A 72089-nucleotide genomic window follows, 5' to 3' on the forward strand; every position below is an offset into this window, starting at 1 on the left:
AGGTATGGTGTTTTAGTGGCTGTTCTGTTCTGTAACCCAAATCACTCATGCTCAGTGCCACTGCCCATTCGTACTTCCAAGTAGCTTAAATCATGTCCTTGATCTTGTTCCTAATAGCTGCTTATTTTGAGAGAATTAGAGTAGGGAGAAAAGGGAGAGACTTAAGTGGCTCCTCAGTGCTTCACCATTCCCTTCTCTTACCCCTGACCCTAAGTCTGTACTTCACCCCATTCTCTGATCTCCCCTTCTCCCAGCCCCAAAACACACACACACACACACACACACACACACACACACACACACACACACACACGGAGGGAGCAGCAATGAGAAACTATACTGATAGGAGGAAGATACCTGCTTTGTTGGGGCTCTATTGCGACTTTGGCCTCTGTCCTGCTGAGGATCACGGTCAGCTCCAAACTTAGCACCTGCTGGGCCATCCTTGGTCCTTGCCTTTGGCAGTGTGATGCAGGAGAGCTGCTGGCCTACAGGCCTACAGTCCTGAGCACACATCTCCCTCACTGCCTTGAGGAAACAGAACCCTGCAGCTAGGGCCTGGGAAAGCATGGAGCATTAGAAATCAGGCTGGGCAAAAAAAAAAAAAAAAAGCAGGTCTAGTTTTCATTTTATATATAAAAGCTTTTAAAAAAATCTTTAAATTTGTTCTTCAAGAAGAAATAAACCTTTATTAGACCCTATGTATTGCTGTAAATTTGATTGACCAGATGTTTGTCAAATTTAATACACACTATTTAAAAAGTTGCTTTCTACATCTTGACTGGGGCCCTTTCTGGTGAGAAAGGAGTCAGTTTATAGGAAACAATGAAATCATTTTTTTACACCTTACAGATGCTCTAATCCCATTACAGACTGAGGTGTTTAAAATTCTTGGTGTTTTCTTGCTCTGTTTTTTATGGTGTGAGTGACTCTGAAGGAGAAAGCCAAGGCAGGAAAATATTTAAATGAGTCATCCCCAAAGGGCTAATGTGGGACCAAGGTGGGGGGAGAGAAAAGGAACAGTTGAGGGTTGTTTCTTTGCATTTGGCGTGCTTTCCAGCCCTGGCTACTGGCTACAGCTGAAAGGCCACTGCAAGAACTTTGATCATTGATGCCAGGCTCTTGGACCAAAATCCAAGAGTTGTTGTGCAGAGGAATTAGGGCTGGTTTCTCAACAATCCTACTAAACAGAACATGGCCTCTATAATCCCCTAAAGTTCTCTCCTGAAAATAGGCCATTAGTGTGTTTCCTAAAAGGGTGGGAGACTCAGATGTCTACACGGACCAGGCAGATAGTGAAAGTGTCCACTGTGGCAAACTGGAAGACCCCAGGCTCCATCTAAGGAGGAGTGGGTCCTCAGCTACAGCACCTTGTTACCCCATGGGGCTGTGAGTCCAGTAAAAGGATATTCATGAGAAATGTTCCAATGGTTCATAAACAGAATTCATCTGGGGGTATATTCTGCTGGAGGACCACAGACTTACAAAATCTGTTCTAGCAAAATGTGTGCAAATAGAAATGTACCATGGAGAGATAAGTAGTTCCCAAATTTGAATTACCAGGACTAGTAAAAATGGTTTTAAGATTTGGAAGTTAACACAGAAGTTGTCAGCCTTTTCCCCCCTGATATGTAAAGGTATTAAACAGACACTGCTATCACCAACATGTTTTATTTAAAAAAAAAGGGATATTTAAATAATCCCACTCCTATTCCCCCTCCTCACACTCCCCAGAAAAGAGTAAGAAGGATAGCATCTCAGACTGAAAGGTAGTTTTTAATATGAATACTTTTGTGTTTATGGGAAAATCTTCAAATTATCCTTTTGTTTCTAATTGTCTGGTGGACACTTCATCACAGACCAATGGTGATATATCGACCGTTGCCAAAACTATCCTCCTATGGATACTAGCATACATTGTTTTCTTCAACTGCTTATGCCATTAGGTGTTCTTGGATTTTGTCATTTTCCTCACCCTTCTTGCTCTCTATAGCTTCTTTCCCTTAGAAGGAGCATAGCATAATTTTCTATGATTCTCAGAACTAAAGATGCTTATAAACACTTAGCGTGTTTTCTAGCATATTATAGACATTCAGTAAGTAGCAACATCCACAAGCTATATGTTATGGACTGAAACCCTACCCCTCAGATGTGATGGTATTAGGAGGTGGGACCTTTGGGGGGTGATGAGGATTAGAAGACATCCTGAGGGTAGAGCCTTTATGACGGGGATTGGTGTACTTATGAGTCATGGGAGAGCGTGCTCCCCTCTCTGCTCTCTGCCATGTAAGGAGAAGTAGGCGGTCTGCAAACAGGAAGAGAATCCTCATCAGGAACCCACCGCACTGCCATCCATATCTTGGATGTTCAGTCTCCAGAACTGTGAGAAATAAATTTATTTGTAAGTTACCTAGCCTGTGGTACTTTGTTATAGCAGCCCAGACTGACTAAGACACCGTGTTTACCAAGCTACTTATAAAGCACAAGAGAGCAAGGCCCCAATTTCAAAGAAGCCACATAAAGAGTACGTATAGGTAAGGGGTATAGTGTGCATGTGGATGCGTCAATTAGGAAGAGTGTGAATGGGAGCCTCACACCCAGTTAGGATTTCCGTTTTTCACAGATGGCAGACCTAGTTCACTAAAATAGATAAGTAAATTCAACAACTGGAGGATAGGGTATTTAACAGCCGAAACAGTACTATGTAATACAATATGGAGGAGTGAGGACTATGGCAAATTGCTAAAGATAGACTCTGCCCAGAAGTATTCAAATTTTGAAAATACCATGTTTTGCCAAACAAAATGTGTCTGTGAACTATATGTGGCTCTCACATTGTTATTAAAAAAAACAACAAAAAAAATGAGTCCAGTGTCCTATTTTCCTGATGAGAAAGTTAAAAAAACAGTTAAATTGTTCTTCTCTGAATAATCAGAATAAAAATGAACACTGTATCCCAGATTTCTTATATGTTTAGATATTTAAAATTATCAATGAATATAATGGCTCATTTTATTTATTTATTTTTTAAATATATCTTTATTGATTTCAGAGAGAGGAAGGGAGAAGGAGAGAGAGAGATAGAAACATCAATGATGAGAGAGTCATTGATTGGCTGCCTCCTGCATGCCCCCAACTGGGGATCAAGCCTGCAACCCGGGCATGTGCCCTGACTGGGAATCGAACCCTGATCGCCTGGATCCTAGGTCGATGCTCAACCGCCGAGCCACACCTGGCCGGGCATTGGCTCATTTTAGAAAATTTGGAAAAAATAGAGAAGTATTAGAGAAAACAAAATTACCCATAATAATGTCACATGGCGATAACTCCTCTTTATATCCTATGTGTAGTCTCACAGAATGACTTCCAGAGTTTTTTCCATGCAGATCTATAGTCATTGCAGAATTGTACAAGTTTGAGATCCCATCGTATAATTTGTTTCATTTAACTCAATATATATAACTCGTGTATTTTCCTGTGTCATTAAATGCTACTTTAAAAGCATGATTTTAAATGGCTACATGACATTTTATCATGAATGGGTAAAATTTTATGTCACCATTTAACAGTTAACCACTGAAATGGACATTTAGATTATATATTATTTTTCTCTCTTTTAAATGATACTGTGATAAAAAATCTTCACCTATAGCACTTACGTGTAATTCTCCCAAGTTTAGGATCAATTTCCAAACACTGAAATGTGTGGTGAAGCAGCATGAATACTTTTAAGAGTGTTAATAAATAAGGCCAGATTGTCGCCCAGAAGGGTCGTACCAGTTCATACCCTTGCATCCTATGTGTGCAACTCTTTCTACCCAAGAGGCTGTCATTGAAAAAACGAAACAAATGGAACTGCCAGTGTGTTAGATAGGAAATGTTCTATTTTGTTCTTATTTTCCATTTCATCGATTATTAGTGTTTCTTGGTGCTTTATATTTCTTCTTTGCGAATCTTATTGCCCTTTATTCTGTGTATTGTCCATTAGTTCCACACAAACTTATTCCACGGCTAGTATGTACCAGGTACTGTTCTAGGCATCGGTAAAACAGTGCAGGAAGCAGCAAGTATCTGCTGTAAGAATGAAATGAAATCACATCTCTAATACCCTTAACAGAGTAGTATCTGGCTCATTCAAGACAGCAGTGAGTTTTCATCCAGTCGCTCTTGGTGTACTTAAGAGTCTCTGTGCCAGGAGCATCAGTTACTATTTGAACAAGATGTTTCTGAAGTTTTTCCTATATTGAGTTGGCTGACAGTGACTTAGGTGTTTACGGACATGACTGTGAGCCTCACATACATGTATTTCTCTAAATTGCCGTCAGATTACCAAAACACTGGTGACCACTAAGGTGCCACCCGGCGTGAAAGGAAGTGAAGAAGAGTCGGCGTGCAAAGAGCTAGCAGCCTTCACTCATTGCCTAGTGTATCTTACTTTCGCTTATTTCACTAAAGCACATGACTGTTGTTCAGTGTGGTCTCTCCCAGGGCCTCACAGTTAATCTCCTCCTGGGTGGGATAGGTGTCTAGGGATTGAATAGCATCATTCAGATCCCACGTTCAGGTGGGATAATTGAAATACAGTTAAAAAGTGAAAGTTCGAAATGGCTAAGATTCTCGTTTCTCCTTTTTGCTATGCTTAATCTCGTGTGCACTGCAGTGTTGTTGAGCACGTGGCATCAAGGGTGACAAAGAACCAGGCAACCGCAATCAGGTTTTTATGGGACTAATCCTATTCCTTACCCTGATCTCAATGTGTTTTCCATATGGTCTGATACAGGAGGGCTGGTTTTGTTTTTAAACACAATTCAGTTCATGTCTAGCCACAGAAGGCCAGTGTCCAAGTGGATTCAGGATCTGCCTGTTTCGGTTTGACCTCAGTCCCTCTAACCGTGTCTGTTTGCAAATGTTCTTGCCAAATGGAAGCTGGGAGGGAGGGAGGGAGGGAGGGAGGGAGGGAGGGAGGGAGGGAGGGAGGGAGGGAGGGAGGGAGGGAGGGACTCGTGTGCTTTTAAGGGTTGGTTCTTGTCCTTGGAAGATGGAGAGGCTGGGGGCTGGGAAGAATGGAGAAAGGATAACATGTTAGGTGTCGAATTTGTATCAGAATAAGTGTGTCCTTTCAAGAAAACACCAGTGGGAACAAAATGTCACCAAATCCTCTCCTTTTACCAAGAGCAAACGGCCACTTTTCATTCTGCAGTTTGATGGCTGTTGAGCCGCCAGAGGCTGGCGGGCTGTATGCAAAGTGCTGTGTAATTGTGCAGCTTTCTGTGGTCCGCCTTTGGAACAATGTCTCATAAAAATCTTAAGCGGCTATCACTTTTCATGGCTAATGAACTGCAGAACTGGGAATGAGATCCAGAGCCAATTTCTTGGATTAAATCTTTGGAGCTGTGTGTAGGGATTGGGGGGAGGGAGGAGGCCTGGACCGTGGGATGAAGGGCGATAAACTCTGACCTTTCTCACTGAGCCTAGAGACCTGCTTGAAGAGCACACCAATGACCAATCAAGTCGGGACATGAATATCAAAAGGCTTGTTTGAGCTTCAGTGTGATTTTTTCCCCTCCACTGTTTGTCTTCCATGTGATTTCTAAGAGGCTCTTTTACATTTTAGGAAATATTTGAAGTAAAAAGCATTTATATTCACCTGCTGATCAGTAACCAAATGGTGATAGCCTCTGGGGTGTGTGTGCGTGTGTGTGTGTGTGTGTGTGTGTGTGTGTGTGTGTGAGATTGGGAGGGGGATCTGGAAACCTCTGGCACAAAGAAATGAAGTAGAATGGAAGGTGGTGGTCTCTGTTAAAAGTGGGTGGTCTATTGAGAGGCGATTCAAGGCAGATTCCATCCCTGATGCACTCATGTAGATAAAAAACACACCAACAAATAAATAGAGGTCCATTTCCCCTTTATTTCCCACGAAATACAATGTCTGCAGGTGACTTAGCTCCCTGAAGAGGGATGACAGTGAGCTGGAGCATAGGTATAACTGCATTAAAAATATTTCAAATAGATCCCAACTAGATTGCCTTGTCTTTCATCTGCTTTTCTCTCTGAGATACTGCAAATTTCCTTTCCCTTTAAAAATTTTTTTTCTCTGCCAGTCTGTGGTGCTTGCACTCATCTCCGACGAAGGACGTGAACATTCTTTCGTATGGCAAGGTGAAAATAATTTTATTTTCATCACTTCCCTCACCTCCCCCCACCCCAACCTTGTGATGGATTTACTTGAAAAAAAATAATGACGGGCTTCACAAACTGGCCTGACAGTTGTGATGCGGAGAGCCAGCCGGCCGAGTAGGGACGGTGAGGCATCTCTGTACCTATTATGGCAAAAATCGATAATGCTTTCTGTAAATTGCTCCTCCCAAGGGAGCCGAACAAATGCAGGAGACAGGGGAAGCCATCATTCTGCGTGAAGGCTCCACACACTTGGACCAGTGCAATTATGAGCAGGAGGGTGGTTTGTTTGGTCTGTGTGTGTGCGTGCGTGCGTGGGTGTTTGTGTGCTTCAGAGTAGGAATTCTGGGGGAGGAGGGAACTTACTCATCATAAAATTTTAACTGTCCACTTCTCTCAGGTGCATCCTTCCATCTGTCCTTTGAAGGTGGGAGAGACTGGAGTCCAGTTACCCCAGTGAACCCTTCGGAAGTTGCAATGGGTGGATTAAGGAGAATAGCCAGCCTATTTAATTGTTGATTTCCTGGCTGGGGACTTTATTGTTCTGGCTTTTTTCTGGAAATTCTCTTGCAAGGGCTTTGGGAATTCCATATTGGATCTAGGACTGTAAACAATCTTGTATGTGTGACTGTTGCAAAATTTTCTTTATGATCTAAATCTCTCATCTTAGTGATCTTTGAAAAGATAATATATCACAAATTCCTTTAGGGACTCTGTTCTGTAAGATTATGACTCCCCTTCACCCCACCCAACCCTACTCCTGAATTATAGAAGGGAATGGGAGTCATTTTCATGGTGCTGATTCTTCTGGGCTACTGCTAGATTTACCCTTTTTTTCTAGTAGGAGGAGCCTAAAAAGTAATTACTGCCATGAAATACAAGTTGATACCGATAATATCATTTTCAACCAATGGGTTGGAGATATAGAGTACCTGAAATGCAAAGGTTTTTATGCAGGCCGTTATTTAAATAACTAAGATGGAGAGGAAATATGCTCTGTTGGAAAGACCTCTGGATTTAGAGACCAGAAAACCTGCATGTAAAGATCAGGTATGCTGCTTACTAACATGGCTCATAGCACATTCCTATCCATAAAATGGGAACTGTGATACCACAGGTATGAGAAAGTTGTATGGAAATCCATTGCTAACATTAGGGTCATATAAATTATTAATAGCATTAAAGAAGATAAGGTCAGACCTCGGCATACTTGAATGGGAAGGCCAAGTGGGTCTGTCCACGGCCATACAATGCCAGCATGCCTGATAACATTTGGTCTTGGACACTAGTCATTACGATCAGTTTCCCATGAAACATGACAATAAGAAAACTAGGTTTTAGCCATGTTAGAATTGAGCATGTATGTGAGTGGGAAGTGAAACTGTGGATATTCAAGTAGTTGAAATTTCAGCTGAATACAACCATCTGACAAAACCACATTCCATGGCATCCAGCTTGAGTCAGGCAGGTAGGCTGGGGGTTGACATCGTATCCTCAGTTCAGAGGTAGTTGCAGTTTTGGGGGGTGGGCAGGCAGCAGAGAAACAGAAATCACCATTAGAAGGCAATGAAAGATTCTGAAAGAGAGAGAGAGGGTTGGATTTTATGTGAGAGATGATACCATCTGAGATTCCAACTGTTTTGTTAAGCTGTTTGTTTAAATTAATGGTAGGAGGACTAATGGATTAGGGAGTGAGAGGAGTCTGGATGAATCCTGAGGAAGAAAGTAAGAAACAGGAAAGGGCAGGTGGTGAGACAAGGGGTGAAAAGGAGACCACACAAAGACTATTGTTTTAGAAATAGGGGGAAGTGGACACATTGGAAAGAATAAAAAATAACCACGGTGATCATGACCCAAGGACATATTGGTTGAAAACTTGTTCCAGTTGATTGGGAAGTTGGGAATAGAAGGTGGCACACATGTTGAAATGAATTAGGCAGACCTCTCCATGCAATAGAGAATTTGCAGGAGCAGAAGGTGACTCAGGAAGTGGGCTGACTAAGAGGGCGCATGGATGGACACTTGGGGACATACTTGAGAAAGAATCATAGATACCCTAGGAAGGAGTAAGGTTAATGGAACCCTACCAGATTGCCAGAACTGTAGCCTGGATCTGTAGAAAATGAGTAGAGAAAGTGGAGGCAAACTGAGTCACCTAACCCATCAGTGAGGAAGCAAAGGCATATCCTCTCAAAAGGAAACGTCTGATGTCTGCCCCCTGCTGGAAGCAGCTGCCTGGATTCCTAAAGGTGGGGAAGAGGGAGCAACTGCAAGAGGAAAAAAAAATTGACCTATTAAAGTCAATAGTCCCAGGATCCTAATGGATCCAACTGCATCTGAATAGCATATTAAAATTACCAAAATTGTCTTTTAAAACCTACTGATGTGGGTCACCCAAGCAGCATGCTCCCAGTGGTTAATAATTAATACTGAGCATCCTGGGGAGAAATCACTGTGGATAATTGTAGCCAGTAAGTACAGCCCGGCCGCCCAGTGCGCTGCGGGTCGGAAAGGGCAGCAGGGAAGGAATCGTACATCAAGCCGGTGCCAGCTGCCGGGACCGGTGGTCTGCCTCCTTGGGCTGTGCTTACTCTTCTGGTGGGAAAGCCTTCTAAACAAGCCTGTGAATTGGTTTTCATGCTCGCATTGACAGATTGGGAAAGCAGTTTGTTCTACCAAATTTAACAATGATATATCATTATCACAACTTTGGGGGAAATCTATAAAATCAATAAGTTTGTAGCCTGAACAGGATTTGTATCGCTTGCTTGCTGTGCTGGTGTCAGAGCGTGAGCATATGGATTGAGTCACAGCCTGAGATCAATGGAATTTGTGGACAGTGAGCTCAATAACAAGCCCTTCTGAAAAGAAATAGATGTAAAAAGCAAATTTACTAGAGTATAAAAAAAAAAAAAAAAAGCTAATATCTTTTCCGCGCCCGGCTGTAAAGTGCTGTTTGGCTGCCTTTGGCTGCGGGTACTTTGAAAGCTGTCTAGGGTATGTGCTCGCAATGCTGAATGCTCCTGCGCCGGCTTCATGCATCGCATGTGCAGTTGGGTGCTTCTCTTTGCAGGGTTTGTACTAGGAAACTCGCCAAGAATAGGAGGGGAAAAATAGCCCTTTATATTGTAAACTGAATAAAGAATAAAAACAGTCAGTGTGTCTGCTGGGGAAAGACCACGGTGGCTTTATTTACTTTGTGCTGGTAGGACTTGCTAATGGAGAAAAATAAAAAGGCATAATTAAATAGTTTAATGAATTCGCAGCTCTTTTGTTTGAGTGGGACGGGAATGCATGTTCCGGAGAGGCCTCACAAAGAGCTTGGCTGGCAGTGAGTTAAAAGTAGGAAATCAGTTCTTTGAAGGCATTTTTATACTTCATTATCCCAGCATGTAAAATGACTTGTACTAAACGAGTGAGGATTTTATTTTTCACTCTCTCTCTTTCTCTCCTTTTTTCTAAACAATAGAGAGCCTGGGTTGGCTGGTGTCTAATTCCCCTTCGGGCCCTGGAGCTGGGAGATCAGCCAGGCTGATCACCAGGCTGGTGGCCAGTGCCTTTGTAGGTGCAAAGTCCAGGGCTCTGAACCACTGTGGAGCCCCCCAAACAGCCATCCAACCCCCCATCTCTGCCATGCACAAGCCCCAAGATCTGGCACCAGTGGCCCCTAATTGCTTCCTTGTGGAGGGAAGTTATTGCTTATTGCTGGGCTGCGAATTGGGGTGTCCTTTATTGTGTTTTTGAGCAGCCAAGATTATTTCTCCTCTCTTCAGGTGAGCAAATAAAGGGGGAAAAATGCCTGTGGGAGGTGAAGCCAAGTCGGAGGTGAACACCGACTCCGATTATCAGCCCTGACCTGGTTTCCTTCTGTTCCATGAGGAGAATGTGCTTGGGAGGGCCGGTCCTTCTGAGAGGCTAGTTGTCCACCAGCACCCAGCTGTGCCCCTCTGGCCAACTGCTGGAACTGGCCAGTTGGGCACTGAGAGGCTGGTGGGAGGTAAAGGTGTTCCCAATAGTGAGGAGTCACACAGGGCTTGTGCCACTTGCACAGATAGGTCGGTTGAGCCCACAAAAGATAATAACTTCAGATGGCAACCCGGGCAGGGAGATTTCAGTGAGCTGGGTTGGCATTGAGACTCTTCCTGATGACACACCAAGGAGAAGGCCAAAAGGAGGGGAACCTTTGACCCCAGAGGTAGTGAGGCAGCTTGGACTTCCTACCACAAGGCATGGTATGGTGGCTGAGGGGCAGCCATGGTTCCTCTGCACAAACACAGGCCTCTTGTTTTAAAACTGTGACTGGTTAGTTGAGCTCAAGCTCTACCTCACCAGCTTGGGGGTAACAAAGCTCATGTGATTTGAGGCCCTGGCTGAACAATGGGTCTTGTAGGACCAGTCCTGACCACTCTTCAACTTCCACAGGAGCCTTGTGTACAGAGGAGGAAGAATGATTGTTTTTTCAACTTGACTATTTTAAGTGCTTGGCAGGTTCCTGCCTTCTCTCCCTTCCCACACTGAGCACGTGGTTTCCCAGAGGGTGTGGCAACTGACAGGGCCACAGGGGATGTCCCTGGAACATGGCAGCTGCCAAAGAGCCTCTCTATAGATTTGTTATTTTTTCCTTCCAGCCAAAGTAGGGGCTCTCTCCTGAGCCTTCTGTGGCAGCACTTGGAAGGCAAAGAAAAAACACCCCAGCTGAGGTGGTTCTAAGTGACACACCTAATCCATCTTTGGAGGAGAAGGGCCCTCTTGGGTCTGAAAATAATGGTTTCTTTCCATTGTCCTCTCCCTCCCTCTCTCTCTCTCTCTTTTTCTTTCTCTCTCTCTGTCTCCTGTACGTACACTTTAGTCTTGCTTCCATATTGAGAGCCCAGTGTGTGGTTTCTGGGCTTAGTCTTTCTGCAGCTCAGTGGTGTGCTCCTAATACCCCTCAATATTGTATCTCTGCACCCTCACTTTGGAAGGCTGATTCCTGGTGGCCTTTTTGCTCTGTCACCTTCAACATGCCTGAGTCAGCTGCCAGCAGCAGGGAATTTCCATTTAGTTATTTGCCAGGTTCTGAGATTTGCATTTATAAAGCCTCTCTATGCCTTTAAACAGCTCACATTTGCTTATAAACAACACTCGCTGTTTGTTTCTTGTTAAATTTTGCCTCATAAACAAATATTACTATATGAGCCCCAGCCAATAATTGCTTAATCCTGATTTCTTTTTTTTTTATACCTATAATACATTGACTGTAAACCCCAAATTTAAACTTTATAGGATGGTCCTTCCCCCCCCCCCCCAAAGAGCTGATTGTGTGGTATTGGAAATAGTTGGACCCTTATCCATAAATATCAGATAGAGGGTGCGTCTTCAGGGGTGAGTACAGGCAAGCAGTTTAGTTAAACCAACAATTCCAAAGTGGACAAGCCCCACTTTCTCTCGCCTTCTTTGATTCAGGTACTGAAAAGCATGATGGAAATTATTTTCACAATTAGCCCTAACTTTTGAATTACAGCATTTCTTTGGGTGTAATGACCAGGCTCTGTGGTAATTTACAGCCAGTCCCCGGCCTTGCTGAGTAGCAGGGAAATGCTGTGAAAGTGACTGTTAATATTGATCAATGAGGGCTAGAGAGAGTTGCAGACCCTCAGCACTGCCACTTAAAGTGGGCAGGAAACCCAAATTGACCAGTAATAAAGTGTTTGAGGTTGTACGAGGCGGCTCCTGGGGAAACTGCCTGCTCCAAGAGGGGAGGCTGGAGGAGAGAAGCTGTCAATTACTCTTGTTTGATGCCCGGTTACTGAGCAGGACTGAGCGGGCTGGGGCCTGTGGCAGGCAGAGGACAGACTGGAGGCAGACCTGGCCTGGCTCTCCCTGGAAAGACAACCTTTGTCAGCATAGAAAGCCAGGCACAGGGGCTCTTTTCACATTTCTCATGGGTCCAGGGGCCCGGAACTCACTTGCTAGGGCTCAGTTTTCTTTGCAGCCTTCCCTCTGCTTCTGTGCTGGACGCTAGCTGATGATTGGACTTTGGTTTTGGCAATTATTGGAGTTATGAGGGTGAGAGACCAGAGATCTAAAAAGATACAAAAGTCAGCTGCTACTGTGGGCTTTGGGCATAAGTCTCATTTAAAGTGGGCACATTGTCATTACCATTTTAAGGATAGTTAATAACAGTATGAACTGTGGGCTCTGATTTCAGTGCTTAAAGTATTAACTCATTTAATCCTAAAAAGAACCCATAGGGGAAGATACTATTATTTTACTGAGGGAATAATATATTACTACTTAGGAGAGATGAATTAGAATATTCTTGGAATAAGACAATGTTCTAGATGAAGAGTTGGTGAGAAATCTTTTTTTTACCCCCACTAGTTGTTGCTGGTATAATATATTTCCTTTAATGATCTTGTGTTATGCCAGCATCATTTAGGATTTTTGTTGTTAACCTTCCAATTCATTGGAGGTTTTTTGTTGCTCTACATCAGCTACATATTTTTAACTAAGAGGTGAGAGATTCAGTTAAAACAAAAATTGAGTAATTGATCAAAAATAGATGATTGTAATCAATTTAGTTAGATTAAAAAATAAATAAGTATTGATAAAACTGAGACTTCAGCTACCTGTATAGTCACTCTACTTTTCATAAGTCTTTCCCTGTGCCATGCAAGAGTTCTTTGTTAAGCTACAAATCTCTGTAAAACCATTTGATAACTCTTCCAATCCAAGTAAATACATTTTTCAAATTATGAATTATTCCAACTGTACAGAAAAATGTACAGAGATTCACATCTGTTTCACCCACCCAGCTTTGTCAGGTCTGAACATTTGCCACATTTATTTTCAGGCTATGTTTTTCAACATATAAAATGTCCTGTGCTCATTTGAAGATTTCTGTGTGTGCCTCTCCCTAATCTCATTGCTCTTTCTTTCTCCCTTCCCTGCCCACAAGAATTAACCACTCTCCTGAATGTTTTTTATGCTCACGTGTGTGCTGCTGTAAGTGGCATATAGTTTTGATTTGCTTGCTTTTAAATTTTACATAAATGCTATCATACTGTATGCACCAATCTGTAACTTGCTTTTTTCACTCCTCCTTATATTTTTAAAATAGCTCCATGTTGATATGTTTAGGACTTTACTGTAAAGTATTCCAAAGGCTGTTGTCTAACTGAATTCACCATCATGCTCTGCAGAATGTGGGTTAGACACGTTTCGATTGGCTTCCAGCGAAGGGGTCATGCGGGTGGAATAAGGTTATAGCTTAAATCTTAAGGGAAAAGCAAATCCTGAGAAAACTGGGCTGAAAGGGTTTTGTTTTGTTTTAAAATCAGCTTGACAACTTCTAATAAGTTGAATTAAAAAATTTTAAATCTTTGATTAATTCAATACACATGAGATTTATTATAAGACATATTGGCTGCTGAATTAGATTTTTAACCCCCAGTCCAGTCTGACCAGACTTATTTGGATTGAAATGGACATGACATATTAATTCAACAAATATTAAACTCGTACTACATGTTATTAAACTCCTATACAGTGCTGGGTGCCCTAGGGGAGGAAGAAATTGTGATGTAAGAATAGCAGAAGACGAGTAACTAAAACACCAGTCAGAAGAAGCACCATAAAGGTTGGATGAGAGAGCATTCTGATCTTTAGAAAAAGGAAAGAGCCTAGGTTGGTGTTGGGGGAACAGGAGGTGGTGCATTGAAAATCTGGTATATGAGATAGTTTGTGAAGGAACGAGAACTATGTTGTTCATGAAGAAAACACCTTGCGCCAAGGAACAGAGGTGGAAAAACTCTAGGTATTATTACGAGGCTAGCAAGCAGTTTAGTTTGCCAGAGCTTCCAGGGTATGAAGAGGGATACGTGAATAGGGCTGTAGTGGGAGGTTGGCCTAAACCATACAGAGTCTTTAGTGCTTGTTTAAGGTCTCTCCTTGGCAGCCACTGTGATGCTCTTGAAGGTATGCAGGAAGGATTACACCATAAGTGACTTCTAGGTGGCTTAGAACCACAGGAGGCTGGAAGCAGTGGATAGACTTAGAACGCATTTGGCAGAGCCTCTGTGAGATACCCCCGGGCCTAGACCATTGTGCTGTCAAAGGAACTGTAGCAAGCATTTGAGAGAGACCTTCTTGGGGGCTGACTGAATAGGACAGCTGATTGGATGTGGGTTCAAGAGAAAGTGAAAAGTTGAGGGTCAGGGCAGGCTTACTAGGAGAAGAGCAGTTCCTTAACAAAACAGGATGGCAGGAGGAGGAGTCATTTGTGGGATGGACAGAGCAGAGTGGATGGATTTGTTTTGGACACACTCAGTTTTAAAGCAGAAAACAGAACAACTCAGTAAAGAATATGGGGTTAGAACACAGTAGTCATCGAGGTGGGGAGTGTTTGGCAAAGGCTCAGTTGCTCCAGGTGAAAAGAAGCACCACCACAGAAAGCCATAAAGAGAGATTTCAAGGCCTTATAGGAAATAGGCCAGTCTCTGAGTCAGTGGACTTGCAGACTGTTGGTGCCTGCTCATATCCTCTCACCTTTACTACTTCAGGCATGTGCCCTGACCAGGAATCGAACCACAATCTCCTGGATCCTGGGTCGATGCCCAACCACTGAGCCACACCCAGCCAGGCTCATTTTATGTTTTAATCTTACATCTCCTCTCTTCTGTGCTAGGGGGCACTCTGTAAGTGCAGTTTCTTGTTCATTCCTTGAAGAATAGTACGGTGAACCAATGATTGTTCCGTCTTCAGGAGCTATGAGTTCCAATCCCCTGACCTGTATTACTGTTGGGAGAAAATCACTTAATAACTAACTGCATGTGCCCCCCTCCCCCACTTAAATATTGGGATTAATGTTTTTGAAGTGACCAAAGAGCAAAGGGTTGTCACTTTTTCAGTCTGGAATTGTATAATCTGAAATTATATAATTTACATTTCTTTGTGACTGCTAGTAGGAGACATATTTGCACATGCTCAGCTCACATCTCACAGAGATTTACCACTTCGTAGGAAGATCTTAATTCCACTGTGTACTTTTAAATACAGGTGGGAGTGACGAGTGGTAGCCTGTGGAGACAGAGTCGGCGTGCTTGGTGTGGCCGCCGAATGCTCAGTTTATCTAGCTTCTTATTTCCTGCTTGTAGCTCACTCACTCCTCCTCGCTTCAGCTGGGGCCCCATTGGAAACTTACTGCAGCGAGGCAGAGCACTTTTAGTGCATCTTAAACCTGAAGATTGCCTGTCCGTGCTTTCCTGCCCATCCACTCGTGTGTCCACCTTAATGTACTTTTGTTTAGTTATTGGAATGTCCACTCCAACGTCTGCCCTGAACCTCTCGGGAGTCTTAAGTCTTTGTTATTAGTGACATGATTCAGGTAGGCACAGTCTACCAATCTCTGCACGCTTCTTTATCACTAGTTCGTTATGGGTACCATTTCATGGCTCTCTCTCCTACTGCTCTTGGAAATTACAGACCTCTCTCTGATAAACTTCCCCTTTTCTTCCCCATGCCCCCTTTTCTGCCTTCACTTACATTCTGGATTTCAATTTCTATTTGAACCCATGGAACCTATTTTTAATATTATTGGATAATTAATATATATCTTTTAAAAGAATGACTTTTTTTCTCCCTTAGGTGGGTTGTTATTTTTAATGATTGCTTTAATGGTAGCCAAGGATGTCCCTGCCTGGGGAGGCCCTTTCTTTCTGTCCATAATGAGGCATAACTCATTTGCACTGTCTTGAGATTTATGAAGGTACTGTGGGCGGTGGTGGGGGGAGTAGCTTTTCAATTTATTACATCTTAAATGAACTGCTCCCAAAGCAAAAACAAAACAAAACAAAAGGGCAGTAAAGCTGTGCCTACTGTTTAGTTTGATGTTTATTGAGCTGTATAGGGGTTTGCTGACTAGTCTAAGATTGGTAAGCAAGAGTTATCATTTCATTCAGATCACTGTTTTGTATTTGGTTTACCCTTAGCTCTTTCTCCTTTTGCATCATCACTATCTCCACCTCTCCCTCCCCTGAGCAGTCAAAATGGGCCTCCTATAATTATACCTATGGCTTTAGATAGTTATGATGGTTCATTTCATGGTATTTGAATTTGTTTTGGGGGGAGACACAAGGTGAAAGAGGGGCCTCTTGATTTTAGACTGTTAGGCTCAGTAGACTATAAGCTCTTAGATACTTGGTCTCAAGGACATTTGTAATTTAATCGAAACCCTTTATCATTCCCCCTTTTTGTGGAAAGGTAGTAGAGCACTGGATTCAGTTTTCCACTAAAGTGCCACTTAATTTCATCTGCGGGATTCACTCCTTGAATTCTGTGCTGCCCCATATCTTCAGGTCACATAATAACAGGACTTTCCCACCAACACATTGACTTTTCACTTGTGCCCCTGAAGCACACTGTGGGGGTGGGCTGGTACCTGCACAGGTGCGGCAGTCGTCATTTCTTGAGCACAACTGAGTGAGCTTTCTGCTCCAGCTATTGGGAGTTAAAGAGCAGGTCGATATTGAGGAGGGTTCAGCAAACCTACACCTGGTCTTTGCTGTTGGTTTATCTCTGTGTGAATTCTGGAAGGAGAGAGAAAACCCCACCCTTCAGCAGTTTTGAAATGTTTCTGGGAAAGCCAAGTTGTTTTTGGTGTATATCCCATTCAGGCTTTGGGGATGCTCCCAATAAAATGTCCCCAAGAAGCCCTTTCTGTGCTACATCCTAACATCGCACCTCAGGACTCTTATACCTGGTACTTTGGTTCATTCTCCTCCCTTGTTTTTGCAGCCCTTCCCCACCCAAATCCTATCGAAACCTTGAACAGAGGGTGTGGTTTTTTATTGCCCCCCACTGCACAAAAGCAGACTCTGAACTTAAAAAAATTGTCGCTCCCGGAACCTTCGCTCTCCGCTTCCTTGATTTGGCAAATGAGGCATTTCATTTCTAACTACGGTTTGAAGACTATATAAATGCGTTGCGCACAATGCAAAACACCAGCTGTATATAGATGCTAATATTTTTTTCATTAAAAACCTTTTTACTTCTTTCCTCTTGCTTCTCATGATAGGTGCAGTGATAGAAAGCTCCCACATACCTAAGGTTTCCTTTTTTTTTAAGACTCAAACTTCAGAATATTTTCAATATTTGCAACATTATCTTTTGAATAATAATTACCTCTTATATTAAATTATAATACAGCAGGATTCAGGATTAGATCTCCCCATATTATTCTAGTGAAGGAAATTATGACAGGGGTCATTTTTTAGAATTATGTAGCAGGGTAAAAGGTCCCAGGCAGCATTAGAAGGCAAAGGCGTTTATAATTAAATTGTAATTTAGGCCAGTGATTTATCGTTTTCTCAATGAAAAATTTGGTGCTGCCGAGAGATCCTAAGAGGAACTTTAGTGAGATACAACTTAATGAAATAATAAAAAGAAAAATTATTCTGGAAGAGATTGTATTACAGTGGCGGAACAATTGCAGCCTGCCTTCTGTGGGTATTTCCATTATCAATCCTATTTTTCAAGGATTTCTAATTTAACTATATTTTTTTTCCTTCAGGATAAAGCATGGCACAGAAATTTTGAGTTTTATATCTAGAACATTTTTGATGGCTTAAAAAATATAATTAAAATCTTTTGTTTGTGTTTCTTTCATGTTTACAAATACATTTTAAAACATTTGGCAATTTGCTTAAAAGCCATTGAAATCAAAGAAATGCTGCCTCTGTAATAATGATTTTTAAAAATCGTTGGAATAATAGATGATTTTTCTTTGTTTGTTTATCACGGAGGTTTATGTCCACAAAGATGGGCCTCTGGTATTTGTTTATTATTTTCCTTTCTATCAACAATTCTGCATCTCCTGTGGGTGAGGTATGAAATCTGATCTATGGGATAGATGTACACAAACCAAAAGAGAGGTGCAGAATGTCAGTCACTTTTCTGTTGTAAAATAAAACAGTGAGGGCAAGTTTAAACATGAACGAGTGAAGTTCTTTGCTTAAAACGTTCTTTCACAAGTTTTCAATGTGAAGTCAGCAACTTTACAAAACTGATTGTGACTGAAGGTTTGTCTCATAAGGCCAATGCAGTTGGCGTTTTGCTCCTAGGGATTTAACAGCTGAGTTGTTAAAAAATAAAAAGGACATCTTACACTTTGAGGTGATACTTGCACTTATTAGAATTCAAATTGTTCACTTATTGTTATATTTCAACTGTCTTCATATTACCTTGATTGCTTTAATAATCTTGGTGGTGGTTCTTTAAAAATAATTGCACTAATAAACTTTTAATGACATGTGTTTTAAATAATTGATTGAAAATGGTCCAAATATCTGTTTGTCCAATAGTCTGTAATAGCTTCTTCATTAAGCACCTAATCTGTTGGGTAAATAATATGTGTTTCAAAAAATGTGCTGCGCATTTACATTATAGACTTCAGGTATATTAAAAAAACAACATGTATCTTACAAATTCTTTAAATATGTTTTCTTCAGTAGCAGAAATCATTACCGTTCATTGAGTAAAGAACACACACTTGAGGAATTATCTAAGTACATGTTATATGAAAGGTCATAATGTCTTGCAAAGATCTGTTAAGGTTTATCTTTATTTTTAAATCTTTTTTTAAAAATTGATTTTTAGAGAGAGGAAGGGAGAGGGAGAGAGAGAGAAGCCTCAATCAGCTTCCTCCTGCAGGGCCCCTCCTGGGGATCCACCCTACAACTTCGGCATGTGGCCTGACCGGGATTCGAACTGGCAAACTTTCGCTGCTCTGGGTGACGCCCAGCCAACTGAGCGACACCGGGAAACTGGGGTTGGAATCCAAGATATTCTCTTTACCAGTTGTGTGGTCATCAGCAAGTGGTCTGCTTTCTCTGGACTTGTTCTGATCTATCAGATGAGAAGTGACAAGTAAGGGGTGATTATCATCATAAAACTTTTTATTTAGCCTTAGCCAGTTGGGTGCACTGAGATAATCTTGAGACAAAGAAAAAATTAGTGTAGATATATTTGACTAAAGTGTTCTTGAAAACTATTTACCAGCTGGGACCAATCCATGGGTGAGAGGGGATGAAGCTGGGTATAGAAACGTAGTTTACTCTGAAATATATGGCTTTTTAATCATCACTGTGTAAAAAGCTCTGCAGTGATGAGGCAGAGTTGTGTATCTGAGCAAGTTGCCCTTGCCTTTCGTAGTGACCACACCATAGACCTGAACTCCCTCAGTTTAGTGAAATTCTTAGCTTTTCCAGCTCCTGTGTCAACCATGGGTATTTTTTCTATTGGTCAGTAAATGACTTAATCATCATATGGCCTTTCATTTCATATTTGTCATTGTCAAGTTGGCTTTGTCTTTTGGAAAGCTTCCAGCATTCATTACCATAAGGAGAAAAGGAGAGATGCCGTGGGTGACTGGGTCAATTTCCATTGAGAGGAGTTCATATTCCCAGCACAAAGACTTGGAAAGCTGCTCAGGGGGGCCATCCTTGCTCTCAGCATTTATCCCTTTAACAAAAAGAACCTGCAAACATGTGTATTAACAAAAAAATTTATTGTTATTTGAATCCGCCGAATTGGAGCCATAACCTTGTCCAGAATTGGCCTGTGAGATGGACATGGTTGATAACAGAGCTCCCTTTGGCACAGATTCATTTATAATTTTGTCTCTTCTTACCTTGGGAGCCATTTGTAGGTGTTTTGTAATCAGTCATGAGACATGCAACTCATAGGTTGCTTCCTTAAGTAGTTGTAAAACAGGCCAAAGATTTTAAGGAAATCTCATAAATGAAAGGCCAGCATTTTATTTTGTGTATTGTAATTGGGATCCTCACTTGAGAGAAGAACATTTTGCACTGACTTGCAGAGTTTTCTTTTATGTGACTGTAAGAATCTGAGTTTGTGTTTATTAGGCAGAGGCCAGTGTGGCCTTTGTAAGGAGGGAAGCGCCCCAGCTTGCATCTTCCCCTTCATAATGTGGGGTGGGGGGGGTGGGAGGGAGTGGGTTGGTCTTTATTCTGTCCTGTCTTTTTCTTGCCTGCTGTGATGTTGGGAGCTACCCAGGAACACTTCATGATGCAGCTCAAACACAGAAGTCTTGAGAAGCCCTAATCCAAAGTGAATCTTCTATAAATAATAAACACCAAATAGGCTCCGCTTAGTTATATTAACTCCCAAATAGGTCAAGCACATTACTTAAAAATGCAAACATCACAATAAAACAGATTCCCTAGATGCAGAATTTGATGTGTATGTGCAGATTTTCTGGACATGGTGTGGGGGAAAAAAGCCCACACCTATGGCTTCACTACTTAAAAATTTATATATTATCTCTGAAAAGTGCTACTTTCAAAATGCTGGTTATTATAAGCTGATAGGCTCCAGGCCTCTCTGTCCTTGTAGAAGGCCTTCTTCTGTTTCCTGGTTGCTGACTAGTTCCCGCGAACTTTACTCTCTGAGACCTGTGGAGTCCTCAAGAGAATTGTAGCCCTTGCCAGATTTTTTGTGATTTCTTGCTGAACACTTGGCATTCAACTGCAGTCCTCTTTAGTTTCTTCAATGGGTCTAATTTCACATGTTAAGAATCTTATTGTTTGCCAGCCAAAATAAAACAGCCCAGTTCAAAACTATTTATACAATTCAAAACATTTTTTCATTTGGAGCTCAGTCAGCTTGCCTTTCTGCTTTGATCATATGTTAACTTCATTTCTTTCATGCCAGGAATAATTAGACAATTAAGTGCTGATGCCCTGGAAATGAAATGGCATATTTTTATTGAAATTCTCACCTACAAAAATACCTAGTCTAATTCACATTCCCCCCTTGAAATTACATGGGTAAAGCATTTCATCGTGAACTCTAACACATAGATCCCAAAGTATTTGCACCTGGGCAAAGATATGGCACTCTAATTCAATTGAGGAATGGTAGTAATTACTTTTTTCCCACAGGAAAGTAATTCTTCCAATTAACAATATGCTGAGGTCGGATGAGACATTTCTGTGCCTCCCAATTTGCTTATAGACTCAGCCATTACCCATGCCAATCTGTGATTCTGTTATAATGATTTAGAGAGTAAATAAAGCTGCATGTTGTCCCACCCATATTTATATAGAGAGAGGAGACCTTCATTCCTGTGTTGAAATCTCCTGGCCCTTTAAAACTAGTTACCTCCTTTAAATCTTTCTTTAGTTCCTTCCCTTCTCCACATCCTAGAATTGCCATAATTAAGAGATGAAATAGAAGCCAAGTTAAGTTGGGATCTGGCTGTACATGTGGCTGGATTCATTCATATAAAAATAAGGTAATTCAACTCTCAGCCTGGTCCATGGGGTCTGCTCCAGAGCTTCCCACTTGAAGATTATACTGATCTCTAGAACTCTCCTAAGAAATGGAACTCTAAGTTTCAGTGAAGAGTTCCCACCTCCTCTGCCCTGCCCCTGTGCTCCTTACACACTGTCACTTTTACCACATTCTGTTCTTTAGAAGCAAGTCAGTAGGTCCAGGCCGCCCTCAAAAGAAGAGAATTAAGTTCTACTTCTTGAAGTTGGAGAAATGTTGAATAATTTGTGTATATATATTTAAACTACCAGAATCCTGGAGGATTTTAGGCAAAAGGGTGATGTGGATCATCAGTAGAAAAAGGTTGGCCTAAAAATTGGGTCCAGAGTTTGCTGATACAAGGAGAAGCTGTTATTTGGTTATAATTTCCTTTACCCATTAAACTGGAAACGCTCTTAAGGCTGGGACTACATCACCATCGATCCCCAGTACTTCACCTCCCTTGCATATAAGAGGTGCTCTTTAAATATTTTTAGAATGACTGAATCAATGAATCAGTAACTCAATAAATGAAAAATTTATGAAGAATGAGTGACTTGGGTACATAACTTAAGAGAGAGCATGCCAAAATAGTAAAGAAGATGTTCTTTGGGATCATAGTGCCTGCGTTCAGGTCCAGGCTTTGCCACACACCAGATATATTTTCTTGGGAAATCACTCAATTTCTCTAAACCTCCGTGTAAAAATGGAAATAATAGAAACATCCCATAGAATTATTATAAGGATTGCATGATATTATTAGGTGTAATATTTGGTGTACAATAAACAATAAATGTTAGCTATTATTATAACTATTTTTAATCTTTGTCTCTATCTATTAAATGGTAGATCCAACATTTAATTCCATATCTGTCTCATTCAAAAGCCCATAGCCCTAAATTTTGTACCCTCAAGATTGAAAGTAATATTACTCTTTCATGGGTAGTCATATTTAAACTCTTTGGGCCCCTTCAGGCAATATTTTGATAGAAGTACTACAGTACTTGGTTTTTATTTGCATTTTGGGCTTTTTAGTTCAGTTGGAGAATGAGATGATGGAGCTTCTTGAAGTTTGCTGATGTAGCAGATTTTTCTAGACTTAAGTCCTAGAAAATAGCAGGTAATCCCACTAGGACCACTTTTAGAGAGCACTTGTTTGGATTTCCTAAGCTATATAACAAGAACAGTAGCAATAGCAAGAACCCACTCCAATTCGTGTTTGATAACCAAAAGACAAAATGTAACCTATGTTGGCTAACAAGTGAGAAACCTTTAATTGCTTATGGACAACAGTTTCTTTGGTGCTTTTCTTTTTACAATGTTTAGTCTAACATGGGTAGAAAGATGGGCCTATGTGTCAGTTATACCTTTATGATTAATAAACCATCCCAAACCATAGAAGTTTAAAACAGCAACCATTTAATTTGTTTACCCATCTTTCAGTCACCAATTTAGGCTGGGGTCCACTGGACAGTGATGACTGGAGTGGAAGCAGAGGGTCTCTGATAGCCTTACTTGCACGTCTGGCTAGCTGTCAGCTGGACCACGTATCACCAGCACCTAGCAGGGGCATATTCACATCATGGCAGCCAAAAGAGGGTAAGTCCCAATGCACAAGTTCTTCTCAAGACTGTGCTTGCATCAAGTTTGCAAATATCCCATTGGCTAAGAAAGTCATGTGGCCAAACCCAGAGTCAAGGGTGGAGAAGTAAAAACCACTTTTTAAAACTTTTTGAATTTTTTAATTACAGTTTACATTTGATATTATTTTGTATTAGTTTCAAGTGTATAGCATATTTCATAGACAATCATAAACGTTACAAAGTGATCCCCCTGATATTTCAAGTACCCACCTGGCACCATACATAGTTATTACAATATTGTTGACTGTATTTCCTATACTTCCTGACAGGGGAGCTGAGAGTCACATGCAAAAGGGGCATGTGTTGGAAAGGGATGGGAGGAATCATTGCGGCCATCTTTTTGAGCCTTAGCAAAGTGTGGAAGATGCAAGTTCATGTTTGCAAGGTGTGAAGCAAGTCCTGAAAAATCTTTTGAGGGGTTTGCAACTCAAAATTGTATCTGGCACAGAATTGATTTGAAATATGCTGCTTATGTAACTGCTTCAAGCAGGTTGCTAGAGGGCCACATGGTTTTTGTTGGTGATAACTGAAACCTTAGTGCACATACCCTGCACATGGATGCTAAGATGCAAATAGATCTGAGAGTTTGCAGTTCTAGCCTGTGACTATTGGGTGGATACAGAAACCTTGTTTATGCTTCTTAAATATTGAATGTCTCCAGAGCTGGGTAAGCTTTGCTAATGAAACTTCATAGTCATGTTTTCCATGGTTTCTTAAGAAAATTAAAAACCCCAGGAAGCTCTCAGAAATTTTATTTATTCCATCTCACTTATATCGTAGAACTCCTGATATGGCCTTCTCAGGGAGCCGCCGTGCTGTGCCTAGCCCGTCTCTCTCTGCCTCCCCACCCTCTTAGCTCCATGTCTAAGTGAGGCAGCTAGTTAGATGCTGAGTGAGTTGCAGAAGAGTGGGAGGGAGATGGGAACACAGGCCTAATTCTGCCACAGCCAACAAAGCATCTGCATGGCACCTAGCCTGCTCCCTTACTTGTTAGATCAGAAAATGTGCCTGGGGCATCCCCTCCTCACTTCTCCTTACCTCAGACATGCTACAAAATCAGTGACCCCAGGAAATCAACCCGTGTGACCATGTGGCTGCTCCCCTGGGATCTTTTGAGTGAACTTAGAAAACTGGAGGTGTCCTAAAAGCATCCTGTCCCATGGCATATGGTGTGAAGTCATGGCATTATGCATAACAGTGAAATAGAACCTTACAGTATTCAAGTAACTGGATCTTATTTTGATATTCTGAATAGAAAGAAATGCGATATCATCAAGATAACCTCTCTTGAATTTGAGCCCCTAGGTTTAATTTGTTATGTCTTGGAACAACCTGCATGAAACATTTGGCAAATACTTCTTGGATCACTTTAAATGGGTTGATTTGTGTTAAACTCACTAAGCTTTGTTTGCCATAGTGTCACATGTCCTGTGAAATGTACATGTTATGTTCTCTTGTGGATTTGGGGTTTTAAGTTGAGGGGAAAACCTCATTGTCTTAAAGACAAAACTGCCCATATTGTGGAAATTTGGGGGGCTAACAAGAATGATTTTTAATATTTACAGTTACTGAATCTTTAGAGGATGCTAATGATGGTATTTCCCTTTCTGTTGTACATGAACAGAAAAGACACTGTAGGGTCATTTTGTTATTTAGATTTCATTTCTTGACATTTAACAACATATTATAAGTTTATTAATAAAAGATCCAGAATTTTGGAAGCCCATTAAACAAAAAATACAACTTAACGGAAACGGTATAGTATGTCTCTTGTAACAGCCCATTTTTCCCCCTCTAAATAGAGATTCTAAAAATTGAGCTCCTCCTCTCCAGAGATGTACCAACAGGCTCTCTTCTGGCATGGGTGATGAACAGAGAGGGTGGGCCAAGGCCAAGACACCATGAACGAACTGGCTGTGTAATATTCCTTTTCTTTATTGTAAAGGACTCTCCTAAAGAAAGGGTTTTGAATCCAGAAATATGTGCTGCAAACTTCATAGTTATTTCAGTGGGTGTCCCATGAGTACAGGCATGCTCACTGTAATGGTTAGCACAGTGAGTTAGTATATCAGACATGGTCTGCTGGGGGGGAGCCCTGAAGCTCATCATGAATAGAGGGAAGGCTCAGCCTGGATGCTTGCAGCATGGAGGAGAGGTTCAGACCCTTGTGTATTGATCATACTGGGCAGCTCTAGAGACCAAGCACATAAGTGCATGAGGCATCCGTTTTATTAACACCTGCAGAGCATGCAAGAATTCCTCCCTAAGAGCCTGTTGGGTATGTCTATCGCTGTAGGTCAGTTTTCAAAAATGGATTATGCAGAACACAACACCCACGATACTCCTGGAAAAGAAACAGGATTCATAGCGAGGATGGTTTGAATATTTTATTATCCTCTTGGAGATTCATATAAACATATTAAAGGTTCCGAGAAGTTTGACTAAAGACAACTTTAATCTTGTTTAAGCTATCTTTTCCTACACATATGCGCACACAGATTTTCTCTTGACATGAAATATCCCACGCTTCAAAGAACCGTTCTCTAGGTATTCTAAGTTTTATTCTAACATGAAGCCAGACCCTTAGAGAATGACTTACCTGGATCTTACGGCACTGGCTTCTTGTACAAGAGTATCTGCTCTGCTGTGAGTTGCTACTGGCCCTTGCCCTACTTAAGGGCCCTTTCCAGAAAGAGATACAGGGAACTTGCCATTCTAGTCACTGTGGGCATCTCATTGAGTGTGTAACCCACATTATCACGTAATGCACCTATTATAAAGACTCACAAAGAAATTTCTACTTTATATTATGGACCTATGTGTTAATTAATTAATGCTGTAACAAATTACCACCAAGTAAGTGGATTAAAGCAATACACATTTATTATCTTACAGTTCTGGAAGTCAGAAGTCTGAAGTGGGTCTCATTGGGCTAAAATCAAGGTGATGACAGGACTGCATTTCTTTCTTGAGGCTCTAAGGGTGAATTGTTATTATTTTGCCTTTTTCAGCTTCTAGAGGCTACCTGCATTTCTTGGCTCATGGCCCCCTTTCATATTCAAAGCCAGCAACAGCTAATCTAGTCTTTGTCACGATTACAATTCTCTGGTTCTTGCTCTTCTGTTTCCCTTTTCCACATTTCAAAGACCCTTGTGATTAAATGGGCTGGCCAGCTCCTGTTCTAGATACTTGGAGGCTTAACAGTGTACTGCTCTCTTTTTTTAAAAAAAAATATATATATCTTTATTGATTTCAGAGAGAGGAAGGGATAGAGAGAGAGATGGAAACATCAATGATGAGAGAGTCATTGATCGGCTGCCTCCTGCGCCCCCGACTGGGGACTGAGCCCACAACCCGGGCATGTGCCCTGACCGGGAATGGAACAAACTTTGATCTCCTGGATCCTAGGTCGATGCTCAACTGCTGAGCCACGCCAGCCAGGCTGCTCTCTCTTTATGCAAAGGGAGAAGTGGGGTTGCTTAAGATCCCTGAAACATGTTGCACAGTTAGTTCTACTGTCATTTTTAGGTTTTGGTTTTAGTGTAGGGTTGTAAAGTTACCCAAGGGAAATTGGGACAGTGTGATATGTCAGTCACTTGAGAAGATAAAATGACATGTTTATTTATTAAGTCAGATTCTTTCTACATATTTTCAGAAGATTAGACACTGGCTTAAACTCTGATTAGGTTTTATTTATGGGTGGTTACCACCTTGGCCACACACGTACCCATATGCTTACACCCTACTGTCCCCTCTGCTCAACCACTAGAAGCCTGAGAGGGAAGTGACTGTGGGCTTTGAGCTGCTCTTAATGTTTTACAAATCTTAAATGCAGTTTGTACGTGGAGGGAAGCATTGGATATTAAATCTGGATAACAGGATTAATTACTTGTTATAGAGCACCTCTTGTCGGAGAATACCTAAATTAGATAATACTAACTAGGCCTAGCATTTAGCAAGGTGTTTTCTTTTTTAATCTTTATTGAGATATTATTGATATACAAAAATGTACACACTTAATATATACATCTTTACAAGTTGGGACACATGCATATACTTGTGATAGCATCACTGCAGCCAAGGAACTAAATATATCCATCACCTCCAAAAATTTCCTTGGGTTCTTTTGTATTTTCTTTTTTCTTAAGAACATTTAACATGACATCTATCCTTGTAACGTATTTTAAAGTGCACAATACTGTACTGTTAACTGTAGGTACTATGTTATACAGCAGATCTCTAGAATTTCTTCATCTTACACACCCACTGAAAAACAGTTGCCCGTTTCCTCCTGTCCTTAGTCCCTGGCATACACCGTTCTGTTCTCTGCTTCTGTGAGTTTCACTATGTTATACACCTCTTATAAGTCAAGTCATGCACATTTGTCCTTCTGCGACTAGCTTATTTCGCATAGTATAATGTCTTCTAAGTTCATGAAGGGTATCACACATGGCAGGATTTCTTTCTTTTTGTTTTTTTTAAAGACTGAATAATATTCCATAAGGTGTTTTCATCTTTATAATGACTCAGGCACACTAAGCAGAGGCCAAGGCTCAGTTTGCTCCGGACTTCTGACTACTCCGAATTAAATTCCGTTCTCTGCCACCTGGCTCTCTCCATTTTTGGTTAGCTCACCCTTTTCATCATATTGTCCCCATGTTTCCATAACTTTTCAGGTTCATGTTTGATTCTGTAAGTTGACTCTAGTCATGCTTCATTCATTTGGCAGGACACTTCTACCTTGATTCTAAATCATTGTCCAAACTATCACTCTTCTAAAACAAGTTACCTTGGATCAGAATGCCCTTTTCTTCCAGACTCTTCTAATTTAACATACCCCTTTTAGCCTGGGAATAATGGCAAGAGCATTACAGGAACATTTTTTACCACATTTGACCATCTCAGCTTTCATTTGCCTACTTAAATATAAATAATAAATAATAGGTTACTCTCCCCCATAAACTGGAGATCCACTGAGAGGTAGTCTGATTCTGGACTAACACTGTGTGGAATAACTAAAACATTTGTAGTCACTTTTTGCTTTTGCTAGTCTTGCTTGATTTCTGGACTTTTTGTTTCTTCCTTGGCAGTTGCTCTTTGCAAACTGTATTCTTACCTTTGTTCCATATGATCCTGCTTGCATGGTGCTGGTGGAAATACATGAGCAGTGCTAGTTTCCACACTATCTAAGGCATTTATTCCCCCACAAACACAAATGAGGCAAAGGTACACTTAAATTCAGTTATTTTGCCAAAAAAAGATACAGTGTTAAGATTTGCTATTTTTCTGTTAAAATTTTGTGTTATGGTTAGGCCAGTTTACACAATATACTCCTACCACTGAGTTTCATCCCCAGTTTAGAACTCTTTTCTATTTTTGGAGAAGAAATTTGCTGTTACTTACTTCGTGCTTTACCCAGATAGAGACCTATGAGAAAAATCACGAATTCCTTTCAGTCATTTCCTCCATAAGTTCTTAAACTACTAATAAATTAAAATGTATCCCATCATTAGTAATTTATTATTTAATGTGAAATGAATTTCTATTACCATCTTTTTTAGGAGGGAAGGGCAATGAATAATACTACTTCACAGGCTATCTTTTCAGCTGGAAACAGAACTTCCACTTTGAGAGACTGTGAAGCAGTCAGCGCTCATTCTGGCCGTGACATGACCTCCAGGGCTTGCAGATTTTTATCAGCTTCCTACTCAGAATGCCTCGTTTGTAGCCAAAGACAAGACGAACTCTCAGTTCTTCTTGATCATTTTGGTTGCTAATTTCTGGATGTTTTCCTTAAACCAAACTTTTTTTTTTTTTTTTTTTTAATTTACAGGCTTCTGGATTCTTGAATCTTCTGTGAACAAACGAAGAGTAAATCAGAGAAGAACTGCTGCCTTGGTTCGTACACATACCCTGTTTGGGATGCCCTGGGGTTGCTCATGCGGTCTTGTTCAGGGTACTCCGTTTTACCCAAAGCTGCTGAAAGCTGATTTCAACAGGGAGGGTGTTCTCCTGATTTCTTAGACCTCTAATGATTTGGAATATATGTGACATAAAAATAAGCAACTTAAACATTAATGGCTTCACTTCCCGAGCTCTGATTATTATGGTTTTCTGACATTCTGGCCTGAATTCGACCTCTGCTACTAGAGCTTTGATGCCCTCTGAACACTGAGATGTAGTCCCCAATTAGACTTTTGGTCCTGAAACAATGAGTGCAGTTGCTAAAGATCCTGTTGGTATGTAGGTGGGGACGGTCAGTAATTTCTAAGGAAGATGTTGCCATTTTAAGTTGTGAGCTTTGATATTTTCTGTGGTTAGTGATGACTGGTCTTGGCCAGTGCCCTGTGGATGGCTCATAGATGCATTCCTTGTTGAGACTGAGGATAACTCTGGATCCTTATTGTTCCAGAAATGAATGAAGGCAATGACAGGAAAGTCCGTAGAGTAGGGAAATAGGGTGTTGTTTGGAATTCACTGGGTGTTTCTTGGAATTCATTTCCATGGCTATCGCTAGACTTGAGGATATGGTAAATGCACGCACCAGAAGATTGTGGTTTGGGCTTTCATACGTTAGGGAAAAGAAGGGAAGAGAAGGAGAGTTCAAGTGTCAAGCATGTTGGAAGCACAATACCTCTTTGCTATCCCAGAACACTTTTGACCTTGGGAATATTGCATTATCCAGCAAAACATCTTTTTCTTTGGCCTGAAATAAACAAGGCAAGATTTTTTGTATTGCTGGGAAAATATACTCCTTCACGCTCTGATCTGAAAATAGTGATACTGTTAAGAAAGAGCAGGGACTTAGGTGAATGCATCAGACATTCACTTGATGAGGTGTTGAGTAAACCAGATGGTTTGTATCAAATGCCTTGATAAAATATTTTAGAAATCAAAGCTGGTTCCCATTAAAAAAAATAAACCCCTCTGGAAGGATTGCTTATGACTTTCGCCATTTTGTTTTCATTTATTTCAAGTAGTTTTCAAAATTAAGTATATTTATGAGCACAAGCCAAGCTTGGACTATAGATTTTAAAGTCAATGTGCTTCACCCAGGATATTTGATCTCCAGTGGTGCCTACTCACCTGGTGCCTTCGTCCTATTAGAGCAACATCTGCTTAGATGGAGTACTGATATTTGTACACATCAAAACCCCAAACACTTGAATTTTCCAAAAATGAGAATATTGGGTGTTTCTCTTTGTGTGTGCTAATGTTATGGACTGATTTTGCAGAATCACTGCAGCAAGTTGTAAATGATGTATGAAATGAAAAATTCCTGTCCAGTGCACAGAGCGAATATATACAGTTCTGTGCAATCACTGCAGTGCTGGGCTATTTGTTTTAATATATCCTTCAGACATATAGTAATTTTTTTTGGTGAGTCATATCCAGATGCTTGCCATTGGCAAAGAGCACAGACTTCCTTTATATATATTTCAAAAAAATGTTAGTTATGTATAAGTATATCTAAATTAATAGAATGGATTTTAGAGGATTTGACCTTTAAAAAATAATATATTAAGAAAACAATAGCAATGTATTTGTTTTAAAAAATTAGGGAAATATTGAAGTGACCAAATAGTAAAATTTTTAATTCAATTATGGAAAATTAGCCTTTGTTTACATTTAGTATATATATCTTTTATATATATAGTATTTATATCCCTGTGATTAGATGGCATTCTTTAGAAAATGCTTTTCCCATTAACTTATTTGTAAAGTTTTACTCACAATTACCAATAAGACTTGCCCACCTTTCCATGCTTCTCTGCAATGTCACTTTTAAGCACTGTGTCCTAATCAATTACATGGGCATGGCATGAAGAAGTTTTACCCACCCCTATTGCACAGTGAATATGTAGGCTTTTTTTCTAACTTTGCGAATGCAAATAATTTCCTATATCAGTGCTGCAATGTTTATGTGGTTTCTGTAGTTTTGATTTATTATTTGGTAATGCCGAATTTGCCTCTTTTCTTCTCTTTCAAAATTTTCTTGGCTATTGTATTGTTTTTCTGTGTTGGATTTTGATGACAATTGGATGATACTTAGGAATGATTGGAGTAGATGTGGCATCTCTGTAATATTGTCATTCCATCGCCGAACATACTGTGTCTCTCCATTTATTGGTAGATTTTCTAAAATAGGGTCACCTTTGAATACCAGAAATAAGCCTTCCTAAGACATGATGATATTTTATTAGAGTTTCTTCATCTAATGCTTATGTGGTACCTGAAAAATTCTTTTTTGTGCTATTTTTTGTTAATTTTTTGAACAGGTGTGATTGTAGCCTCATAATATTAATTAACAAGATGTCCCCATCTTCCCCAGCCCTCCAACCCAACACCATGCCCTGCACCATTTTAATTAGCAAGGAGTTCGAGTGACCCCCCTCCTCTTCCATAAATGTGATAGAATTAATGTCAATGTCTGGGTCATTTGGGGGGATAAAAAGCTCTAATTTCCTTTCAGAGTTATTGAAATGTTTAGATTGTTTTTATCCCTTATAAAATCAACTTTGGTAATTTATATTTTCCTATTGAAATATCAATTCATCTAGAGGTTAAATTTGTTACTATAGATGCATATAAAATATTCTGTTCCAATTTTAAAATAATCACATAAATATATTGTTATATCATTTCCCTCATTCTTAATATGAGATGTCTTTTTCTTGATGTGCTTTGCCATAGGTAGTTTTGAAGAACTAGCTATTAAATTTATTTACTATTTCCATAGTTTTTCTATTTTCTTAATAGCTTCTTAAGTTGCATCTTTGGTTCACTTATCTTTTTTGTTTGTTTACAAATAAAAAGATTTAAAACTATGCATTTTCCTATGATTTTTATTTTAGCTGCATCATATAACACTTGATATGTTGTATTCTTATTTCATGCATTGTATAATTACCCGAAGTACCATTCTGATATCCTCTATGACTCAAAATTCTTTTAAAAGAGCAATTTTAAAATTTAAAGTGGTTGAATTTTAAGATTTCATCATTAATATTAATTTCTAGTTTAATTTAATTGTCTCTGAAATATACCTGCTATGACTTTTACTTGAATTTTATTGACATGATTCTTATGGGAGAGTATATAAGATCATCTTTGGGAAGGAGTCCATGGGCATTGGAGATGAAATTTATTTTATTTAGCGTAGAGAATTTAATCTTACTAATTATATTATCAAGCTCTTCTACATCATAGTTCCCTTTCTTTCTTCTTTGATCTTCTTTGACCCACTATGAGAGATATTGAAGTTATTTATTAATTTGTTCTTATTTTTCTTTAACTCTTATTTACAGAGATATGTGCATTCTGACAGTGCAGTATTATTTGACAAATAAAATTGTGTTTGCTTTGAATTGTACTTACTTAACATAAAAGCCCCCTTTGAACATTTAATGTGTTTTGCCTTGAATTTTTCTTTGTCTAATATTAATATTAAAAATTATATTTTTATCTCTTTAATATATCTTTGCTCATCTTTATTTAAAAATCTTAGTTTAAAGATTATATTTAACAAACATAATACTGCTTTGTACATTTTGGTATATTTCTCCTAGTTTTTATGTGTAACAGTTTCTTTTGGTTTTACTGATACCTCACACTCAGAATTATGTAATTATAAATGTAAAGAAGTATAAAGTGTAAGTAATTATAAGGTCTTATGATCATTTTAAAGTCTGCAGGATGTTAGTATTGATTATATGTACTTTTCCTTTTTTATTCTATCTCATCACATGTTTCTCTGTTTTATGCTTCTCAAAAATAACTACTTTGGCTTTGTTGATCATTTTCTATGATGTTTATTTTTTATTTTACTAATTTCTGCTTTTATCTTTGTTATTCGATGTTGGTGCTGTGTTTTGAAGGGTAAGGTAAATCTTGGACAATTTAAGAACATAAAATGCTTAAATATTTGTCAGACATAAAATGTTCTTGATAGCACTCACAAGAAAATAGGAAATACTGTTTTAATGTGTGTTGTTAAAGCAGCTGGTTCTTTCGGATCCCCAGAAGTTCAGAAATGTTAAAATAGAAGTTTTCTACACTTAGAATCATGTCAAGTCATTTAACCGTAAATGATCATTTCTGAGATACGGATGCTGTTTTAGGTCTTTTATTTATCTCCTAGGTTTATCACACTCAACTTATTCCCAGAATGTTCTTGTTCCCCTCACTTTTCCTAACTCTTGAAAAATCAGATTCTAAGATGGGAATGTGCCTCCTACAGGACACCACAGCACACATTTTATGGTACATAGTATTTTTCTAGTAGATTTTATCTGTTATATGAGCCTGTCTTATATACAGGATTCTGTCCTTAAACAATATCATTGATTTTTATTTGTTTTGGTTACTCATATTACTTATCATGCATCCCTCCCCCCCAATCTATCTCTCTTTCTTGGATAGTATCAATTTTCTTCCCCTAATATTTCTGTCTTTGAAAAAAGCAGAGGGATGACATTGTTAAATGAGCCATTTAACTGAAGAATGGCATGTCAGACGTTCTTTCTCCATATACATAATGAGAGAGATGTATGTAGGTTAATGTATGTATTTATAGAGATGAATATTATAGCTATTTTATGATATTTAAGACTAAATGCCACAGTTGTATTTTTTAAGTAAGTCTAAACTCCTCTTAAAGGAAAGCTGAGAAAAGTAGTAATTTGGAACTAGTTGGCTTAACTTAAAAAGCTCCCCTGTGACATCGGAGTGTGTTTCATGCAATTGCTTCCTTAGACGTCCTCATTAAAATATTGACTACTCCCTTTCTCCAGTAAATGCTAATCCCGGCTCCCATGTACATGTATTTACATTTCACTGCAGGCAGCCTGCCAGGTTAGAAATAAAACCAATTTGTTAATATTCCTATTTCCTTTTCAGCAAAGAAAATATGCATTAAATTAAAGGCTTTTTCTAAAAATAATAAGAAACGGCTCCTGTTGATACCAACCATTTGTTTGTGTCTCTGCCTGAGTTTGTGATGGCTCATCTTTCTCAGCCTGCATTTCTCTGCTCCCCTCAGCCCCGGCCATCTCTGTGCAAAACTCTGGGATCTAAAAGACCCAGCCTAGGACCTGATGTCCGCTCTGCCCCCTGCTCCTCACCTGTCCCACTGTTGCATTTTTGCTAGTCTCTGTCAGGACCTGTCTGAGAGGGCAAAACACTATTTGTTTTTAAAGAATGTGAGCAAATGTGGTTGCTCCTGGCTGGTAACATGCTGCTTTGCTGGAGCATTCTCCCCAGAAATCTTGGAAATCTTTGAACTGCTAGAAGGTTCCCATTTGATTTATGATTCATAAGTGGATCAGTGTTATTAAAATCCACAGGAGCCCTTTGTTCATCTAGTCATTCTGAGGGCCCACCCATCACGTACTTCCAAACACTGTTTTGCACGAGAGCATCTTCCTGGAGCCCATTGCCATTTCTTCCATAATCCTCCTGTAGAAAGCATGCAATTCTGTAGCTGAGCAGCAAGTCATATTAGTAATCACAGAATGTTTGTGCACGTTGGGTTATCTAAACTTGCAAAGTCAAGTGAATTTTCAATAAAGCTAATAAGTTATTACCCTTATTAGCATACTTTGCCTGGCTGGATGCTACTCTTTACTTTGTTGAATATTTTATTTATAAAACGAATTAATTGATATTTACTATTGTCCCTGTAACGAATAGGAGAGGGGGTCATTTATAAATGCCATTGCATAGCTGGTGCAGGGAGAAGTGAGATCTGGCACCTGCAGATTGGTGCACGCCTCTGTTCGTTTCTCCTGAGTTTTCTCCTTATTTCATTATGTTTCCCATGTTGTTTTCCTCTTCAGTCGGGTGTCAACCTTGGCTCCAGCAAGATTAGAAGAGTGAGGTCTGGTTATTAATGTTCGTGTTCCTCTTCTCCTTTGGGGAAAATATTAAAGAAAGGAAAGATTCAGCGTAAGGAGTGGACTGATGACCTCCTTTCCTGTTTTGTCTTCACTTTCAGTTTGAGGGTCCTCAGCTCTTTACTGCAAAGGTTCCATCAGGGCCATCGAAGTTAGGAACCATGGCTGCTCTTGAGCGCCTTCACCTTTTGTAAACTTGTTCCCTCTTATTTACATCTAGTTTGAATGGCATTGTTGGCCTCTGTCTTTATCACTGTTTTCGTGCCTTAGATCAGTACAGTGTCATGTCCGTTTCCTAAAATCCTGAGCAAACCTGAGCTGGGCACATACTGAGAGCTAACGGTCCTTCTGCTGTAGTCTCTGGTCCTTAAAAGTAGTCAGCACTGAGGCACTTGTGAGGAAGACACATGTAGCAGTGCGGTGGTGTTCTGTGGGGAAACCCGCCTCATCCAGCTCGCAAGCAATTTATGCCCTGAAGCATGGAGACGTCACAGCCCTTGTAACTTTATCCTTCCTGGTGCCCCCCCAGGTGCTATTTTTATTCGTGTGAATATTCAATCTTCTATAAAACTCATTAAGCTGTTGGCTTCAATAATATTTTTTGGCAGCAAGTTCCCTAGGTTAAAGGGACACAGTTAAGTACAACAGCTTAGCTCAAGATCACGGTTTTAAATAGAAGTATAAAAGGTGATTTTCTGAGATTTAAAAAAAAAAAAAAGATTCCACCAAAGCTGTTCAGTGTCCGGTTATGACATTTCCCAATAATGCTACCATGGACTCAATAGCCATGAGTTGGCATCTGAGAGACCAGGAAGCAAGCTCAGTGGGAACTAAAACGAACGTAGTTAATATGTCTTTTTCTAGACCTAGTGAAGAGAATTCAGATAAAACATATGGAAAATGTTCACTTTCTTAGCAGTGCCCTGGCCAGGAATCGAACTCCAACCCCTTTTGTTGTATGGGGCGACGCACAAACCAACTGAGCCACGCGGCCAGGGCAGTACTTGGCTTCTTTAGCTGAATACTTCTTTACTTGTTAAAATAGGTGTGCTTTCCTGAGTCTCTTGGTTGGGGTACCAACTGGCAGTGTGTGGTCGCGTCTTCTAATTTCCTTTAGATGATTATCTGAAGATCAAGTGGAGATTTCTCCAGTCGAATTCAGTGAAGCCAGACCCTGTAAATGTAAGCAGCTTGACTTATGCGCATTAACCGTTGAGGTCTATGTGAATCAACTCTGGAGTTGTATATTTCTTTGCCTTCCTGGATATTTGGAGTGGTTAGTGCATTTGACCTTGAGCGTGATGGACACTTGTACCACAAAACATAGTCTGGCATACACGGACCTATATTGGCATAGAGGGTGGTAGAGATGAGTTGATCTTTTTTGGCAGCCCTAATATAGGAAGCTTTCGATTCTCAAGGGGGAAAAATGAGCCTACATGTTATTAATAGAACACAAGCCATGAGATATATAATGAAGTTATAAATGATGAGGAATTATAAGGGCTGTAGGAATTCAGAGAAGGAATTGGTTATTGTTGCCCTGAATGCTTCAAAAGAAGGTGGTATTTGAACTGGGTCTTCAGGGTTCCTGAGATTTGGACAGATGGAGAAGTTAGTAGGGCACGCCAAGGCCAGTCTACCCATTCCCTCTTGACAAAGCCTCAGTGTGATAGGTTTTGTGACTCCTAAAATAGGTTCTTACCTAAAGAATCATTACTGAGATTAAGTGTTGGCTCAGTCCATGCTACGTGGAACTAAATTTAGTGCTAATCTTTCTTTTGCTGATTGTTATCCCTCCTATTGTTATAATTCTTTATAATATTCTCATAGGTCCAAATATCAGGGCCCAGTATTTTCTTAAACACCTTTCACTCATCCTGTTTAGCAGTTCCTTAGCTTCTTACATTCATTAAGTGACTAAACTGTCATATGTGCTGGTGGAATGCAAAATGGTACAGCCACTTTGGAAAACAGTGTAGCAGCTTCTTATAAAGTTAAATATTCAAGTACCATATAATCCAGAAAAGCCACTCCTAGGGATTAGCTCCAAGAGAAAAAGCTTACATTTAAACATAAAGCCTGTTTATGAAAGTTTATGGTGGCTTTATTTGTAATAGCCCATACTTGCAAATAGTCCAAATGTCCTTCAACTGGTGATTAGATAAACAGTGCTGTATCCATACAATGGAACACTACTCAGCACACACAATGTGGATGTATCTGAAGTGCATTACACTAAGTGAAAGAAGCTAGACTCCAAAGTCTCCATGCTGCTGATTCCACTCACATTGCACTCTGGTAGAAGCAAAGCTATAGGGACAGAGAACAGATCAGTGGTTGTCAAGGACTGGGGCTGGGGAGAAGGGTTGACTAAAAGTACAAGAGGATACTGGGGGAGTAATGGAACTTTTCAGTATTCTGGTTGTGGTAGTGGTTACCTGACTATGCATTTGACAAAAACTCAATCCACTAAAAAGGGTGAATTTTATTTCCTGTAAATTATGCTTCAGTAAGCCTGACTTTAAAAAAGGAGTGACCAGCAGTCTGAGACTGACATATCAGACATTAAGACCTCCTCACATAGGTGCCCTGTGGTAGAATCTTCAGTTCTTCACGTAATAGCATCTTCTCTATCTTAAGAGGTTTTGTTGATAAATTTCATCGTCCCTTGAAGGAATTTTTAAAACTCAGAATTTTGGTAGAGATGCTCATATTTCTACCAGATTTGATGGTAAGAGCTCTTTTTGAAACACAAGTATTTTGTATTTAAATCAAAAAGCACTACTTTAAAAGGACTGACTATTAGGTCACTCTTTCGAGATAAAAGTATGACATAGTGGAAGTCAACAGAACTTCTTTGCAGTGTGAATAAAAGATCTATAGGCCTTACAGGATATGGAGATTGGAATCATTTTAATCAATCTATACATCTACTTTTCCAGATATGAGTAAACTCTCTAGTTTACTGCCTCCAAACTTCCACTCAGGATGCTTAAAGGTCACTGAAGAAATACAACAAAACTCACCACATGTTACAATGAAACATCACTTGTGCTTTAGTGATGCCAAATCATCCCTGTATTTATCTATGGTTTAAAAATTTGTTTGTATCTCATTTGCCTCCACCATGGATTTGAGGCGGCTCCTCTCAGTAAAGCAGATATTCTGAAATGTGCCCGCTTTGCCCGGCCGCATCTCCACTTCTGTGTTCTTCACCTGGCTAACTCCGTGTCCCCGGTCACCTTGGGAAACTGCCTGCCCTCTGACTGGGTTTCGGCTCCTCTTCTCAAATTTAAGGGGGAAAATGATGATCCAAGAGATCATCTCATTGGTCCCCAAGCACTCATGTCCCCTTTCATGACATTAGTCACACCATAGTTAGTTAATTACTTATTTATCTTCTACACTGGACTGTAAGCTCTGTGGACCATGCTGCTTTTACTCACTGTGGTGTTCTCAGCAGACAGGCGGCATGGGTGAAATATCCATTGAATAAATGAAGGGCATCTGCCACCCCTAATGGGCCCCGATTGCATTCCTGACCACATGTTTATACCATTCTACATTTTAAATAAAACACCTGTGGAAGTAGCTTAATCAATCGTCATCTACCTGCACAATGTGATTGGTGAGGAAAAGCAAAGCTTCTGCCATTACAGTTACTTTTGGTTTTGGTATATCTGAATGTTTTGTTAAAATTTCCTCTCTGGTACATGGTTTGTATGTTTGTCTATTTCTGTTGGCTGGGAGGTAACCAGGCAGCTACTTCCAGTGAGTGTTTTTGACAGTTTGTGCTGTGTCTTATCTTAGCACCAAGTATGAAGTTGGTGGGTGTCCTCTGGACATGTGAATGAATGTGAGCGCCCCTTAGGACGGTAAGTCCACGATGTCTAACGCTATGGAATTTCAAATTTCATTTAGATCTGTGGCTAGTTTTGGATATCGATTGATTTGTTTAACCAATTGTAATGACTGAATCAGGGACTAGCATTTAAAAAAGTAGGTTTCTGCAGGGATGACCATTACATAGACCTTAGACATACTGTCTATATAGTATTGTGCTGTATACAGAGCCTTAAACTTTAAAATTAAACATCTTGGACCTTTGTATTATATATTGATGCAAGTGTCAAAACCTAGTTCCTCCATTTACTGTAGTTCTTTGTTCTTAATGGGAATTTTGGTTATCACAGAACAATGCCAAGGCACCCCAAGAATTTCCCCCAGAAGGCAAGGTTGCCTGACATGCAGAAGGTCAGCAACATTGTTTGGCAATGTTACATTCCCTCCTGGTAGGCAGCAGTTCCTGGTTCAGTTTGGAGAACAGTGACTTGCCAAAGGATTTTCTTTTTCTCCCATTTTTTTTTCTTTTCCTTTTTAAACCTTTTTACCTTCCCAAAGTAAAATTATTTTTATCTACTTCTCTCTGAAATCAGTGTATCTATTTAGAGACTAATGTAAAACCACTGTGCCACATTTCCAAACGGGCTGTGTTCTCTGCAGTCCCACTGGGCTTTGCAGCCTCTTGAGTCTTTTGAGTACAGATGATAAGCGTGTAAGGGCGCGAGATTGGGGTGGGAGGTGGGTACAGCTAATAGAGTTTAATTTCTCCAGTGAGAAATAAACATCTGCTATATCCTAAGCTGGCCTGGTGCTCTCTTAGACATCGCAGGTTCCATCACTAATTTCACTTTAGTAACCACTCTTATAGTTTTACTTTGCATTTCATGGCGTATGCTTTGCCACCTGCATTCATTCTTTTGTTAACAACCACTTACTCACCACCTTCTCTGTCCCCGACGCTTTCTGGGTTGTGGGGATGCATCAGTATTCAAAACGAACAAAGTGTCTTCCCCTTGCTGTTTTTTTCCTTGCCCTTACAACCCTGGGAAGCCAGTAGGACTTATTTATTATCCCCACAAGGAACTGAGAGAGTCTGTGGCTTTCCTCTGAGATCACACATGAAGTTATTGGCGAGATTAGAACTGGAAACCATATCTTCGTGCTCCCAGCTAACTAACCCCACCCTTTATTATACTAGCTGAGACCCGAGGGTGGGGAGTGGAGGTAGTCAAGGTTATCCTTTGGGTCTTGGCTGTTGCATTTGTCCTTGGATTGTGACCTTCCAAAGGACCACCTAACAGCTTGTCTTTGAAAAACGACCTGTCATTTTCAAACAGCGTCAAGGAGAATCTAATTAGACAACGAAAGCAAAGTATTGAGTTTAAAATTTTATTTTATTCTTTGTATATTTGGGAAGGGGGGGGAAATGTGATTCAGGGAGAAGGTATAAAATGAAAACAGTTTTTTAAAACTCATGTCTGTCGAGACGCTGCTAATCAGAGTGGCTTTTTCTCTTCCCACTTCTTTTATTTTTTTATTTTTGGAAGGGGAGGGATGACCCTGCTGAGTTTTGGAGTATGCCTATAGCCACTTTTAGCAAATCACACTCCCAGCAGCAGGTTCAGCTTTGAAGAAAGATTTACAAATCTCTCACTGCTTTATAAATATCTGCATTTATATCTTGAAGAAGAAAAAGCCCCTCACGGTTGGCCTCAGCCTCCTCAGCCCTCTCCCCACCACTTCCCCTTTCTTGCTTCCCTCTTTCAGAAATTAAAGATTGTGATGTGTGCAGGAAATGAGGGTCTATAAAATTGTGATAAAATGTTCCTGCAAAATTGCCTTTGAATTTTCGCCTTGAATTGCAGGCGAAATGAAATTGTTCGCTTTCAGGATTGCTTTGTTTTTGACCCCTTTTTGTGAATTCTCAAAGGAAAGAAACATATTCCCATCTTTTATAGTAATCAAATTTATCTGGCATCTCTCAGCCTCTTGAATTACTTATGCTAGAGTTGGCCAGCCTCGGGAAGGCTGTGGCTGGTTTATTTATTTATTGTTCTAAAGTGAGGGTTTTTGACATGAGGTTCCCTACATTGTCCTAGGGGAGCACAGGAGAAAAATTGAACGTGCTTTCTGACAATGCATATGTATGTTGTGTGTATATGTGCATGTATGTGTGTTGTCAAGGTAAAAGGTATCACCTAGTGAGAAATAATAGGGAGCTCCATGATCACAGGTCATGGCTGTTTAATATTTTTACATGAGAGGGAAAACATTTCATGTCACTGATAATAAATTGTATGTAAAAAGAAACAAAAAGTAAAATCTGGGAAAAGGCTATGCATTTGCACAAAAAGCGCTAACGGTAACTGGTTGTAATCCTGTTTATTAGCTAGTTGGTTTTCACAAGTATTATTTCTGTAGCAGGTGACTATATCATGTTATAATTTCTGGAGTTTAATATGACTCTTTCACATAAGCGTGCAGGATCAGGGAGAAAGCATCGGCCATCACCTGCAGCTGCAGCCTGTCAAGCCGAGCCTTGTCTGGGAGCTCTAAGTTCTCCCGGAACGCGATTCATTCCTTTCTTTTCATTTCTGGCCTCTTGTGTCTGTACTCAAGAAAACCTAGGGTACAGGTGCAGACCTGCAGAAATCAAATTTGAGTCTCTAAACCAAATCACTCTTATGTTGAGAAAACAACATAATATCCAACTATCAGAGAGAACACATAAATAGCCCTTCTTTGTGTGGCCTTAACCTCCAGTGGGCTTGAGTTAAAAATTAGCTAAGAGAAATTATTTTTTTAAACCATTACTATTGTCTCACATATCCTTTATTCAAACCGATGCTTAGAAAACTATGATACATGCAACTGCTGAACTTCTTTCTCAAGTATACATTTCTAAATCATTTCTAAATTATAATAAGTTAACTCTGACACGTTTTAAACAGTTACCTCATTCAAAAAAAATTTTTTACAATATTAGCAAAATGTATTTATGCCACAACATTCTCTCTTTATACTAATTTTTCAAAGGTTTTCATTGTGTGTTTCTGGTTTATTACTTATACATTTCTTAAATAGGATCTCACATGAACACTAGGACCCCTTCTGTAAAGCTGTTCTTATTTAGGTCAGTAAGAGGTCCATATAAATTTAAGAAAATGTAAAATAAACATACTTAGGGAAAGGTGTGATGTGTGCAGTTTGAGCATCTCTCACATCCACTATTGCAACACGGTGAGATTTCAGAGTCTCTGGAATAGAGGATGGCATGCAAGTCCCTTTAACAGACCATCTCTTCACTGTGTATAAGGATCTAAGTACAACAAATCTTAGGATTCAGCAAAAGTAAGCAAGTTCAGCTTAAGGGGAAAGGTTTGCATTCAGTTAATACCATTAGATTTATTTTAGAAATAATTATTTTAATAATAATTGCCTGTGACTACATTTCTGATTAATTTATGCAATCAAAGGAATTAACTAACCTAACTGCACGTATTGTTTTTTGCTGAAAGAGAGAAATCAAGATCTAAATGAAAAAAAATACACGTAAGTTTGCACAGCATTCTCATGGGGCTACAGATTTCAACAGGATGCAGCATTCTTTATGAGCCATGTACAGTAGATCAGCAACTTGCATTTCAATTTCCCCTTTTTCCTTTATGGAAAAAATTCTTAACATTTAAATAAATAATCTGCAGAAGAGTAGATTACCATGATTCTTAATTGTGGCAGTTAAGGAAATAGAAGGATCAATATTTATTTGAAATAATTTTTTGAAACAGTTCTCTTCTTCTGTTCCTCCGAGAAGGCAGCATACATACTTTTCTGGTTCGGACACAGTAACTTAAATGTGTCCAGTTTTACCGTTGTGCCTACGAATCAATTTAGTGTGGGTTTGTTCACATCTAAAGGAAAGTTAAATGCTGACTTTGAAAGTAGAGAAACGTTCCATAGATACCCTTTGCTTTCAAAAAGCATGCGCTTGACTGTGATCCTTAAAAGCTTTTATTGAACTATTTTCTTTTTCTGTTTGCAAAATTCACAAAGGGCTGTTCTGTAAGCCCTCTTCATATTTTCCCCAGTTTGTCCTAAATTTTGCCTCAGGGGAGTAAACAGCAACAGTGTTCAATTTCCCATTCTGAATGTATATGCCAACACAGAGAGCTTTTATTACAAGGGAAGAAATCAAGTCATTGTCACCTAAAGTGCTAATTATGTCTGATAAATGTATGGCATACACTTAATGCAAAGAGAGCTTAGGAAATGATACACCTTCCGTAATTACAGTGACCAACCTAGCTCCATCAATCTAAGATTTTGTTTTCAATCCACGTTCATTTGGGTGGCTTTATTTTTATTAAATGGCTTTCTTAAGCTTCAACAGACCCACTTCCTGCTAACAAGGAAGCTGGCATTAAGTAGTTTGGAACTGGCTACAATAAGAAGGCGTGTTACACGATACACACACCCAGGTGAGTACACGCAGATAAACAGAAACGGAAGGCGCACGCAGGTACATTCGCCTCCCACTGGGGCATGGGACTGCAAACTGAGGGTAAAATCTGCCATTCTTTGCTTGCCTAATGAATTTGTGTATCCAGTTTACTAAGGATACCATATTTCTGTTTCAAGGGAGCCTGAAATCCTTCCATACAGCTGGCAACAGGCTCTTTAGCCCTCTCCCCGGGGACACTAATGACTTCGTGAGTAGTCATGCTGGCCTCGGAACCTCTGACGATAACTTTTAGGAATTACTTCTCTTACTCTGTTTTTCTCCACGAAAGAAAGCCACCATTCTTCTCAGAGCCAAATTGTACGTGGCCTCTAATCGAACCTGGCACCCTTGTACAAATGAAATAAGAGTAGGTTTTAATTAGACTGAAGGATGCCAATTTTCTTTAAAGCTGCTCAGAGCCCCTCTTCTCCCTGACTCTTCCAGCAGATGCACTTGGTTGTTGCATCCACACCTAGCTGCAGAAATGTTGCTCTGTACTGTGTGTGAACTCATGTCTGTCCTTGGGGCTGATGGGCCAAATATGATGTTCAGTTTTTGCTTAGCCGTATCCCTGTTCCAGGTTTTTGTCTACTGAGGGCAGGTCCAGCTGCAGTGCACACTGTGGGAACCATGCATATTTGGGTAGACTCCCTCACCACTGGTCACATCCAACCAAACCTTTTGTTGTTTGGTTGGTTGGTTGGTTGGTTTTTCTTCTCCCTCTGTCTCTCTCTCCTTAATTCCCTTTAACTCCTAATCTCCTTAATGCTTCTTAACGTCACTCATATTTCTTTCTTTTTAGTTATTGTTGCTTTCTTCTTCACTTTGAATTTTTAGCAGGTAGCTACTAGTTCTAAAATCTGTATTTTTGAAGGCAGTGAAGAGGCTCAATATTCTTTCATTTCCTTTTGATTACCTACCTGAGGATCTTTGTGGGTTTTGGGGGAAGTTACTGCTACCTTTGAACAAAAGAGTTGTTGGTAAATACTGAATTATCCATTTATTTTTACTTTTTATCATAATTATAATGCCAGAGTTCAGTTTTGGTTGTTACAGTTATACAAATAGGTAAATCTTGAACAAAGATATAGTTTCGTATAAAACTTTTTTTTAGTCTTAGTTAATAGTTTTGTTCTAAATTTTCAAATTATCAATTTGTTTTCATCTACTTTAAAAATATTTCTAAATTGCAGAAGATTTGATATAATTAAAAATGATAAACTTATTTGGATTTATTCAGTTGAATTCTAACTAGATAGGTAGGATGATAGGTCAGATAGAAAGGATTTTTATTTTAGCCTGCAAAATTCTAAGTGTGAGAAATATTTTGAGAAATTTTCCATGAGCTAAAAGGCTATTATTTCCTGAAATTTATATGTTATAGTTGAACATATTTAATTATAGTGGTCAAAGAATAAATGTTATATTGATTATAAAACTGTATTATCACAGTAAAAGTTATATGGACTTCTCAGTGATGTGGTAATCAGCTTTAGAAAATGAAATAAAAGTTTATTTTATAATACCAACTTCCCAGAAATAATAAAGAGATGCTGAAATTTCACTTCGCAGTTATACAGATTTCTATAGTCAGGTGTAAGTCAAATATTAAAATAAGACTAATTTCATTTATCAGTATATACCTAAAATAAAAATGTGTTCACACAAATATTTGTACACAAATCTTCATAGAAGTATTATTTATAATAGTCAAAAAGTAGAAACAACTCAAATGTCTGTTGAATAAACAAAATGTGGTATATCCATACAATGGATCATTATTTGATCACAAAAAGGAAGGAAGTACCGATGCATGGTATAATCTGGATGAGCCTTATAAACATTATGTTAAGTGAAAGAAGCCAGACACAAAAGACCACATATTATATGATTCCACTTATATGAAATGTTCAGAATAGGCAAATTATATAGGGACAGAAAGTAAACTAGGAGTTGCTTATGGCTGGTGAAGGGAGGAGATGGAGTGTTTGATGGTGAGAGTTAAAGGGTACTGAGTTTCTTTTTGGGATGATGAAAGCTGTTGCATAGCTCTGTGAGTATACTAAAATCCATTGGACCTTCCTTTTAAATTGGGTAAATTATATGGAGTTTCCTCAAAAAGTTAAAAATGGAACTGCCATTTGACCCAGTGATCCTACTTCTAGGAATATATCCTAAGAGTCCTGAAACACCAATCAGAAAGAGTATATGCACCCCTATGTTCATAGCAGCACAATTTACAATAGCCAAGATCTGGAAACAGCAGTAGATGAGTAGATAAAGAAGCTATTGTACATTTACACTATGGAGTACTATGCATCTATACAACAGAAGGATCTCTTACCCTTTGAGACAGCATGGAGGGACCTGGAGAGTATTATGCTAAGTGAAATAAACCAGTTAGAGAAAGACAACTATCACATGATCTCACTCGTATGTGGAATCTAATGAACAAAATAAACTGACAAGCAAAATAGATCCGGAGACATGGAAGCATGGAACAGACTGATGAACCTCAGAGGGAAGTGGGGGAGGGAAGAGATCAACCAAAGAACTTATATACATTATGCATAACCCATGGACACAGACAATAGGAGGGTGAAGGCATGGGGAGGGGATGGGAGTGGGGAAGAGGGGTGTCAATGGCGGGAAAAGGGGGGACATCTGTAATACTTTCAACAATAAAGATAAATTAAAAAAAATAAAGTTAATATCTTTGCTCTTATCTCCAGACAGAAGAAAGGACTTTGACACTTTAACTCATTTACTCTCTTTCAGACTTACATTTTGTTATGTGTGTATTTTAATTTTTTATAAGTGCTATTAGTTTTATGTCTATATTTGTTTAAATGAATCCATACATTTTGGTCTCGTATTTTCTCTGTATCTCAGATCTTTCTCTTGGGATTACTTCTGCCTTCTTCTGAATTACTGTTTCCTTCAGTGAAGATATTCTGGTTATAAAACTTCTCAATTTTTATCTTTTTTAAAATGTCTTATTTCTCCTCACTCATAATAAGGAGTCTGACTCCATTTTTTTGACGTTTGACCACTGATGGTTTGTAAGCCTCATCCTCTCTTTCTTCCCTTCTGCCCACATCTGAGTAAGCTGATAAGAAAGTCTAGGTGCTCTCTTTTTTCATCAGATTCAAACAACACAAACTCCTTCCTATGTCTGCAAGCCCTCATCCTGGGCCCACCTCCTACCACAATAAGATTCCCAAGCCAGTGTCCTTTCCTTGCTTTCTCAAGACATTTTTGGACTACCTTGGGAGGCCTGCCATGTTTCCTCTAGAAAGCCTCAATTACTTAAATAATAATCCTTTTCATAACCTCTTGATTTGAGTGTGTGTGTGTGATATTGGTCTCAGCATCCAAACCGAATTTTCAGTGAGAGTCCATCTTGTCTCCCTGTGTATTCCCAAGACGCACTTAAAGTATATTTTTTTCTGAGAATTGACATTCTAGTTTTACAAGTATTTTCTGTTACCATCATGAAGAATTCTACTGTCTTTTTGGCTTTCCTTGTTGCTGTTGAGATGTCAAATGTCCATCTAATTTTTGCTCCATGAATTATAATTTGTCTTTTTTTTTTTTTTTTTTTAAATGGCTGCTCTTTAGCTCTTTACCCATTATTTTTGGTGTTCTGTAATTTCACTATGATGTTTCTAAGTGGGTGTTACTTTATTCTTTTTTTTAAAATTTCATACTGCTTGGGACCTGAACAATTTCTTGAACCTATCGACTGTTGTCTGTTATCACTTCTAGAACATTTTGTCATTCTCTCTTCAAATGTTTTCTCTTTCCCATTCTCTCTCACTTCTTTTTAAACTCCCATCAAATATGTTAGGCCTTTTCAGTGTATCATTTTATGACTCTTAATTTTCTTCTATATTTTCCATTTTTTCCTCTGTGCTGCACTCTAGATAATTTCATCTGACCAATAGTTCCATTTACTTATTTTCTCTTCAGCTGTTTCTAGTCTGCAACTGTACTCATTTACTGTATTTTTTATTTCTAGAAGTTCTAGTTTTTACTTTTATCAAATCTATTAGAATATATTTTCTAGTTCCTTACATAAATTTTCAATCTTCATTTTATTTCTTTAACGTTGATAAGCATAGGTGTTCTATCTGTTTAAATTCCAATTTGTAGGTCTTTTTTTAAAAAAAATTTTTTTCTTCTATTTTTCTTGCTATGATGCCATTTTCTCTTATGTACTTGAATATTATTTTTTAATCTAAGCTGTTTATTATTCTTGAAAGTAATTACTTGTAGGTATTATTTGAGACCTAGGATAAAAGGGGTTTTCTCCATAGGTAATTTGAGTTTGTTTCAGCTAGAAACCTGGGAGAACTACCTTTAAGACCACCCTAAATTGAATTTTTGGCATTAGGATTTTTGGGCTTACTTATCTGATGTGAATTTATTCTGCAGATCCAAGTGAGGATAGCTTTTTTGCTTTTTCTCAATGTCATTTTTCCCCTCCAGTTCTACTTAGTGCCCAGACAACTTTAATTCAATGTCCTGAGACTGAAGGAGGGCTGGGTGGGTTTACTTCTGGTAACTCTTATTCTGAGGGTGTGAGCCTTTGGGAATCCAGTTTAATTTGCAGAAGTTTGCTTGTCTGGAAAATGCCCTTAGGGCAAAAGAATTTTAGTGCTCTGCTTCCCTCTGGGTTTCTCCTTTCTCTGATATTTTGAACTAATATTTTTTACTGCCTTATCAGGTCTTTGATAATCTTAAGAAGTTACTTTTAAAAATGTCCAGTCATTTGTGATTCTTTTTAATGGGAGGATTGATCCAAATAACCTAGCCTGCCATATTCTCAGAAAGTGAAGTTTCAAGCCTGGTTTTTAAAAAAGAGGCTCTTATTTGAACCACCAATTCAGGTTGTGAATAACGAACCCTGTTCTTCTACTTTGGGAGAAAGTCTACAGCCAAGGACAGAAGATGTATGAGCAAAGTCTCTCATTTTAAGATCCCATCCCCAATTTGGTGGGACTCATGAGTCCTCACAAGTATGCTTACAGTTATTTTCCTCATTTTGAAGATGAGTTAACTGAGGCACAGATAAGTAAGTTACTTGTCATTACACAGTTTTTTAAAGAGAGAGAGCTCAAACCCAGATCTGCCTGAACCACAACCTGGGCTTTCAATCATGCATATATTTCCTCTTGCCAGATTCAAAATGATTCTACCTGCCCATGTGATTTTACCACTCTGCTTTGGCTGTTGGTCTCTTGTGAATTATTTCTACATTTAGCCTTTGTAGGCACAGGCTGGTGTTCCTGGGGTTTGCCCAGCCCTCTGCCTCTGGTTCCAGAAATTTGAGTAGTAAACATTAGGAAAGGTTATGTTCCAAAGATGTTATAAAGAGTCTAACTTGTTCTGTACTGTATCAGATGTACTGACCCAAACTCTTTGTAACTATTAAAGTCCATAGATACGACAAAAACAAATTTATTAAGACCATTTCTTAATATAAAATTCACGCATATCCATTATAGAATATCAGAATATATAAATGTGCAAAACCAAGAAAATAGAGGATAGTTGTAATTATGCCCAGTTAAAGGCAATCACTTGGAAATCCTTCCAAACTCTCTATGCATATACATACACTCTATATTTACATTTATATTTCAGAAGGGAATCGTGCCACGCATGCTGCTTTGTAGCTAGGTTTTGACTGCATGGTATCATGTGCCTTAATGATGATTACATGTTGAGTAGGGAGCAGTATAGATTGAGATCAAAGCCAGAAAGCAATACAAAATCAGGCCAGAAGCTTTTTCTAAGATATTGCAAGCTTGACTTTGGGGAAAAAAGTATAATATGACTTTTTTCCCCCCTAAATATTTTCTAATATTATTCAGCAAATCATTACTTACCTATTATTGTAAAGAGAGAACACGTGTTCTCTCTGAAGCAGAGATAGTTACAATGCTTAACACTGAAAGTATTATCCCATGTGGTTAAGGACTATTGTGATATATTGTTCCTGTTGATCTTCTGAGATAGTAGTTATTTCAAAGCATATAACATTGAAAACGATAACCATAATGTCCAAATATAAATATATTTTCACCTAGGGGACTTTTTAACATATCACTTGAAAGCCCTGGAAAAGTAGTCTTTATTTCCATTAAATATTTGAAAATAAGAAAATGTTGAAGAGTAAAGTTACTCAATCCAAGGATGGAGGTGATTTTGGAGGGTAAGAGAGAGCTCATTGGTGCAAAGAAGTTAGTATGTTTCTAATCAAGAGATTATAAGCAACTGTGGAAACTTTAGAATGGAAACTGTCCAGGAAAGGGACAAGTGAAACTATAATATTCTCAGTTTTATGTTAGTGAACTGCCCTGTGGTTTTTGAAGTCCTTGCTTACGTAAAACTTTTTCTAGTTCCATATAGCCATTTATAACAAGTTATTTAATTTCTCTAAGAGTGTTTCGTTCCCTGAAAAATTAGTGCTTTCGGTTGTTTCCAGTTGTTGTTATTGAAACAGTATGGCATTGGACACCCTCACATGTCTTGGTGCATTTGACCTAGTGTCCTTGTAGTATAGATTCCTAGCAGGGAAAATTTTATATCAAAGAATGTACATATTTGGTATTTAAATATGGTAGTGCCAGTTTGCACTCTCACCAAGAATTCATGAGATTACATCTTTTGACATTTAATATTAATTATTTTTCCAGTTTTATTAAGATATAATTGACATGTAAGTGCTATTAACAGTTATTTTTTCAATCAGATGGGTTAAAATATAAAATATCACATTTTCCATTTATCTTTCAGTCATTAGTAGTAGGTTTGAGCAAATTTTGTATGTTTATGGTGGGTTTATATTTATTTTCTATGAACTGAATTTGTATCTTCTGACCATTTTTCTATTGTTGTTTGTTCCTTATTGATTAATAAGTGTCTCTTAGGGATGTGTATAATAATATACACATTTTGTTTATTTAGGAACATACGTCAGGAGGCCTAGAATTTTCTTTCTTCTTTCTTTTTTTTTCTCTTCTGTTTTTTTTGTGTTTTTTTAGTGTGAACCAGGAAACCTTTAATCTTTTCCTAAACTGTGAAGAAGTTTTCATAAATTCAGAAAGTTAGTACAAACAGTATAGGCATTTGTCTCGATTTGCCTGAAACAGTTCTGTTTCTCATATTGTCCCCACTTAATTAGTAGTAGTACTGTCTTTCCTTCTGCCAAGTGTCTCAGTTCGGGCGATAAATTATATGGTCCCTCTGGGAGCAGCTCACTTGTAAAACCATCTGAGCCTGATGTACAAAGTGGGGCAAAAGTAGGTTTACAGTTGTTCATGTGGAAAATAACACAATAATTAATAAATAGTAATACAAGAATAAACTGTGTTTTGCCTACTCACAACTGTAAATCTCCTTTTGCCCACCCCATGTTTTGGAGGGTGCAGATCTTTTACAACATCCTCACTTCCCCTCATAGTTATCACATGTTCAAATTTTTTTGCTTAATCTCTTTTTGAGACAGTTTGGTAATTCATAGATTTTTCTAGAAAATCATCTATTTCACTTAGGTTTTGAAATTTACTGGTATACAATCGCACGAGCACTTGTTTTTAACTACCTTGTAAGTATCATCTCATTTCGGCTCCTGCGTACGTGAAAATGTGTCCCTTTTCTATTTCCTACTATTAACCATGTCTCTTCTTCTTTATCAGGTATTTGTCAGTTTTATAGGTCTTCTCACTTTTGTATATCAGATGTAGTGTATTTTTGTTTTCTAATTTATCCACTTCTGTTTTCATTGAATTTGTTATTGTGGCTTTGAGGAGAGAGTCACATACACATACAGCACTCTGGTGGCATGAGAAACACACCATCACGTGAATTTGTGTGAGGTGCCTGGAACACATAGAAGGGAGCCTCAGACTCCTTGGGAGATGTGAGGTGTCCTCACGGAGACGGTCAGGAGGAGCAATGCATGCAAAGCCATGGAGCTGCGGAAGGGCGTGTCCTAGGTAGGGAACTCTTCTCCTTTTGGCTGGTTGTGTTGGGTTGTCAGTACCTGTGAGATAACCAAAGGGGGGAGATGCACAGTTGGAAATGTGCTCCAGAGCTTCAAGCAAGGAAAAGAAGGTTTGGGAGTCATCAATGTATGTCTGCACCTTGAAAAAAAGAGGGTGTGCAGAGTAAGAGAAGGGAATTGGAGCAGAACTCCAGAGCCACCCATGTCAAGGATCAAGCAGAATAGGAATGTTTGTCTGAGTTTTAGAAAAGAACAGCTTAATGGATGGATTAGAGGTGTGGTCCAACCTGTTGAAAGGCCAATGAACCCATCTCAGCACAGCTTGTTGGATTCGGCTGTAAAGAGTTATTTAGAGTAAGATGATAAAGGGCGCAAGCCAGATAGCAAAACAATTTTGAGTAGAAGATTTGAAGGGAGACATCGCGGATAATCCTTTCAAGAACTGTGCAGGTGAAGAGAGAAGGGGCCTATGGGGCTCAAGAGAGATGGAGAACCTAGGAAGGGCTTTTGTTTCAGGGGGAACTTGAATCTGCTCATAGGCAAACAGCTGGAGAGAAAGGTGATGAAGCGATGCGGCAGGGAGACAGGCCTCTGCGGCTCTGGGAATCTGTTAACGTACAAAACATTCCCTCGATTTAGCCTGGACCCCGTGTTAGTGGGAAAATTGGCACTGCTGGAAAGCAACACTAGGACAACTTTTCAGAGTGAGTTTTAAAACAGTCTTCAGCAGGGTGAAAAAAGGTAACTTCGCCTTAATGGAACATGAATTTAAAGCATCATTCAGATTGTCACTGGCTACAAATGAATGGCATTTAAGAAAATTGTGTTGTGCTTTGCATCATAGCCAGAGGAGTAGGCAAAATAATTGTATGCATCAGAGTCTGGTTCATTTGTTAAGTTGATGGTCGTCGTCTTTGGGTGCTGGTTAGAAAGTCTCTCAGCATAAATTTTGTTACAGTTGAGCAGAGGGAAATTATTACCTTTAAAAATATCTCCAGAAAAAGATTCATTTGTATTTGTAATCTTGAAGGACTGATCTCATTTACAATTTTAACTAATAGCCATTTCCAAAAAAATTATATGAAGAACTAAATCTCTTGATGATTTCTTCCCTTACTGATAAAGACTTAGTATGTGCTACAGTGCAAATATCCTAAAACTATTTTGTTTAAAACAATGTTTTTAGTTCTTTTGCAGAAGGTACTGGCAGAGCCTCCAGATAGCAAAACCTCTATGCCTTGCACTCCTTTTACATGACCCTAAGAGTTAAACTGCTACACTGGGGGATTTTTCTTTAAAATTAATTTAACTGAAAATCTCTTCAAATTGTATTGTTGGCTTTGGTGCAGGGCATGAAATAATTTTCCATCCTACCCCACCATTCCTCGAAGGTCAGACTTTGAATTGGGCTGTTACTGTCTTGCTGCAGAGTTTCCAAGCTACGTTAATTTTGGGTCTGCTGTTGATGGATGGAGCAGTTTGAATTCTGACATGTAGCAGGCCAACTTGAATGACCTGCAGAGGCAGATGTCAGCCTGTTATTTCATGCCTGTTTGTCAGGAAGGAGAAACAGCGTCTGTTCAGGCTGCTCTATTCTGGGGTGCCTACGTGGAAGTGTGCAAACCTGTGCTACACTTAATATAGGTTATGGGGGCAGGATGTATGTGGTATTTATATAATATATTGACACACAAAGGAACCTGTGAATGGTGTGTATGCCAGGAGTTTCTGAGAACCCTTCTCCCTAATACATTCCTATTGTTTTAGTATTTTGGTGTATATAAATATTTTGTGTGGCTGTGCCTTTGAACACATAGACTACAAAATTCCTTTGTGTAGAGGAGTGTATCCGTTGATTGTGTACCCACACATCTTCCTACGGACATGTATTCTTCCACTGAGATCACTGAGTGTATCAATACGGCATAGGTAAAAAGAGGGCACGCGTAGGACCCTAGATGGCAAGGACAGCAATGTTATGGAGCCAGGAGTGTTAAGGAGGAAGTGGAAACCAGAAAAGGTATAAAAGAGAGGCTATATCTATATCCTGGCCAAGCCTTAAAGCAGAACTGAAGGCAAGGGACCAAGCATACATAGGAATTGTCTGATGAACCGTCCGATAAAAGGAAAGAAAATGGAGTTTCATTGGGAATCAGAACTGCTTGCGTGAGTGACTTGAAATTACCTCGAGTTCATGAATCAGAGACCTGTGACCATCCAAACCCAGGGACCCCGTCCCTCTCTAAGCAGCTGCCATGACAAGGAGGAGCCTGTTAGGCAGAAGGGTTCTCAGAAACACCTTGCATTCACTGTTCTCTGAAGAGAGGAGTTGGAGGGAGGTTTGGGCTAGCCTTCTCAGTCCCGGCCCAGAACTAGATTTACCAACGTCATTTCCACCTGGTTCGTTGCAGAGAGAGCAATTTGCAGAGACTTTGTTTATTAATTTTTATTTTTGTAAAGTAATGCATGCATGTAATTCTGAAAAGTCACATAATACTAAAAGGCTTACAAACATAAATAGCAGTTCCATCACCCACCCCCCACCCCTAATCTTATACCCCACTGTGCGCATCTTTCCATTCATTTCTCTGTCTCTTCTGGTGTTCATATACTTCCACATAATGCTGCTATGTCTTCCTTAACATACCCATTTTATCCATCTATGGGCCTCTCTTTTAAGAAGATGAAGACTCAGCCTCCCTGCTTCCCCTCTCCCGTCCTGCCTAAATCAGTATTCAGGTTTCTGTCTTTATGCCAGGTACAGTGTGTTCTTTAGTTACATAACTTGTCCTATACAATATTTTTTTCACTTGTTTAATTTTTCCTGGTGATTTTTTCCCATGTGCTTGAACACATTCCCAATTAAATCTTCCATCCAGTTGTACCTATCAGATAACACATTATTAGTCCTGTTTTTCAGGAGCCCTACATATTTCCCTCCAGTGTGGGCGTCACTTTCTAGGCCTGCTCCAAGGCCAGTTACTTTTAGTCTCAATCTTTTGCTGTCACCTTGAGAACACTGTTGCCCTCTTTCCTGTCCTTGGTCACTTTTCCAGGATTTTATGCCTTTTTCATTTTCAGTTTTGCCCCCCATTTTGTTAGAGCACCTGGCTGGTAACTTCCTCTGAAAGCAAGTATTGAGGGGTAGATGTTTTGAGAGCTTAAATATCTGCAAATGTCTTTATTCCAGCCTCAAACTTGATTGATACTTTGGGTATAAAGTTCTAGTTTTAAAATAATTCTCTCTCATTGTTTAAGGCATTGCCATGTTGTCGTCCAGCCTCCAAAGCTGCTACTTAGAAGATAGATGCCATTCTGGTTCCTGTTGCTTTTATAACTTGCTTGTCCCCTTCTGAAAACATCTAGAATCTTCTCCATGTTCCCAATGTTTTGTAATTTGACAAAGATGTGCCTTAACATAGGTCTTTTTTAATTCACCGAGCAAGGGCACCTAATTGGAACCTCTTAGTCTTGAAGGTTTTGTGCCTTTTAGTTCTGGGAAATTATCCTGAAATATTTCTCTGATACTTTTTTACCTCTCTTTTCATTTTCCTCTCTTCTAGAGACTTTCATTAATCAGAAGTTAGACCTTCCTGGGCATATTCTCTAAGTTTCTTATGTTTTCTCTTCTATTGTTTTTTTCATTCTACTTTCAGAGAAATTTCCTAATTTTATCTTCCTGCTGTTTGATTAGATTTTTAAAAATTTTTCTGAAAACATGGCATTCTAATTTTTGAACGTTCATATCTTTATAACATTTTGTTTTTGTTTCATAGATACAATACCTTCTCTTTTCAATAATATTACTTCTTTTAAAAATTTTTCTTTTGTTCCCTACGTTGTTTCTGTTTCCTCAGTGTTCTTTTCAGCAATTTATTTCAGTCCCTGTCACTCAGTTTTTCCAAATATGTGTGTTCTTTGACTTCCTGAGTTCAAGAATGAGGCTCTAAAACATCAATTGGCTGGGTTTGTCTACCGTAAGGAGGGGCAGGGGTGAGCATTTTTGTTGGGGGACTCCCAAGCGGTAGTTATCTTTTTGAGCGCTGTTCAGTTTCTCTAGAGAAAACTCTAATTCTTTGCCTTCAGGGCCTAATCCTAGCTGGAAGAAACCTGGAAGCCTGGCAGGAATTACGGGCTGGGAGCAACACTTCAGTTTGCAAACTTCTGCTCAGTGTTCCCGTTTCATTCCAGAGCCCAGGATCTCCGGGTCCAGAGCCATTTCGGCTTACGTGCTCTCTAAATAAACCCTCCATCTCCTGCAGATATAAAACAGGAGCTGTGTCCTGGCTCTGCAGGAGGGAGGAGGGCGTGGAGAGCTCGAAATGCTCCTTCCACAGGCTTTCAACCAGTCCTCCTATTTTTAGCCTTTTAGGGATCCTTCAAGGAGAGCCAGCTGTCTTCTCGTTCCCCTGCAGAAGCTTATTTCAGCTTCGTCTGCTCTGCTGAGGCGATTACTACCCTTCCCGTGGCTTCTTTCTCCCAAAGATCTGTTGACGTTTCTCATCCACTGTGGCCTTCTTGCCAGTTTCCCTTTTCCTTGTGAGTTGGTGGCATTTTTCTTCTTCTTCCCCTCCTCTCCGTTCCCTTTATTCTCATTGTCGCGGTGGGGTTGCGGGAGGAAGCAGAGGGAAGCACATGCTCAGTCTCCCGCGTTTAACTGGGAGCCTGGGAGGCTTTGCCTCCAGACCTGCTTCTGATGCCACTGGATTAGCATAGGGAAAGGCGCCCCTGCTTTAAGAGACTAGAGAAATCTTCATTTCTCATTCTGACCCTGCCGACTCTAAACACAGCTCGGTAACGTGGAGGGCTTCTGTTTTAATAGTACCTTTCATGGAAGAATGTGGTGGAAACCACTCTGCTCCCAAGAGCAGGCCAATAAAGGACTCTGTAATGACTGGCGAGCCTCGTGGGGCTACTGTAAACCCATGGATTAGAGATTCTTGGTTTGGGATTTTCTGTTTGTGAACACATGGGTTCCAAAACATATTAGTGACTTTGCTTGCATAAACAACAGTGAACAAAGTAAAATTTAAAAACTCCAGTGTAAAATATCTGAGCGTGGGAGCTGGTATTTTGCAGACTTAGCCAGGACTGTAGACGGAGATGCTCCTGGGAACTTGGCCGGGGTGTTGACGGAGGATCCAAGGTGTTCTGGAGCAGGTCCTTGGATGTGGAGGAGGACGAGGAGTGAAAGCAGTGAGAGAAGCGAGAGAATTCTGCCCCTCCACTTACTTGCGGAGGATGATTACGTGGTGTTTTTTCTTCATGGCTTCTGTTCGACAAACCAGAAGCTCACCTGTTTGTGTGCCTGGAAGTCCAGCTAATTGCTAATATACGACTCTTCCATCTTTTCCCTTTTGTTCCCTCTCCTCTTTTCAATAGGACTCAACAAAGCCTCAGTATCTCTCAACAAAGCTAAAGCCCCTACCCTAAGATCTACGTCCAGATGCCTTCATTTTTACACCAGTGTTTTAGAACATAGATATAAAGAGTCCTTGTTAGGAGAGCTCGATTGGGTTTCTACTTCATTCATTCATTCAACAGACATTGGTCGAATGCCTCGTATGCATCTGGCACTGTGCTTTGGGTGGAGATACAGAGATGAGTAAGTCACTGCCCCTGCCCTGAGAGAGCAGTTTAGTGGAAACACAATATAGCAGGTGCTATAAGAGATGTTTATTAATGTATTCGACAAATGTTTGTTAAAGGCATATTATGTTTGAGGTATACTAGATGCTAACATGCAAAACAGAACCCTTCTGAGGGCTTGTAGCCATTTGAAGTCATTGGAAGGACCTAGGGGAAAGAGTACAAGTGAAAGGCCTCAGACCATATGCCTGAAGGTTAAAAAGTCACAAGTCCAAACCAACATGTTAAATAAGATATCTGCAATTTGCAGTGCCTAACTGGTCTGATTTCATTCTTGCTTCTTGACAATACATTCTGTATAAAGCAGTCAGACCTTCTAATAAATATAAATATCAGGTTAAATCAGTTACCTGCCTAAAATCAAATCAATCCTCAGTTACTTTCCAGTTTGAGAAAAATTAAATTCAAACTGTCATTAAGCATTCTTATACATATATTTACTTCACATTCATGATTATTTCCATAGAATAAAATTCTCTAAGAGTGTGATAATTTTATACCTCTTGAAGGATATTGCTACACTGCCCTCAGGACATTGTGTAAAAGTTTATACTCAGACCAACAGTGTGTGAGAACAGTATATGAAAAGGTCAGTTTCCCTATCCAAGTATTCATAGGTCTTAGTTATTCCTAGAGTTTAAAAACTATTTACCAGTTTGACAGGTAAAAATGACATGCCCCTGACTGGTTTGGCTCAGTGGTTAGAGTGTCAGCCCTCACACTGAAGGGTCCTGGGTTCAATACCAGCCAAGGGCACGTACCTTGGTTGCAGGCTCAATCCCCGGCCTCAGCCAGGACATAGGAGGCAACCAATCGATGTGTCTCTCACATCGTGTTTCTCTCTCTCTCTCTCCCTTCCACTCTCTCTGAAAAACAATGGGAAAAATATCCTCAGTGAGGATTAATATATATATACACACATATATACATATATCACATGTTAATGTTTTCTTTTCAAGCCTCTGTTTACCAGAGAAGCTGATAACAATTTTGTATGTTTTCTACGTCTATAATTAACATTCTTTTATAAAATTGCCTAAGCTGGTTCTTGTCTTCTTCTCTATTGGTGTTTATTGTTTGTACTATGTTTAAGCACTGTTTATGTTTTGCAGACATTTGTCTTTTATGCAGTATGCTTAATGTTTTCAATTTGTTCTAATCGTATTTTTTAATGTGTGAGGTTTGCATCTTAGTTAGGCTAATCTATAAATCTCTTGCTGATGGAGTCCTCTATTTTTTCATTCTAAATCATGATATATTTTACACATTCAAAAAATCATATACTAGGTACCCATGTGCCCACTACCTAACTTTAGCACTCTCTCCCCCTCTGTCTCTCTTTACCATTTTTATATACTTTCCATGGTGAGCTTATCTGTTGCCACAACTTCACATCCACTCTCATAATTTCAGTTCTCATATATATAACGGATGTCCTGACCAGATCTCTTTCCTTAGTTTGACATCTCCAACTGAATATTCCCAGGCCCCTCAAACTCATTATCTTCAAAACTAAACTTATTAAAATAAACTGGAAGATAATATATATTCAACATTAAAGAATTAGATGATTTCTGGGATTCAAATTTATGGATCTATTTATCTAGACAGAAAGCCTCCATTTATACAGCATCCCTATTTTTCAAGTTTAGAGAAATAGTCTGCCAAAAAGAACTCTGCCCCAAATGAGCTTGTATTTGATTCCAAACAAGATTTTTTCACCAACAAGCAAGAGGTCCCAGAGGAAAAGAAGGGAGTTATACCATTTGAAGCCTGGGAAGTTTAATTTTCTCAATTCTAGAAACCCTTTTGTGCTCCTTATAATACCATTTACTAGGCCTGCCTTGCCTGTGGTAGATACTCAATAAATGAGCACTTGATTTGACTAAATGCATAGCTTTAGAAAATATTTGGGTCTATTTTAATTGTCCTGAATCATACCAATAAACCTCTGAATTTCTTGTTATATGGTGAGTCTCCCTATTTCTTTCCGTTGATTTTATTGCTAAATGTAGACTGTTTCAAAGAAGGTTGAAATTAGACTAACATTTTCCAAAGTGTCTACCTTTCACTCTCACTGAAGAAAAGCTCTGGAATTTTTTTCACTGTGCTGAGATATCATGACACCTGTCTAGACCAATTAGAGAGAGAGAGTGGTTGCGTCTGTGCAGTAGAAATGATGGATGTGCTGGGGATGGTTTTAGTGACTCATTAGCCAAATGCTACAAAGATATAAAAGTTTTTGTGGTTTTTATTTTCATTTACATCAAGAGCCTGCTTAAGCCTGTGCCATTCTCTCCATTACCTCTTTCTTGTGCGGTTGAAAGAAACTATCTGTTCAAACCACCCTGTGTGCCTTGCGTTTAGTCTGCAACCTGTCTTGTTGCGAGCGCCTTCTTTGTCATCCCAATCATATTTCTAACTGGTAGGATTTCCAAGCTGGAGGAGGAAAGTGGCAGGAATTTAAGTATGTCTTAAATTCGCCTCTTTATGTCCATCTCCCAAGCACAAGTGACGGACACACTAGGGCTTTTTTATCTTTTCATTTCTTTTTTACTTCATATCAATTTATGGTGTTTGGGTTTGCTTTTGTCTTTTATTACCCTCACCCGGCCTCCTCTTCTCATTCCCTCCTGTGATTAGTCCTGTGGCAGGTGCATCTTTCTTTGGTGCCTTGGAAAACATTAGGCCTTCATTCATATTAAGTCCACAATATCATACATGAAATTTCTATTTGAGTGTAGAGGTTGCCCTGCTTGTAATATGAATCATAAACACCAGCAATGCAATTTTAAAAAGGTGATTTTTTTTTTTTCAATGAGGGAAGGAAAATAAAATCTCTGAATCTGCTAGAGTCAGACCTCCCCTCCCCCACCCCACCCCCACTCCCACCCCACCCCGCCACTTACTTCCCCTGAACAAAGGCTGGGCAGTCTCAGTCCATCTGAATACTGTATGAAATCCAGGCAACATACAGGACATGCATGGAAACAGAATGTGCAGCAGGAGATGGATTGCACCTCTCGCAGTATTTACGTATCGGCCGCCTTGTTTGTGCACACACACACGGCACATGGGAGGTGGGAGGAATGGCTGGCTGCTGGTACAGATTTATATTTCCCATCACTGCTCTCTATCCTTTGGGATCAACTTTGTCCCAGGAACACCAGTGGGGGTTTATTACAGTGTGTGACAGCGGGTGTGGGCTGCATGTGCATTGTCGATTCATTGTCCGCCTGGATCAGGATTTATACAGTCACACACCCCTTCTTTCCAAGAGCTCACTTGGTGCACGGACATTCGTGTATCTGTGGGCTGGGTGCTGCACAATGCCCCCGAGTCAGTGATAGGATCCCACACATTTCAGCCGGCTGGGAGTGCGTTCAAACAGATTCGGCTCTCCGCTTCTACAGACTGATGGATGCCAGAGAGGAAAAGGGCTGGGGGCTGGGTAAAAGAGGTGAAGGGATTAGAAGTACTAATTGCTAGTTACAAAATAGTCATGGGGATGTAAAGTAAAGCACAGAGAATATCGTCAATAATATTGTAATACCTATGGATGGTACCAGATGGGTACCTGAAATATTGGGGGTTCACTTTATAAAGTATGCTGTACACCTGAAACTAATACAAAATAATGTTGAATGCAAACTGTAATTGAAAAATAAAATTTTAAAAATGATTTGGTTCTAAGTGCTTACTGGTTTTCATGTTAAGACTTAGATCATTTAAGAGACACAAATGCAACTGAAAGAAATAGAGAGTCACCATATAACAAGAAACTCAGAGGTTGACTGGTGTGATTCAGAACAATTAAATTAGACGCAAATATTCTCTACAGCTATAAATTTAGTCAAATCAAGTGCTCATTTATTGAGTATCTACTAGGCAGGCCTAGTAAATAGTATTATAAGGAGCACAAAGGGGTTTCTAAAATTGAGAAAGTTGAACTTCCCAGGCTTCAAATGGTATAACTCCCCTCTCTTCCCCCAGGACCTCTTGCTTGTTGGTGAAAAAAAATCTTGTTAAGAATCAAATACAAGCTCATTTGGGGCAGAGTCCTTTCTGGCAGACTATTTTTCTAAACTTTAAAACAGGGATGCTGTATAAATGGAGGCTTTCTGTCTAGATAAATAGATCCATGAATTTGAACCCTGGAAATCATCTAGTTTTTTGTATCTGTTTGAGAGAAGCAAAAATACATATTTGGGAGCAGGGAACTGAAATAACAGTTTAAAAAAGATTGTAACATCATGATATGTTTAATAATAAAGTTTATAATTTACTTTCCTTATTCCCAGATCTGGGCTAAAAGGAGTAACGGGCTGGCGATAGATGTTTTGGGTAGTTACTAAGTGGAATGAGGAAGTAGATAGTCCCTATTTCTGGGCACTGTGCTAGGTGCTGGTACCAAGATCTGCAAGATAAAACGTCTTGACCTCAAAAAACTCATAATTCTGGGAAAAGCTTGCACTAGCCCCTTAGCTTATTCTACTTCAGATTTCCATTGCTTTTCAGAGAGAGTGGAAGAGAGAGAGAGAGAGAGAGGAAGAGAGAGAGAGAGACATCAATGTGAGAGAGACACATTGATCGGTTGTCTCCTGCACACGCCCGACGGGCTGGGGATCGAGCCTGCAAACAAGGTACATGCCCTTGACCAGAATCGAATCTGGGACCCTTCAGTCCATGGGCTGACCCTCTAACCACTGAGCCAATCTGGCCAGGGCGGATTCTACTTCTTTGTAGCCCCCTCAATATACTTTCCATTAACATCCGTTTTCTTAAAGTGTGTCAAGTCTTTCCCAGATGCGCTCATTCGTATGCACAAATGGTTTAGGAAGACACTCGATGCAGGTTCGTGCAAGACTCTTCAGAGGACCTGAAGTCACAAGAACCAGAAGTCTGGCTTCTCTAGATTAGTAAGGTTCTGAGTTGTTCCCTTGCCTCAAACTCTCCAGCTTGGAAAAGACACTATGGAGTTTATGATACTCTCTACTTTATCCACAGACTGATCTGGCTGAAACACAAATCCGATTCTGTCTTTCCTGAGCAGAGCATATAAGACCCTCCATGAAATGGGCTCTGCACACCTCTTTATTTCTGCCTTCTCTTCCTTCTGCCTGTCCCCAAATCCTAGCAACCATAACCTGTGCGGAGCCCCCGTATTCATGTTGCTATTGCCTGTTTCTGTGTCTTTGTATGTCTTGCTCCCATACCCTTTTGGGAAATCGCTGTATAATTGCTTCTCCCCCCCCCCCCCCCCCCGCCGCCCAGCAAAATCCACCATCTCCTTAAAAACTTTGTATATGCTTCTATTTTATAATAATAACAGTGTATTATTTTTGTTTTCATGTCAATCTTCTCTATAATTTTTTTGATGTAGGGAACAAAGATATTTATTGCTACATCCAAACTGTATGGTAAATTCCCTTTTCATCCCCCACACCAGGCACAAAATAGATTCTAAATAAATATTCATTGGGCTGAATGTTGAGGGAGATTGTACAAGTTAGATGAAACAACTGACAAACAAAACAAAGCAATAGTAACATATAAAGATGAACAGTCCCAAGTAGAAGTGTCACCATGGTTTAGAGGAACGCAGAGCAGGTGCAGGACAGGAGGCTGCTGAGTGTCCCAGGAAGGTGGAAAGCCCAAGATGGACATTCAAGGTGGGAAGAGTGCTTGACAGATGGAAAGAAAGGATGACATCCCAGAAGAAAAAAAGGGCTGGCAGCAAAGGGCAGTGGACCATTCCTTCGTGATCATATAGCCTAAATTTTATAGGTGGTTCTTATTTCATGTCACTTAGTTCTTTTTAATGAAAGCTACTTATCAAATGAATGTCTAAATGTAATTTAATTTTCATATCTTTGTAAGCCTTTTCATATAACTAGATTTACAAAATGGAAGATATATCCTGGTTTCAGATTGGAAAATATGGGCACAATTTCCTATGTAAATTTGCATTTGAGGGTGAAAATCTTCTGCTCTGGGGCACAAATAGAGTCAGGGAAACCAAAGCCATGGTGTTTTCTTTTTGTTTTGGTCAATGATTCCCACTAAACTGCTTCTATCCTGGACATAGGAGATGTATAGATATATCTGCCCAACACCAAGTGAAAAATGACAATTTTTTTATATGACATGTCAGATAATTATTTAGTCTTATACTGATGTCATTTAAGAATTTTATTTCATGGAGAATATGGAGCTTTTAGAGCTTTGCTGGTCGGTGGTTCCAGGACCACTAGCATCACTTGGGAGCTTGTCAGAAATGCAGAGTCCTAGGCCCCACCCTGCACCTGCAGAATCAGAATCTGCAGTTGTGCACACTCCCTATGTGATATGAATGCTGCTGGTGTGCAGACTGTACTGTGAGTAGTGAGCCTTGCAGGCTTTTTCAACCAGGGTTCCTCGTTTGAACCACAAAAACACAGAAAATCATCTGAGAGGCTCTTTTCTCAGTCTCCCCAAATTGGTACATGAGTAGTACATTCTCGATGCAGAGGTAAGAAGTTAATTCATTACATACAATGGATACCTTGGAGGATCAGGGCTTAATTAATTCTCTTATGGATCCCCAATCTGGAAAGGTATCTGGAATCCTGAACTTGAAGGAGAACCCCGGTCGATTCTATTATATTTAAGCTTCATTAAGTGTGAGCACATTGATGGAGGCAGATGTGAGCTATAATCTCACTGTGAGATGTGTGCCTTCCCATTGGTGAAACATTTGTTTTTATTCTGAGTTATCAGAACACAGAACCAGCTTCGTACAAACTGCAGCTTTCTAAAAACGTAGCAGTCTTTCAATGCCTGATTTACAAACCCAAATGGTGCAGATCTAGCTATGGCTGTGTTATGTAAATAAAAACATGGCACATGTATTTCATATATATAGTATTTAAATGACTTTGGAATTTGAAGACATTTTTCTCAGACACCTAAACTAAAAATCACTCTTTCCCCCCCAGACTGTATAGAAACAGCCACTGAAAATGTGGTAATAGGAAAGATGGAATTTTCTTCATGCTCTGGGCCTGTGAAAATGGGGCCATAATTGACATTATTGGGCAACTTTCTCCATTAGCATTCATTATGACAGTCACATCTGTCTTGGGTGCGTGTGTGTGTGTATGTGTGAGATTGGATCTGGGAAAAGAAGAAAATACCTTTGAGCATGAGGCAGCATTGGCCTCACTACCTGGAGTAAGAAATCAGGGAACTCAGAAGCACATTAACAGCCAGGGACTCCTGACGGTGACCTCCTACAAAATTGGATCAGCCTTTTCCCTGGCAGTTGTATTAAGCTCACACATTTGATGAAATGTGCTTATGAAGCCAGCATATTTGACTGCTTTCTTTCTGGGGCATAGATTCTTTATTATCTGCTGAATTCATTCCACTCTGTCAATATTCTATAGAAAAATGATGGACATTCTATAATTTTGACTTATATATTAATTCGTAATTTTGATGGCTCTACCTGAGGGCCGCTTTCCTTCTCACAGCCTTCTCTTCTCCTCCCTCCTGCCCCTGAGTTGGGTCTCCGGTTGTTCCATCCAGCAGCTCAGCTTATGACAGCTGCGTCTCTCCTTATTGCCTCAGTGAACTGCAGGTCTTTTTTCATATTAAACCCACGATAGCGGCAATGAAATTCAGATTTATAGCTGGGAATCAGCCTATTTGTAATATAAAACATAAACATTGGAGCATTTGAAAAAACGAACGAATCCCTCCCCCCCTTTGCTTTGTATTTTTTTCTTCCTTGGAACTTCATGACTTGAGTCCCAAACAAGTGCTATTTTAAAATTTTCTGGCACCATGTAATATAATTGATAATAGTGTTTAAGCAGCATCTAATATCATCCAGCATAGTGCAAAGTGAGCCATCCCAGGATATGAGCTTAAAAAATTGCATTAACACTTAGACAAAATGAAATTTTTATACTTGATTTGCTCATGGTTGGACGGATGCAACTAAACACAATTTGAGCTGTCACTTTGCAAAGGGGAAAAAAAAAATATGCAACTTTGGAATGTTTCAAATGAGCCCAATATTAGATTCTATAACTCAGAGTGACACAGGAAACACTATTTGCAACATGATTGGTTCATTAATATTTGGTAATTGTAGTACATCATTTTAAGGGGGAAATAAAATGCAAACAAATGTTTGTAGCTTCCAGCCAGTCACTGCTTCTCAACTGCCAGCACCAGGAAAGGTTTGGGAGCTAAAGGATATGTGTATTAGAGAGGTTATATTTTCCCCTCCCCATTTTCATTTTGGAAGAATAATTTTCATCATAAACCAACATGTCAGACAAAGCATCTACATTTTAAAAAAATATTATTTCACGATTCTCCACATGCACATTTGATGTAAACCCTGGAGGTGTATTCCCCGAGTACCTATTAGCTCCATTTTAGGGAAATTACATTAAATTATTAGTGACAAATTTACTTGTCTGCCAATGTATTTTTCTGGAATTTTAGTACAACATCAATACTTGGCTGTTTTATATGGGCCCTCATTTACCTGTCTTTGAAGGCAGCCACCCCTTGGGGAGCCCTGTCTGTCACTAACAGAAGCTGGAAAGAGTCTTTAAGTTTAACATTCACAGTTTCGAATTAGATGGAAAAATATGTTGCGCTTTAAAAAGTGTAACGCGCCCCCTCTGAATTTTACAATTAGGCAACCTGTTTTGCAATCCATTGTCTCACTTTTTGGATGGGTAAAATAACACAGATCATCACCAGGTAGTCGAGTATGAACAATGGCTGTTATCTTTAGGTGTAAAATATGTCTGCCGGGGACTGACAGCAGACTGGGGATAGATGGTCACATTTCTCGTGTTTATTTTAGGGAAATTAGTGTGGAGAGGATTTTCTGGGATGTGAGCTGAGTCCCTCAGTGCGTGGTGCCTTGCATCCTAGTTTCTGTTGAGGGCCACGGAGACCCTGGGTTTAGGGTGGGGGTGGGAAGCCAGGTGCCCGCAGGCAGCTGGCAGAAGCCTCAGAAGCAAGAAAGGGATCCGAATGATCAAGATCCCAGCTCTTCGTTGGGATACATTTTCTCATTTTTAGTGAACATTCATGTTGGAACCAAATCTCATATTCCTTTCTAACTGGGGGCTCTCCAAATTCTGTAACCTTCAGACCCACAAAACCTGGATCGGTGGTGGTTTTTCTTTGCACCCCAGTTTATGAACAGAGCCCTGGTAAGCGGAAGCAGCGTGTCTGAGGCACAGAACAAAAGTCACATCTCCAGCGGCAGAGTCCTGTTGAGGGGATGTGTAAGGCCAGGGAGCCTGGAGCGCGGGAAGCCCGAGCAGAAACAAAGGGGAGATGGAGAGTGAGAGGCAGGGACCAGAGTGCCAGGGAGGGGCCAGCTCGTCGCTCCCGCTCCCCTTCCCTGCGGATTCTCCCTGCGAGTGTACTGAGGCAGTGCTCGGCTCCGATGGCATTTACTGTCCTCCTACCTGCACCGTGTCTGGGTCTCTGCTTTGTATATTATTTTTCCTTTGAGAATGCTGAGTTGTTTAGTGGAAGGTTTCAGTTCATTCTTAGTTGAAGATCTGGGGTCTTCAAGCTGACCAAGACCCTTCTGGGTCTTGGCTTTACCCAAAGTATGCAAATAGTTTTTTATTATGGATACTTAACTTGGAGTTGAGAATTGTGCATATATATTTTTTTTTTCTTTTTTTTTTTCCCCTCTAAATTCTCAGGAATTATTTTCCTGAGAAATGTACCGCTCCCTGTGGTTCAAACATGGCTGTTACCTATTTCCCCCATTCTCTACTAGCCAGGAGCCTCTGTCTTTTAAAGGCCTTTTCCTTCCCTCCCCAAATAAACACAACCATTTAGATCAAATTAACTAGAATATCTGTTTCAGCGGACCTAAAGTCATCCTCTGCTATGGCTTGCGAGGTTTGACCTTAATTAAACCTCTATTTTGCCAGAAAATGAGACTGCTGGAGGGGAAGACCATATGAATTTCTGCTTTCATTTCAGGTAGAAACACTTGTAGCACCTAGGAACAGATTGTTAATGAAATATTTGTTTTATCCAGACAGGTGTTGTTGAGACCTGAAAATTTGGCAGTTGGCAAGTCTAAATGGGGGAAGAATAGTAGCTAATTCCACAAAAGAGAGACAGTAAGAGGTCAGTACCCCTAAAGGAGATATAAGGGTTAATGACTTAAGACAAAATACAGGAGACCTATGGACCTCATGGAAGTAGTATTTCCTTTCTAACTTCCTTCCCAATTTCTCTTCTTCACTTTATCGTGATTTTTGGTGCTAGACAACTAAGATGCATTATTATATTTAGTAATCACAGCTACCCTTTAAGATAGATACTAAGATCCCCATTTTCCCCAAGAGGGTACCGAGGTGCAGGATGATGTTAACAGTTTGTTCAAGGTCATCTAAGGGCCTGGCTGGGATTCCCAGGCTCATTTCTTCTCTCTTCAGCTACCTTCCTTCTACTCACCTACTAATTCTGGATGTGGAGCCGTCTCGAAATGTTTACCCTTAAATGTTTGGCTAATTTTAGAATCTCTTGATTAGTACCTTACTTAGCCTTTGAATATACTGCCAAAATTTGAATAAAGAGCAATTAATAAATAAAGATGCAGGGCAACTAGCTTTGGTTCCTAAGGCATTGTCTTCTCTAAGGGGAAAGGGATCCATGATGAACTTGGGAAGGGAAAAGGAACCTGCAGGAAGTTGGACAAACCTACGCCCTCCACCTGCAACCGCATCGACCCTCGCAGTAAAGCGCTGTGTTCAGGTTCATTCAAATCAGAGACTCCTTACTCCAGGACAGCTTTTAGAAATCATTGGGCTGTCCTAAGTGTTGAAACATTGTTGCTAACATCTCCTACACCTCCACCCCTGATGGCTAGGGAAGCTTCATGTTTACTTTAAACCAAACAAAAATTTTGTGAAGAAGGCTGGGGTTGGTGACTGACAGCCACCCAGTCGAAATGTCATCAGAGCCTTTCGGTTTTGTTTTTTCATTTATTGCCCTAAGAGCAATGTTTATGTTTCTTTGACACTTGAAATCAGTGCTTCCATTTATAAATCTCAACCCGAGAAACAGATGTGTGCTATATTACACTTGTGCTTTTGTTCCTAGGATACAACCAAAATAAAACAATCTTCTTCTGCCACCCCCCCCAATATCTTGGGTGCCCCCACCCATTGAATGTAGTTGTAGCTCGAGGACTTTAAAGGCAGCTTATGGATTAAGTTAATTAACTGGATAATGACTATTTATTATTAAGTGTACCTGCTAATATGCTTGGCATTTTTGAGGCACAGAAGAAATACAGCCCAGGTGCTAAGGGTAGTCAGAGAAACAATGAACAGTAAAGTTTATAGGGTATCACATGATGAAAAATTGAGTTGTAGGATAGAGACTGTTGTGGATTCTCAGAGAAATAGTGTGTGGGGACCAGGGACAGTTTCATGGGTGGGAGTGAGTTAGGTAGGCAGGAAGAGGCACAGAGCATTCCTGGTGGGAAGCACAGGCGAGGCAGGAGGTGGGAATATCCTGCAGTCTGCAGCTGAGGCCGAGTATCAGGGATGAGCGGAACTACACTCGGAGAGGAAAGCAGAGGACTCAATAAACTTTGCAGGTCATTCATCACGAGCCATTGAAAGAACACTGACGACCTGAGTTCAAAAATGTAAAACTATTGATAGAAATGTCAAGAGTTTTACAGACCTATAGTTTTATTTTCCCCATGCTGCCCGTTTTTATTAATTTTTGTGTAGCTTTGGGTAGAATTTTAAAGGTGCCCTTGTCTTGAACCTTCTCATAAGATAGCTTTTATATTTAATTTTTCTTAGCTTCTCATCTTAAACACCCATTGATATGGAACTGGTCAATGTCTTCATAGACTAGGATATTCCTGATTTAAAATATGTTCTTTTTCTTCCCCCATAAGCAGCCTCTAAATTATCCATGGTAGTCGACTGTGACAGGTTATAGTCCTGTCACCCTCATGCCTCATGTACATCCTAGGCCAGCATTCTGGTTCAGAAAAATGTGATCTTCTAAACCACAGAAAGCAAGCAACAGAAAATGAGTGGGGCTCCAGGATCGAATCAGTTGGCACCAAAGATGTGATGTATCAACCTGGCCTTGTTGGGACCAACCTTAGTTTGGGGGCACTGCTTTACCTTCAGAGATTTAGCTGAGCTCATTTTGCCTTTTTAAACATTGAAAACCATTTCTATCAAGAGGACTCTATTCCAGGTATAAAATACGGGAGGTAGAGTCTTAGATATCTCTCCATTGTTATGAGATGTGGAACCTTGGGTGAATTACTGAACTTCTCTGAACCTTAGTATCACCATCTGTAAATGGAAAATGACAATTACCCCCTACTCTATAGGGTTATGTTTTATTTTGTTTTAAGTGCATTAAAAAATGTAAAGAAACTGGCAGAGTGCTTGACTCATAGAAGATCCCCTGTACCTTCTCCACCTTTGTGTTTGCAACTAGAAAGAATTTCCTAGTCCCAGAATGTGGTGGAATTTAATTTGGTAGAGAATCACCAGCAGGCATTTAAGAGCAACGCTGGACAGTGATGGCGATCTTGCCGCTAAGGGCCTGGGATTCTCAGCTATGAGGAACTGCCCTGAATGCGGAATACTATAATGATGATCATTATTGACTGAGGTATAGATGCCAGACAGCACTGCTAGTGTCCAGTTGTAACAAATTCATTTGCCAGGCAAAAGGAGGCCCTGTGGGTTGCATGGATTTTCCGTTATGAGTGATCTGACAGTACCTGAACATTAGTTAATGACTGAGAAAGAAGTGGCTCAATTGCCTCATGGGCCAGTGTTCAGAGCCAAGAGAAGTTCACAGGCAGCACCGCCTTGGGAGTCCAAGAGAAATGACAAGGACATTATTTAAGACACCCAAGTGAGACTGTGTGAACGGAAGGGGTAGTGTCTGGGTAGCTGATGGAAGGCACTGTCATTCTCCTACTCAGAATATATGTCGATTCTAATGATTTGAATGAGAATTTTTAACATTTAAAACAGGGTTAACATTTTTAGAGCCTTTCCTATGGTATTTTCTTTTGTAAGATGACTTCCTGTAAGTAAGGGTCTTTTTCCATTATTTTCTTCTGAAAATCGGTTCTAACAAAGACAATGCGTTTGACTGATAACAGCTCAGATGATTGTATCTATTTTTTCTAGAAATTTTAATAAAGAAACAAATTTTTCAGGCACCTCCATATAATATATAAATCTCTATTAAGTAAATGGTGCAAATTTGTCTTCCTGGTTTAAAGCATGGAAGTAGATGGTCCGTTTTCTTGGTATTGTTTTTCATGTTTTTAATGTGTTGTATCTCTGTGACTCAAAATGACTAAGGAGTATTTATGTAGAATACAAATAATTGTACTGTATGTACACATACAACCTCGTTTACCTGCATTGGCCCCAGTATGTATTTCAGTTTCTCATAAAAGAATTCACACCTCGTATTTTTCTTAAATACCCCGTGCCTTTTATTTGCCCTTTGCTGTTTACTTCGCCTCATTGTCAGAGCTTGATGAGGAGTTGGCTGCCCCGGTGGTCGCCAGCTCGATTCCCACATCATAAGCAGCCCATCGTATAAATTACAGCTGATGTTAGAGCCTCTTTTGGTTACATTTCAAAATGGTGGGGAAATAGGGGTTTGGCTCTGAGCAGAAAGAACTCTGCACATTTGCTGTGTACAAACTCATCTGCGCCTGGATCTTTCATTTCAGCTCAAGATGGAGGGTTTATGATTAATACAGTTGACGCAGAAAATAGCCGAGTGCTTGGCTTCTTTTAAATATATCATGCTCAGTGCACACAGACTCCAAGCATCAGTTAGAGAGAAGTGACAGCCAACTTGACCTTTCTCTCTGAGTCGTATGTGGAAAAAGGGAATTAGCTTGCTACAATAGTACTTGAACTTGCTTTAACTTATCACTTTCCCCTTTGGAAGGAGGAATGCACATTAGAAATGCAAAATCTCCTTCAGGCCTCATGTCTAAAATGAAACTAAACTTCCTTATAAGATTAAATCAGAGGTGTCTTTCAAAAGAATTTACTAAGGTGTTCATAATAATGCGCAAGTTTTCTCTCTCTCTTTTAAACAAACCAATATTTACATTTAATGTTAAGATGCATTGTGTGTGTGTGTGTGTGTTGAATTTTGCAATGGCTATTGAGCTTCCCCAGGAGAACATATGAACAATAGGTCCACCAGTGAGGTACGAGTTATAAAAGCTTTTAAATTGGCTTCCATGTAACTGGAAACCAAATAAATGGCTGCGGAAAATGCAAAGGAGACCTAGCAGGGTTTTTTCCATAGTTGCCAATTACTGCTATTAGAAAATGTAGTATGCTCTGCTTATACCCAAAACAGCTATGATTGACACAGACCTCAGCCAATCATAGTGTTTCCCCGTCAGCTGTCATTAGCCTGTGATCAATTACCATGATTTTATACTAACTGGAATGGAAAGTAAAAACACAGTGTTACCCAAAAGCTCATCAGGTAAAATATGCCATACAAAGAAATATATTTTCTCTGACCTCTCTGACATTTTCAAACTGTTTAAAAGCTGATGTTAATTCTTTCTGATGGCCTTTCATCTTTAGTTGACAACAGAGAGCCCCAGAGTGGTGACAGCTCTTGTCAAGTGGGACTGTCTTATCAAAAGCAATACCCTCTAGATCTTTCAATCCAAATATTCTAATCTAAAATAATTGCATTTAAAATTTCATGTAGCTTTTACGTTTCTCCCGAACCATCATGGTAGGGAACCACATGGATCTCTTCCTGCAGTCCACTTTAAGCTTCAAATTTTCAATATTGCTAGTTTAAAAATGCATTATAGAGGTAACGTGTGAGCTTTGAGATTATAATACTGTAGCTGGAGCGAAAGGCTACAATTTGTTCTGCTCTGTCCTTTATTTGTATCTACATGCTTGGAAGGTGTTTCTGCAAGTGTCAGTCCCTGTTCTGTTTTTATATCACTGCGCTTC

This window comes from Miniopterus schreibersii (genome assembly GCF_964146895.1).
Source record: "Miniopterus schreibersii genome assembly, chromosome: 18".
Lineage (NCBI taxonomy): Eukaryota > Metazoa > Chordata > Mammalia > Chiroptera > Miniopteridae > Miniopterus > Miniopterus schreibersii.